Source organism: Bidens hawaiensis, unplaced genomic scaffold (genome assembly GCF_021521415.1).
Source record: "Bidens hawaiensis isolate Kalapana, Puna unplaced genomic scaffold, B.hawaiensis_p1.1 tig00016751_1, whole genome shotgun sequence".
Lineage (NCBI taxonomy): Eukaryota > Viridiplantae > Streptophyta > Magnoliopsida > Asterales > Asteraceae > Bidens > Bidens hawaiensis.
This window is the reverse complement of record NW_027492538.1, coordinates 473-72,561: the sequence shown is the minus strand read 5'-3', so window position 1 is coordinate 72,561 and position 72,089 is coordinate 473. Positions and strand designations below refer to the sequence as shown.

General features: G+C 36.5%; 2 protein-coding genes across 2 annotated transcripts; both read left to right on the top strand.

Annotated features, from left to right (window-relative positions):
* Positions 1 to 40,059: 40,059 nt before the first annotated feature.
* On the top strand, positions 40,060 to 42,441 carry LOC143552018 (glutamyl-tRNA reductase 1, chloroplastic-like). Its single transcript, XM_077042325.1, has 3 exons — positions 40,060 to 40,322; positions 40,839 to 41,080; positions 41,173 to 42,441. Exons 1-3 carry the CDS (start codon positions 40,082 to 40,084, stop codon positions 42,283 to 42,285), a joined length of 1,596 nt encoding a protein of 531 aa, XP_076898440.1. The 5' UTR covers positions 40,060 to 40,081; the 3' UTR covers positions 42,286 to 42,441.
* A 26,551-nt stretch (positions 42,442 to 68,992) lies between these two features.
* On the top strand, positions 68,993 to 70,386 carry LOC143552016 (uncharacterized). Its single transcript, XM_077042323.1, has 2 exons — positions 68,993 to 69,508; positions 69,577 to 70,386. Exons 1-2 carry the CDS (start codon positions 68,993 to 68,995, stop codon positions 70,384 to 70,386), a joined length of 1,326 nt encoding a protein of 441 aa, XP_076898438.1.
* The last annotated feature ends 1,703 nt before the right edge of the window (positions 70,387 to 72,089 follow it).

The following is a 72,089-nucleotide window of genomic DNA, read 5'->3' as shown; positions in this document are numbered from 1 at the left end:
TTAGAACTTGTCAGTAGTCCCAACTATTGAATGTATGGTCGATTAGGATCGGATCTTCAATCAATCATGTCATAACTCACACAAAATTAATCGTGTTGACAAGCGAGTTAATGATGGGTTACTATGTTTAGAAAGATGACCGTTTGTTAAAGGCGGAATCAATAACAAACATACGGTTGCAATGAATATTCAATGACAGAAGACACACACTGGATTCACTCAAAAGATTTCCATTTATATAATATTAATCATACAAAAGGATAATCGATTAGGGTTTAGAAGGAATCCTAGGACAGCCGTCACACACAAAATATTCTCTCAATTAATGTGTCGGTCTTATCCGTATTGTGCTCTCTCTGTCCTCTGCGGCGTGCCCTAATTATTCTATTTATAGGCCTGCTAACCTAGGACAGCTGTCATTCCTTCTAGAAACCCTATCCGATAGTACATATTCAATTTACATATTCAAAAATATACTAAGTGTAAAACAAGTCTTCCGGGTAGGCTTTTCATTAAACTTCAGTCTCCGAGTACGCAGTGTGCTCGGCCTTCCTTCAGACTTGGTAAACATAGAAGTGTACTCGGAATCAGTTTCCGGGTAGACTTTACTTAAAGAATATTTTACCAAGTAAAATATTCACCGAGTAGACTTCAATCTTCTTGGACTTATCAAACTTTGCTCGACAAATCCTTACGAGCAACCTTGTTCTTCTATGATCCTGTTCGGCTCATTGTCAGTTGAACAACTTATTGATAAGGCGTACTCGGGAGTACATACCTTACTTGAGCAGAACCTTACTCGAGATAACTTAAAGATATTCTATTAACTCATCAAGTATACTCGGACCATAATTATTAAAGAATACCTTGCCCGGTCTTCCAATTACTTGGCTTCTTGGACTTGGTAACCATACCTTACTCGGAAGAGTAAAATACTTGGTCTTGAAGAACAACCCTGCTTGACAAAGTGAACCTTGCTCGGATATGCCAAATTAATGAACCTTACTCGGGAAATCATCAAAAAGCATACCTTGCCCGGATATCCACTTAAGAAGACTATTTGAAGTAAACCTTGCCCGGGAGGCAAAATCTCATACTCAGCTAAGTAAAAGCTTACTCGAAGGTCCAAGGTGTGCTCGGATTCAATACTTAGCAATTTCTGAGGAGGTTGAGAAGATTCCAATCTTCCAAATTCTTCGTTTAGGTCAAATCTCCTCATTTGGGTCAAATTCTTGACCCAACAATCTCCCCCTAGATTGGAACACCTCAGCTGACCTAAAACACTCTATGGTTACTTACACTTAGCAAAATACACATCAAATTTCATAATCAAATTACATAAACAGAATTACATAAGTAAAAGCTTGTCCGAAGACATTACAAAGCAAAGCCTATTCTATCTGTTTTGTCTTTTCCTTTCATTGTAGGCTGCTTGTCTTCTCAGCTGGATTACAGATGCTGCTCTTTCTCTGAAGATATTGAGCACTTGGTAGTGAGTGTTTCCTTCTGGTATCACCAAGTCTCTAATATCAGCTAGATCTTCATTGTGCAAGCAAGCAAGATCTGCATCTCTCTTTATCACAGCCAGCACCTTTCCATCATAATTCATCAATGCATATTCTCCATTTTCCTTGTATTCAACTTGAGCAATGATGCCATTCTTCTGTACAGTGTAGTTTGGCCTTTTCATTCTTCTTCTCAAACTTATACACTTACTCATGTTGGACAGTGGGTCTTCATCTCTGACATACATCTTAAAGTCTCTTTCAGCAATATCCATCTTCTTTACCTTTGCAGATCTTCTTGCTTTGTTCATTGAAGCTACACCTCTGCTTATGTTGTCTTTTAAGAATCTGAACCCATTTCCAGCTTGCTCATACAGGTATTTAGATAAGTCATTCATTTGTCTCCCTGCAGATCTGCTTCTGTCCCTGAAATCATAAAGATGAAGTGACTTCATTCTGCTCAGTTGTTCTTCATTGTATTCTCGGAAGTCACTTCTCACAATAATTTCCCTCAACTTCCTACTTTCTATAATCACCTTCAAAGTATCAGTTACTGAATCATAGTAGAGCTCTCTTGGTAGATCCACACCAGATTGTGGTCTTGTTCTTTGTTGTACTGAGCTGCTTAATTCTCCTCTTCCTCCTTGGCCTCTTCCTCTTGGGAATCTTGATGGAGTGGAGGTCTGAGTGGAATTGATTTCTTGGGCTTTTGAGGTCCCAAGTTAAATGTCTTCACATAAATAGCTTCCACCATCTCAGTAGGAAGGTTGGCTATCTCCACCATGTCATGTCCTGCAGCCTCCAGTTCAATTAACATTTTTATCATTCCTGGAGTTCTTGCCAGTCCAGCAGGTACAAATCTGCCATCAGCATAATATCTGGGATTTTCTCCTTCCCTCAATGCCTTTTCCCACTCATCTTTTTGTAGATAGAAAAGAGTCTTCAAATCCTCTTTCTCCAAAACATTAAAATCTGCTTCTGTCATCCCTCTCTTGTTTATCATTATGTTTCTTAGGATGCTGATCATTTCCTCATTCTCCCAAGGCATAAATGGTTCATCATCAGGTTTAACTTCAGGCTGTTCTGGCTGAGGGATCAGAGGTTGATCAGTTGTCTTTTCTTGTTCCATCTCCTTTTCCCTCACAGTCCTAAGTCTTCTTGTTCTTTTAGAAGGTGGCTCATCAGATGTTTCTTTTAAGATTGAGCTCTCAGTATAGACCCTTTTTAATTCTTTCTCTTTCTTCTTGGAATACTGGTCAAATACTGCCTCTCTACTCAGATTTCTTACAACCTCAGGCTTCATGCCTTTCTCAATCAGGTATCCACACATACCATCATATTTCTTCTTTAACTCTTCCAACTCAATCTTATCATCCTGTTTTACAAATTTTTCTGATACTATCTCTTTCTCACTGTTGTAAAGATCTTGAATTTGGTCAACAGTGTATTTTTCTAAGGCAGCTTCAGGATAGTCTCTAACTTTCAAATAAGTTTTATAATGCTCAGTATTTTTCTTTCTTTTCTCAATCTTCTTTAAGACTTCCTCTGCATTGATTTCAATGTTGCCTCTTTGAATATAAGTCTTTTCAGCTTGAGGGGTCTCAGCAGTGGAGCTTGTACCAACTTTCTCACCTCCTTGATCAGGGTTGTCATCACCCTCTTCATCAGACTCCTCAGAGTCATCCTCCTCATCATCTGATAGATCAATCATGGCATCTATTTTTGGTTCATCAGAGGCAGGATACTCTGGTTCAGAAACATTAACATCAGGGACCCCTGGTAATTTTTCTCCTGGTTTCAGTGTTTGTAAGGGGATTGCCCTGATTGGTTCATCATCTTCTGGGGTCTCCACATAACATTTATTCTTTTCATCCCATATACCCCTCCTATCAGTTTTTTTAGCTTCATCCTGCTCAGGAGTTCTCTTCCTTCTTTGATAAGTCTTTTCAAATTTTCTTTCTGGCCAGTTACCAGTAGGGTTCTTTCTCAAATCCTCTTTTACTTGTTCAACCCATTTCTTGGCAGCCATAGTTGTAATTGACTCGCCAATTTCTTCAGGTATAATCATTGCATTGGTTGATGGTTCAGCAGTCTCAGATTGTTGCTCCTGAAACTTGCTGACCACCCTTCCCAAAGAGTCATCAAACTCTTGATTCTTGTTCAGATTTACCAGAATTTCAATCACCTCTTGATCTGCCACATCTTGAAATATCTCTTTTGCTACATTGGCTTCTTTGATCAATAAGTCCTGCTGTGCTAACTCTTCTTCTATCAAGGAATGGGCAATTGCTTCCCTTTCCATTGACTCTTTAGTCAGTCTTTCTTTCTTAGCAAGAGCAGCAGCAGCAGCAGTATCTACAAAGGATACATCCTTCTCAACATATACAATAGGTTCATCATCAGTTGCTAAACCTTTTCCCTTTTCTTTCCTTTTCCTCACATCTTCCTCATCCTCTTGCTCATTACTACCAAATTCATCAATCTCTCTAAATAAATTTTCCAATTCAGAGTCATGCTCTACCCTCTTGGAACTGGCTTCTTGATCATCATTTAGCTCAGTGTGTTCTAGTTCCTCAGTAGCAGCATTCACATTTACATTCTCAACAGTCATCTCTTCATCCATGATCTCAGTCAATTCTTCTGTAATCACATTCTCATCATCATTTGACTTTTCATTTTCATTTGTTTCCTCTCCACACACTTCTACTTCATTTTCAAACCATCAATATTTTCAACACTTTCAGTATCAGTCATAACCACATCATTATCATCCATATTCTCCCCTGTTTTGGGGTAGCTGAGGTCTTCTCAACCTCCTGCACCAGGGTTCGAATCATCAATTCAGCATCATCTAACTTTTTCAATAATATTTCATTTTCACTAGTTAGCTCTTCATTCTTTCTTTTCAAATCAACATTCTCATCTCTAACTTCCTCAACTTGTCTTTTCAATTCATCATTTTCAAACATCAACTCAGCATTTTTTTGTAACATATCATCATGTGGACTTGTAGGGTTTGATGTAGGAAATGGTTCAAAATCAGGTCGGTTGGTGGTAGGGGTTTGTGGTGTTGGTGATTGATGTGAGTATTGTTGTGTGGATGTTTCTGGTTGGTCTAGGGTAAGGGTTTGAGGTGGTGATTGATGTGGTGGGGTTGGTGGTGGTGAGTGTGGTAGTGTAGGGATAGGTTGTTCAATTTCTTCTCTTTGCTCCCCCTGTTCAGGTGACATAATTCTCATCTCCAAATCATCTCCACCTTCATTTCCATCAGCATCATCATCAGAATCTCCTTCATCACTGTCATCATCACCCCCTTCTTCCTCCTTTGAGCTCAGCTTAGGCACAGGCATTACAGCCAAATCATGGTTTAACAACCAAGGTAAAATTTCAAATGGAACATTTGCATTGAAGTTATTTGAGACACCTGGATTTTTTATTCTCTTGTATGCATCAGGATCTTGCAGTTTATGTGTGACTCCAATTGTTGGTAAATCTTGTAAAGTGCTGTTGAAAATGATCTGCAGGAATCTTGGGTACTGTAAAAATCTTTTTCTTTCTGGTTTCTTCATATTCCCCACTAACCCATCAAAAATCATCTTGGAAAAGTTAAAGGGCAGATCAAAAATTGTTCCAACAGTGGCATTTGCTAGATCAAGACTCATCAGAGTCCATGATCCCTTCCTCGGAGCAAATCCATGAATGATATGATGAATAAGAAATCTGTTTAGCATCGGAAACAGACCCTTCTGAAACTGTCCCTCATGGACATTTCCTTGATACCCCATCGTTTCTTTAAAAATCTTCAATAAGTGATTTGTATTGAAGTTGATGTGATTGTGATCATCGTCATTTAGTGTCAAACATCTTCTGATCATCCTTTCAGTGATCTGTATCTCCTGTCTGGCCATGGTTGCTTCTATTCGTTTTCCATTTACATCTTCAACTAGCTCTGCTGATCTCCAGAAATCCAAGGAGTGATTTCTGTAAATAGTTGGGCTTTCAGTAAGAGCGAAGCTGATATTTGACCGTGCCATCCATAATATCATCCGAGCCATCGGTTCATTCTCTGGTGTAACTTGTAGTAACGCTCACATGTTGTGCTTTGGCTCAAAAACATACTTTGGCTCGTTATCTGCCATATCTGTTCTTCGACAAATTAATAACCTAAACACATAAACAGAGTGTTAGTACTCGAATACATAATCAAGTCACATTACAATCTAATCGTGATCGGAAAACATAATATTTAATGCATACCGAGTCGGAATTAGAAGGCTGACAAAAATTAGGGTTTGGATTAATGTTGAATTCGATAAGTCGGTTATGTTTCTTAGTGAGGAAGGATTTGTAGCGGAAGGAGAGAGAGAAGGAAATAATGTTGAAAAATTTGCCTAAGTCCCTCTTTTATACATTTTGAAAGTGGGTTTTAAATGCTTTTTGTCTTCTTGTGAATTACTAGCTGTCAACCAGTAACATTATCCACTTGATATATTAAAAACATTTTATTTCATTTAAGATCATAATACCTTACTCGAAAGGTTAATATATCCAAGGTTTACTCGGTCTACTTCCACTAACAAACCTTACTCGGTCAAACTTTGCTCGGAAATTTTCATTTTGGAATGTACAAAGTTTGCCCGAATACTTTCATTTTCAAATCATGCTCGATTAAGTAAATTAATTTAAAGTTAAATCATTGATGATGAAAGCTTACCTGAAATACTTGATTTTATGAGAAATAAATCACAAAGCAAATAATCAAGTATATTCATCAAATAAACATTCTTACTAAGAATCAATTAAGACCCTCACAAAGAATTCCCAAATTCAAATTAAAACTTATCTAGCATTAACCCTAATAAAAATCATAAACAAATTTTTATCATACTCACTCACATATTCAGTCAACGCATTCATTCAAGTACGCTTGTACACATAGTGTGCTCGAGCACTCTTACAAATGTAAAGTGTGTTCGGACAACAATCTTATGTAAAGTATACCCGAATAACTTTCATATAGTACAAAGTGTGCTCGAAAAGAAATTCTAGCAGACAGTGTACTCGGAAAGTTAAAGTTTTGAAATTACCAAGTATATTGAAGGAACACAAGTGTACCCGATATATAAAGTGTGCTCGGAAAACAAAGTTTGCCCGAAAACACTTGTAATTTCAAAGAAATCATAAACACACATATCACAGAGCATGCTCGGAACGAAATTAAACACATAAACATTTAAGTGTGCTATAGTCTAAAATTTCATAGAGCTTGCTCGAAGATCCTAAGTTAGCACTAAGCTTGCTAGGATAAACACATTCAATCATCAGGTATGCCCTTGCTCGAGGGAACTTATCATATCAAACCATACCCGAAAAATTACAAACTTAAACAGTAACATCTAAGCGTGCCCAGAAAGACTAATAAGTCCCTCCTAACAACATATTCACACACAGCTTACTCGGTGTACTTACTTAAGTTCACAAAGTTTGCTTGAAAACACAATCAGCATATAACATGCATAGCTTACTCGAAACTTGCATATAACATGCATAGCTTGCTCGAAACAAGAATTTCTTGTTAAAAGATAGCTATTTCATCACATAATCATCTCAAGACTTCAAGCTTACTCGGGAAAGTGAGTGCAACAGTGTACTCTACCCGAAAAGTGTAAACACTTCAAAGTATGCTCGAAAATCATAAAGTTGGTCAGAAATGACTAAGCTTACTCGGAAAGGTTGAAAACTGTCAAACCTTACCCGAAACAACATATTCACACATAGACAACTGTTTTGTACTCGAAAATGTTAAACTTTACCCGAAAATACATATTCAAACAGTTTGTGCTCGAGAAGGTTATAAATCATCAAGCCTTACTCGAACTTACATATTCACACATAATCAACTGTTTTGTACTCGGAAAGGTTAAACCTTACCCGAAAATACATATTCAAACAGTTTGTGCTCGAGAAGGTTATAAAACATCAAATCTTACTCGAACTTACATATTCAGACATAATCAACTGTTTTGTACTCGGAAAGGTTAAACTTTACCCGAAAATACATATTCAAACAGTTTGTGCTCGAGAAGGTTATAAATGATCAAACCTTACTCGAACTTACATATTCAGCCTATTTTAGGCAAAATGCAACACTTTTTGACTTAAACCACTTTTCAAAGACATTTCTAACTTATGTATCATTTCAGAACATAGTTTAAGAGCAAATGGTGCATTTAGAGATCAAATTTCAGTTATACTTCACTTCAAAACAATTTCTTTTATAAACTGAAAAGATCTCAGGAATGGGATCATATTGACTAAGTAGCTTTCTCATTACTTCACTCTCAACATTATTATGACAACTTAGATAGGTTAACAGCAGGTATAAACTTAGCATGATTTTCATCTCTTTGGTGATATGATTAAGGTTCAATTTGAGCATAATGCAATAATGGTCAACACTGTGCTCTGATGCCTCATATCTCTTCTCAAAGCTTATTTGGCTTTCCCCAGATCACCCCAATTTGACTCCAACCTCCTGTATTTGGTCAAAAATAGTTTTTGTATGACAGAACTTATTGTATTTTTGGACTTTTGATATTCAAACATGTATAGAGGTTGAACGTTGGACTTACAGTTAACAACATGCCTTTCATTCAAGATGAGACAGATTTTGTCAACATCTTTGTAGTTCTTGTTGTAACCCTCTTGTTTGATAAAATATTTAAAACATTTATCAACTTTTGGTTGATTTATTCATTCTTCCCCTTGTTTTTTATATTTTCTCAAATTTTCTTAAAGCATGTTCTTTGTCATATTTAAAAAAATGTTTCATTTTGGTTGACCAAATAACAACAGGCTTGTGTATGACTGGGTAATCACTTTTCAGCCATATCATTCGGAGAGATCTACCTTGAGACATGCAAAACAACTATGCATCTCCACATAAAGATTAGCATATTCATTATGTTTATATCACCTTAGATTTTACATCATCATGGGAAAGCAAACATACATGTTAATGATTATACTAAGGTCTTTTTAGCCTATTAATTCCATATGATTAGCTAAGTAGTCAATGTACTATCATTTCCCATAAAAATACAGTTTAATATTCAATCACCCCAATATCTCTTCATTGTCAGGTTAATGGCTATCCTGGTTGACCAAAGGTGGTCAACAGGACCAAACATACATGTGAATATATGTCCTATCAAAATCAGAGTTATTGACATAGTTTTAAGTGAAGAAATAAGAAACAAGTTATAATTGCCCCAAATGCATTCAGTTTTCAGGTCAATGGCTCTCCTTTTAATCTATAGAGATTTAAGGACCAAACATACACAAGTGCATGTCCTTCCAACTAGGCAAATGACATAGTTTTCAGCAAAAATAACTACTTGAGACATTTCCCTACAAAAATCCTTCTTTTAAGCTTCTTAAAAGCTTGAACTGAATAATCTTATCATATCTCTACACCATTAGTCAACTTGCTCATGTTTTGACCAAAATATAGTATTTATGCAAAATTCATTATAAATTTCATTGAATCACTTAATTTTGACATAAAACAATTTTGACACAAACAGTTGCTTCACATACTCAAATCTTAATCATTCTTTCATCATCAAGAAAGACAGACTGTACTCACATTCAATGTCTATTCTATCTTAACAACTTCAGAAGATCAGATTAAGAACATATTCAAGTAACCATAAACATGTGATTACTCATGACATTATATAAGCAATTAATCTCACCTAAACAGATCAAACTACTTATCATAACATCAGATCAGTTAACATGATAGTCAAGAATTATCATCAATTTCAAACAAATTGCACAGATAGTTACTTAACCACCTATCAGTTAACTTCAGAACAGTGACATAATCAAAACATATTCAAACAACATTCAGTTGAAACATAATCAATATGTGTGATCTCTAAGAAAATAATCAGTTATCACAGAGAAACACACATAGAAACAGTTAAGTCACATAGCATAGAACATACTCAGTAACAAATTTAGCAACATATTCAGCAACATATTCAGCAACATATTCAACATGTGTGACCTCTTCTAAAATATTCAAGTAGCACATAGAGGTACACAACCAAGCACATATCCTTAATCAGATTTCATCAGAGTTGTCATCCCTAGGGCTTTCAAAAGAAAGTTGAACCTGGTTCTATCAAGTGTTTTGGTGAATAGGTCAGCCAGATTATCACTTGTATCAACTCTTTGCATTTCAATCAAACCTTTTTCACTGCAATCTCTGATGAAGTGATGTCTGATTTCAATGTGCTTAGTCTTATAATGTTGCACAGGATTCTTAACAGTAAAATATGCAGCAGTATTATCAATCAGAATAGGGGTGTTTAGAAAATTCAAACCATAGTCCAGCATCTGATTATGAATCCAGAGAACTTGTGCACAGCAGGCAGATGCAGCAACATATTCAGCTTCTGCAGTGGAGATTGACACTGTGGTCTGTTTCTTGCATTGCCATGACACGAGCCTTTCACCCAAAAATTGGCATCCCCCTGATGTTGACTTTCTACTCATATTGCATCCATTATAATCACTGTCTGTATATGCAATCAGATCAAAGGATTGGTTCTTTGGATACCAAATCCCTAAGTCTGGTCTTCCCTTCAAATATCTGAATATTCTTTTCACAGCATTCATGTGGGAGACTTTTGGATTTGATTGAAACCTAGCACATACACAAACAGCAAACATGATATCTGGTCTTGTTGCAGTCAGATACATCAGAGATCCAATCTTGGCACTGTATTCATGTTCATCAACTGACTCCCCCTTTTCATCAGCTATCATCTTTTCTTTGGTGTCCATTGGAGTTGAGGCAGCCTTGTAATCATGACAGTTGAACTTATTCAAAATGTCATGCACATACTTAGCTTGGTGAATGAAGATTCCTTCATCCTTTTGTTGAACTTGCAGTCCCAAAAAGAAATTCATTTCACCCATGGAACTCATGCTGTACTTGGACTTCATCACCTTTTCAAACTCCAAACACATATTTTCATTTGTAGATCCAAAGATGATATCATCAACATAGACTTGTAAAAGCAGCAAATCTGACCCTTTTCTTCTGTAGAAGAGTGTCTTGTCATTGGCTCCCCTTGTGAAGTCATTTTCAAGTAAATGAGTTGATAACTCATCATACCATGCTCTAGGAGCCTGATGCAATCCATAAAGGGCTTTGTTTAACTTATACACCCTGTTTGGATACATAGGATCCTCAAAACCTGGTGGTTAAGCCACATACACTTCTTCATCAATCTTTCCATTAAGTAATGCAGATTTGACATCAAGCTGGAATACTTTTATGTTCTTTGAGGCAGCATATGCAAGAAAAATTCTTACAGCTTCTAGTCTTGCAACTGGTGCAAATACTTCCTCAAAGTCTATCCCTTCCGTTTGAAGACATCCCAGTGCTACAAGTCTAGCTTTGTTCTTAATCACCAAACCCCTTTCATCCCTTTTGTTTCTGAACACCCATTTGGTTCCAATTGCATATCTGTCATGTGGCTTGTCTACAAGATCCCATACATGTAAATCTCTAAACTGGGCCAATTCCTCTTGCATTGCCTCTACCCAACTATTGTCTTTTAAAGCTTGAGCAATATTCTTTGGTTCTAATTGGGATAGAAAGCAAGAGTACAGACAGATGTTTGCTATCTCAGAATGACTTCTTGTTACTCTTTCATGCAAGTCACCAATGATATTTTCAGCAGGATGATTCTTTTCAACAGTAGGAGTTTGTATTATCATATTTGTAGACAAATTTGTGTTAAGATTTGTTTCATTGATTTCAGGTTCTTCAATGATCAAATCAGCTTCTGCATCATGAAACTCTGGTGCTTCATCATTGGTTTGTCCTGAAGTAGATGCACCATTGTTTCCCAGATTCAAACTTTGAAACAAGTCTTGAAATCTTGTTGTGGAAGCATTCTCAACTTCATTTGATTGGTTGCTTGTGTCACTCCCATTCTGAACATGATCATTTTGTACATAAGGACTATCTTGACTTGTCATTTCCTGATCTTGTTCAATGTCAATGTTTGAGGAGCTTTTCACAAAAGTGTATTCCTTTTCTTTCCTAGCAACCTTTTTCCACAATTCTTCCAAGTCCAGTTCTTTCTTCTTATTTTCTTCAAGTACACTGGTCTTGTAGAATGTATCATCAAAGTCTTCAGAATAAATCTTGAATGACTTTATTAACTTTTCATGATCAAACAGCCATGTTGCACCACTGACTGTGTTGAATTGATTCTCATTAAAAATAATGTCAGATGACTCTATCACACTCATGTGATCTTTCACATAAACTCTGTATGCCTTTGAGTGAGTAGAATATCCAACAAAGAAACAATCTAGTGACTTAGTTTGAAACTTGTTCAAATAGTCTCTAGTGTTCAATAAAAAACATTTGTAGCCAAAGGGCTTGAAGAACTTGATGTAAGGCTTTCTATTGTTGAAAATCTCATAAGGAGTTTTATCATGCCTTTTGTTCACAAGCACTCTGTTCTGAACATAACAAGCAGTGTTGATTGCTTCAGCCCAGAATGTGACAGGTAAGTTAGCATCAGCCAACATGGTTCTTGCAGCTTCTATTAGTGTTCTGTTTCTCCTTTCTGCAACACCATTTTGTTCAGGAGTTCTTGGAGCTGAAAATTGTTGCATTATTCCTTTCAGAGCACAAAATTCTTCCATAACTCCATTCTTGAACTCAGTACCATTGTCACTTCTCATCATCTTCACTTTCTTATTCAGTTTGTTTTCAATCATTGTAACACAACCTTTAATCAACTCAGCAGTCTCATCTTTGGTACTTAGAAAATAAACCCAAGTATATCTTGAATAGTCATCAATGATCACCAAACAGTATCTCTTCTTTCCAATACTTGGTACACTCACAGGACCAAAAAGATCCATGTGAAGTAACTCAAGTGGTTGATCAATTGAATTGATGAGCTTTGTCTTATGAGTAGACTTGTGTTGTTTTCCCTTCTGACATGAGTTACAATGATCATCTAATTTAAATTCTCTTGTAGGTAAACCAATCACATGTTCACCCTTGACCAGTCTATTCATGTTCTTTAAGTTTACATGACACAGTTTCCTATGCCACAATTTTGACTCATTTTTAGTGGCTTTGGAAACAAAACACGCACCACCTCTTGAAATAGCTTCTTTCATATTCAACTCATACAAGTTTCCATTTCTTGGTGCCATCATCATAATCATTTCAGGTGGGATCACAAACTCAGGTTTTAAGATGAAACAATGAGAATCATCAAAACTGACTTTGTAACCCTTATCACACATTTGAGATATACTCAACAAATTGTATTGTAGTCCCTCAACATGAAAGACATTGTCAAAAGACACCTTCCCATTTGTCAATATCCCTTTACCCACAATCTTTCCACCATTTTCATCACTCCCAAAAGCAACAGGACCTTCATATTTCTCTTCATAGTTCACAAGTGACCTCTTGTCACAAGTCATGTGCCTAGAACAACCACTATCCATATACCATATATCATTCAATGGAGTGGCCTGTTCCTACACAAAGAGAGATTTGATTAGTTAAGTGATGAGGTGCAAGCTTCATCAACTTGCAATTTATCAGTGTCAATTTCAGTGGCAGCTTGGGAAGTGAGTGTAGTAGGTTCAGGATCTTCATGAGTGATCTCCAGATTATCAGACTTGTCAGTTTCATGTCCACACTCTCTTGGTGTCTTGACAAGTGAAGCTGAATTGTCAAGCTCAACTGAGGCAGTTATCTTTTCTTGTAAGACATAGTCCTTAGTTTCTGAGAGGTCTCTTACATCAGTCACAGCTTCAACTTTAGCTTCAGTTCTAGGTTTCCATGTGAAACCTTGTGGTTTATATCCATGTTTTAACAAGAACTTTTCATCACCAGTGAGTACAGCTTGTTTCTTTCTTTGATATTCAGTTTTTCTTCTTGATTTCTCACTGCCTGATGATTCTTGTGACTCATCAGACTTGACTGAATGATTATTTTTGGTAAATTTCAATGACTAGTTCTCCATTATCACCTGCTTTTGCTTCTGAGGTGATTTACTTCTTCTCACAATCTCAGTCATTTGCTTCTTCTTCTTCGTCTCAGCCTTCACTTCAACTCTTGTCTCTATGCTATTCACATTTCCCTTTCCCAAATACATGGCATACTTCTCTTTGTACAAAACAAAGTCTTGACCAAACTTTGTTCCATTTGGGACATGAAATAGCTGAAACTTGAGTCTCTCATTACATGAATCAGTATGGTGTCCATATTCATCATACTTTCTACACCACACCTTTCTTTTGAACATCTCATGTTCTTTTGGTCTCCTGAATCTTTCACTTGGTTTGGGCTCTTTTATACCAATTGTCTTTTTGTTTTTTAGATTGTCAAAATCAATGGAGAATGGAACAAACTCAGCCATTCTGATGTCACTTCTTTCCACATTCCCTTTAACAAAGACAACCTTTTTCAAATTCAGTGGTTGATCATCTTCATTCTCTCTATATCTTGACTTCCTTCTTTCATATTCCTCAACAGTTTCTACCTCACCCACATCAAAGTCTTCAACACTTGAAAAGATAGGATAAATAGGAGTAATATATTCTATATCCATTTCTTCCTTATTAACCTTCTTTTTCTTGTTCTTTTCTAATTTTTCCAAAAACTTTTTGCTTGGAGGTCTGACAGCATTGTAACACACATTCTTCTTTTCACCAATGTCAAAAGAAATATGTTCTCTTTTCATTTGCTCATTCATTCTTTTCATTTTATGTGTAACTGGAGGATACTTTGGAAGTTGATCAACAGATTCAGACTTTCTATATTTTCTTCCCCTTTGTGATGCCTTTAATTCTTCTTCAGTGATTTGATCACTTAAATCACTCAAGTCATCTAGATTTAAATCAATGGACTCAAGATCATCTTCTGATACTTGAACACCAATTGACTTTTCTTGCTTTAGTTCTTTCTTCATAACAAATTCACCATCTTCACTCACCTCAACATTCTTGTACAAATCTGCAACATCTTCTTTGTCTTGAAACACATCTTTGAATTGTTGTAGATAAGCACTTCTCTTCTCTTTGTCAACTTTAGGCATAAAGTTGTTGTTGAATGGTGGTGGAACAGCCTTGTACTTTTCATCTTCTTTTACTTTATTCAGAATTCCACAAATGTTTCCAGTTGAAACTAAGTTCTTTAGGAATTCATTTTCAGTTTGCAGCTTTGTATTCAGCACCTTTTCATCAATCACCATCTTCTTCAACCCACTAATCTCAGTTGTGAATCTTGTCTGAGCTCTATAGCTATTCATACAATCCTCTTCCAAACTTTTTATTATTTCCTCACTAACAATCTCACTTGCCTCATAAGCATTGATAATGCTTTGCTTCTTAAAACACTCACTTTCCAGCTTACCAACCTTTTCTTTTAACTCATTGACAAGTTTAGGTAAATCAGCATTAGGATCAGAATGTACCTTAGATGAAGATGCAGATTCTATGGTCATGAATGCCACATTAGCTCTTCTGATATCATCTGCTATATCTTCCTCATGGTTACTCCAGTCAAAGCTTCCCTCATGCTGAGTAGTTACTGCCACATTGCCTTGATTTCTTGGTTGATTTTGGTTTGCTGGAATGTTGTTAGTTGCAGGGTTTTGAACAGCTTGATTCTGATTGTTGTTCATTTGATATACTTGATTCTGATTCATACCCTGCTGGTTGTTCATCTGAGGCTGATAGTGGTTGTTAAAATTGGGATTGAAGTTGTTGTTTGGATGGAAGTTGTTGTTGTTGGGATTGAAGCCTTGGTTATTGTTGAAGTTCTGCTGGTTGTTGTTTCTATGCACATTCTGCTGGTATTGTTGTTGGTTTCTAGTCTGTTGGAACTGATTGACTTGAAAGTTCCTTGGCATATTGCACTCTCTTGCAAAGTGTCCAGGCTGTTGACAGTTGTAGCAGATAGCCTTGGACTTGTCAAATCCTATTCTCTCATTTGGACCAGAAACTAGTGATCTACCAGTTCTATTGTACAGTCTCTTGCTTCTTAATGCCAACATTGCAGCTTGCCATTTGAGATCCATGTCTTCAAGGTCATCAGCATCTATTTGTTCCAAATCATCCTGCACTACACTTGTGTGAATCAAGTTTTTGGCCACAAATGCATTGTAGGATTCAGTGAACATAGACATTAAGGCTTGTACATCACTCCCTTGAACATGCCCTGCACCAGCACTTTGAGCATTTCCATTTCCCACAGAGGCTGAATCATCATCAATCAATTGAACATTAAACCTCTGTTGACCACCTTGACTGCTTGAACCACCTCCAATGAATGACCTAGGAGTCTCATTGTTGTGATCACTTGGTTCTTCAATGATGGGAATTTGTTGTTGATTCTTTGTTGTAAGATTCCCCATTGGAGCAATTAAAGCATTTGACACATTGAAACTTGGTTTATCTTCCTTGATCATTTCATTCTCAATCATTTCAAGTTCAGCAGCTTGAAGAAAACATACTACATCATCCAATTTCAATTCATTGAAATTTTGCTTTTGAATGATGAATTTGCAAGCAGTATACCATTCTTTTGGCATTGAGTTGAGCAACTTTGTATTCAAATCAAAGTCAGTCATTACATAATCAGTTGTTCTCAACTCATTCACAATACTCAGAAAACGTTCTAGTATTGATTTCAACCTTTCTCCATCTTTATACTTGAACCTTTCCAACTGTTGCTTCAATCTTTGCTTCTTAATGTTCTTCAATTCAGTGTTCCCTTCATACATCTCAAGGATTGCATCATACATTGCCTTAGCACTTTGATGATGTGCAACCTTTGTGAGGATTTCCTAAGACAGACCAAGTTTGAGCATAGCCAATGCTCTGTCATCAACCTTTCCCATTCTCTCTCTGACAGCAGCAATAGCATTTGCATTAGCACCTTCTTCAACAGCAGCTTGTGGACCATTCTTGATATAATTCCACATATCCACATCATTATAACAAACAGCAGCCTCAAAAAGCACTTTCCACTTGGTAAAGTTCTCCTGACCATACAATCTAGGTATCTTATTAGTAGACACCTCTTGTTCCTCATATCCAGACATTTTCTTAAAATAAAAGTTAAGTTCTTATCAAAAATAGAGTAAAAAAATCAGATCTGAGAATAAATTCTTAGATCTGAGGTGTCTGATATGAATAGAACAAGATTCAACAATAAAAATCAAAGCTTTAAGTGAAATAAGGAAAAGAAAACACCTAAAACTTGTAGATCTGGAAGAAAAATGAAGAACAGAGCTTTTGACGTCACAAATCAATCGAACAGTGCTCTGCTTATGTCATTCTTCTTCAAAACTTAATCAGCAACAATCTTTCTGAAAAATAGCAGCAACAAGCTCTGATACCACTTGTCAGTAGTCCCAACTATTGAATGTATGGTCGATTAGGATCGGATCTTCAATCAATCATGTCATAACTCACACAAAATTAATCGTGTTGACAAGCGAGTTAATGACGGGTTACTATGTTTAGAAAGATGACCGTTTGTTAAAGGCGGAATCAATAACAAACATACGGTTGCAATGAATATTCAATGACAGAAGACACACACCGGATTCACTCAAAAGATTTCCATTTATATAATGTTAATCATACAAAAGGATAATCGATTAGGGTTTAGAAGGAATCCTAGGACAGCCGTCACACACAAAATATTCTCTCAATTAATGTGTCGGTCTTATCCGTATTGTGCTCTCTCTGTCCTCTGCGGCGTGCCCAAATTATTCTATTTATAGGCCTGCCAACCTAGGACAGCTGTCATTCCTTCTAGAAACCCTATCCGATAGTACATATTCAATTTACATATTCAAAAATATACTAAGTGTAAAACAAGTCTTCCGGGTAGGCTTTTCATTAAACTTCAGTCTCCGAGTACGCAGTGTGCTCGGCCTTCCTTCAGACTTGGTAAACATAGAAGTGTACTCGGAATCAGTTTCCGGGTAGACTTTACTTAAAGAATATTTTACCAAGTAAAATATTCACCGAGTAGACTTCAATATTCTTGGACTTATCAAACTTTGCTCGACAAATCCTTACGAGCAACCTTGTTCTTCTATGATCCTGTTCGGCTCATTGTCAGTTGAACAACTTATTGATAAGGCGTACTCGGGAGTACATACCTTACTTGAGCAGAACCTTACTCGAGATAACTTAAAGATATTCTATTAACTCATCAAGTATACTCAGACCATAATTATTAAAGAATACCTTGCCCGGTCTTCCAATTACTTGGCTTCTTGGAATTGGTGACCATACCTTACTCGGAAGAGTAAAATACTTGGTCTTGAAGAACAACCCTGCTTGACAAAGTGAACCTTGCTCGGATATGCCAAATTAATGAACCTCACTCGGGAAATCACCAAAAAGCATATCTTGCCCGGATATCCACTAAAGAAGACTATTTGAAGTAAACCTTGCCCGGGAGGCAAAATCTCGTACTCGGCTAAGTTAAAGCTTACTCGAAGGTCCAAGGTGTGCTCGGATTCAATACTTAGCAGTTTCTGAGGAGGTTTAGAAGATTCCAATCTTCCAAATTCTTCGTTTAGGTCAAATCTCCTCATTTGGGTCAAATTCTTGACCCAACAGAACTTGGAATGTTCTTGTTCTTGTGTATAATTTCCGGTTCAAACACATCCTCAATGATAACTTTGTCAACATTTTCAACAAAAACTTTGTTGCTTTGAACATGAGGTTTCTGAGTTGAAGATTGGGGTTTAAGACCTTTGTTAGAAACAGGTTTTGATTTTTCTGAAATTATAGGTTCTTTGGGAATAACATCTTCCTCAGTTGGAGCAAAAGGATTAATTTTATAATCATTGTGAAATGGTGGAGGAATTTCAACAAAACCTATACCTTTCTTTGAGTCCTTTTGTTTTCCAGAAACTTCGATAATTTCATTCAAAAGAAAAGATGAATTTCGAAATTTACTCAATTTATTCTTTAACTCAAGAATCTCATTCTCAAGCTCGGTTATCTTCGAACGATGTTTCAAAATTTCTTGAAACTTTTGGTCATTAATTGTCATTTTCACAGATAACTCGGCTTTAAGATCATGATTGCTTATAGTCAATGCCTCAATTTTCTCTCTTGAGTTGATTTGAGAGGTTAAGGATTGCCTATAAGTATCTTTTAAAGACACAATCTCTTTTAGAAAATTATCATTTTGAAGTTTTAATGAGTCTATCTTGGACTTATTATACTCACACAACACATGATAACTTAGATTTAGAATTACTAACCTCACTTTGTTTGGCCATGCAAGCAGATGTGGTAGAATCACTGATCTTTGCCATACAAGCAAAGCTAGTTGGAAGCTTTTCACTTGAATTATCAGATTCAGACTCAGTTTCAGCATCAGAAGAAACTTCACTTCCACTTATATCTTGAAAGTATTCAGCAAACCCAAACATAGCTAGATTAGCTTGATTTTCATTGCACAATAGCCGTTGTGACCAATCACTTCCATCAGCTAACACTGCATGTGACCCAGAAGTAGACGATTTCTTTTCTGCATCATTGACCCGTGGTATGGAGGAATTTTGATTTTGACCATGAGGACCAGTATACTCTTTCTTTGGCTTGTCACATTCTTTCGCAAAGTGCCCGAATTCTTGACAGTTATAACATTTTACCTTCAACTTGTCAAAACCCAACTTCTTATTCAGGGCAGGAAGATCTTTTTCGGTTCTTTGCATAAATCTTTTTACCTTACGAACAATCATTGCCATGTTCCACTTTAAATCCATGAGCTCGAGATCATCGGGATCAATTTGATCATAATCTTCATCGGTTAAATCACTAGTTGCAATCTTTCTACTCACCAAATTCTCGTAAGAGGACATAAAGGCAGACAAAAATGCAAAGTTTTGTTCAGCCTTCTTTATGTTTACATTAGTTTGAGATGAAAATTGACTTGTAGATGATGAAGTTCATGATTCTCCAGATGAACCAGAGATACCAGAAGATCCAGTATTTCCAGCTGTGTAGAAACAGGCTCGTGGATCACTATACATTGTAGTAGCATTCTCACTTGCAGCTTGAGTAAGGAAAGCAGCCAGTGGAGAAATAGTTGAACTTAGAGGCATAATACCACCATAGAAAGAAGGATCTTGACTTTCCTTAGAAGATTTCTGGCACTTAAGATCATATACCCTAGCTTCAATCTTTTGTAAGAATTCAATAGCAGTCAAATCTTCATTCAAGAAATAATTATTCTCCTTGAGAACCATTAAGAATGTGGAATAAGAACTTGGGGGTACACTCTTAATAGTGTCAATTTTATCCCTCTTAGAAACTTCTAACCTCATCTTGTCCATTTCAGCAATTAAGTGATTGAATCTCGTTGTCATTTCTTCAACTGTCTCACCTTTGAGTAAATTAAAGTTTCTGAATTGAAACTTAAGCATCACTTTCTTTCTTTCAGCAGTGTTTCCCATACTCCTCATTCGGATATGTTGAAACAAAGAAGCACATATTTTTATGCTACCCACTTGATGAAAAATATTCTCAGGCAAAGCCATAGTTAGAGTAGAATAAGCTTTTGTCTCTATCTCTAATGCTTTCTTTTCTTCAACTGAGTATTGTGAGATAGCCTTTGGTGTATAACCAATAGTCTCATCTCCAATCATAGGAACGGTATAAACTGCATCTAAACAATATGAACAGTCAGGATGAACTGAACCTAGATGAGCACGAAACCTAGGTTCCCACTTGGCAAAATCACTAAACTTCATCAATCTTGGACATTTCGAATGTGAACCTATCTCGGTATCAAGTTGTAACATTTGTTGCATCAACATGTTTTAAGACGCTAATTCATACATACCGGCCATTTTTGACAAGTTTCAAAAACTTCAAGAGTGTAACGAAAGAGAATTTTAACAAACTGTAAACAGTTGTAGCGAACTGTGAACAGTAGATTAACGAATCAAATCTTAACGAAGCTAAGATTGATCAGACAATGAATCACAGTTGATTTTAACGAATCAATCTAACGAATCAGAAAGTCAACGAATCAGTTTTAACAATGAGTCAAATTAACGAATTGACTAACGAATTAGCAAGCGAATTAATAAGAGAAATCTTGACGAATTAAAAGGTTTTGAGTAACGAATCGCTAAGGAAAACTTAGCGAAATAGATAACGAATCAGCTACAGTTGATTAGCAAATCAACTATAACGAATCAGGTTGTTACAACCGTTTGTAACAAACTCTGACACCTTATGCCACGTGGCAAAGGTTGCTATGACACAAATCCCAAAGTGGACGCGTGTCACATGAATCAGTTAATCCCAAATAACGAATCATAATAAGACGAACTAACAAATAACACGAACTGGCTAGCGAATCACTTGAATGTCATGACGAATCAACTAATTTAGTTAACGAATCATCAGAAAGATGATAGCGAATTATATTCATCTTCAAATCTTCAACAAGAATTTCCAGAAATCTGGAAATTATGAACATCAACCCAGAAACTGAAAATTTGTAATACTAACTCGATACTAAACCAAATTGAACAAATAACTAATCAAAACACTCTTAATTCGATCGCGAACCCAAAACACCTAAACTCGTAACCAATTAACCTCGATTACTCGTCCATTTATACCAAAACACACACTCTGTTTCGGCCTTAAACCAAAACCAGTAACAAATCCACTTAAAACCAATCCAAACCTCAATTCCAACTCACAAACCCTTACCAATACCTTTAAACACCTCAAATTCAATCCAAATCGTCCATAATTCAGTCAATTAACCTTAAATTGATCCAAATTTTAACTAAAACCGAAAACTAATAAAAGTAAATACTAATAAACAATCGAATCAAGGGTAATCGAGCCCCAACAACTCTGATACCACTTTTTGGAACCCAGACAGTAACAATCTAATGACAAATAACATATCTCAGATCCGTTAATAATCGATCAATACCTTAACTATAGATCTAGCTCATAATTACCTTTGATTCAGTGTTGTATATGTGTATGTATTATCAGTATGTATATATTAGTAATTTTATAATATTAGGATGAAGATTGAGAGAGAATCTGGACTGAGTTTCGTTAATTAGCTCTCAAAAACTTAAATTAAGCGTGAACAGTGTTCACTATATATAGAAGATAGGTCTGGTTCGCTAACATCCCCTATCGAACCAGACGCTACTTCATTACATGCATAAATAAAACAAAATAGCTTAACGAATCATCCTCTGATTCGTTAACATCCCCTAACGAATCAGAGGGAATAACCTTAAGTCTAAGTTCGCTAACATCCCCTAGCGAACTAGACAATACATATAACGAACAAGACTTTAACTTAATTGTTTATTACATTAAATATAAAACAAATACGTTAACGATAATTACAAAGACTCAAGACGCAAAACCGTGCACTAACAAAACAAGACCCGAAATTGACGAATGTCACAGTATTCCCTACTTTAGGAAATTTCATCCCGAAATTAAGATGAAGACGATGATGCAAACAAATGTGGATACTTCTCTTTCATTGCGTCTTCTCGTTCCCAAGTAAATTCCGCGCCACACCGTGATTCCCATCGAACTTTGACTAACCGAATACGACTACACTTGGTTTTCTTCTCGTTGCGATCAATGATCTCAACGGGTCGTTCAACCATGATCATCGACTCATCGACATGTACTTCGTCGAGAGGTATATGGAGATTACCCTCGGCTAGGAACTTTTTGAGATTTGAAACATGAAATGTCGGATGAACACCGGCAAGTTCTTGCGGTAGTTCGAGTCGATACGCTACTTTCCCAACGCGCTCAAGAATTTTAAAAGGACCAACGAAATGAGGAGCTAGTTTACCCTTCTTTCCAAAACGGACTACCCCCTTCCAAGGGGATACTTTTAGAAGGACAAGATCGTCAACATTAAATTCGATCGGTTTTCGCTGTTTGTCGGCGTAACTCTTTTGACTATTTCTAGCGGCTAGAGATTCTTACGGATTTGATCAATGACATAGGTTGCTTCTTGGACCATTTCGGGTCCCGTGATTTGAGCTTCAATGATTTCGCTCCAACAAATCGGGGAACGACACTTACAACCGTAAAGAGCTTGAAAAGGAGCCACATCAATGCTAGAATGGTATCTATTGTTATAGGAGAACTCGATGAATGGAAGATGAGAATTCCAATTCCCACCGAAATCAAGAACACATGCTCGTAGCATATCCTCGAGTGTTTGGATTGTACGTTCGGATTGACCGTCCGTTTGAGGATGATAAGCGGTGCAGAGATCGAGACGTGTTCCCAAAGCTTCTTGAAGAAATCGCCAAAAATGAGAGGTAAAACGAGCATCGCGATCTGAGATGATAGATAATGGCAAACCGTGTTGACACACGATTTCTCGAACATAGATTTGAGCAAGCTGCTCGATAGAATACTTCTCGCGGATCGGAATGAAATGAGCGGATTTGGTCAACCGATCGATGATCACCCAAATGTTATCGTTGCCTTTTTGGGTGTTGGGTAATTTAGTGATAAAGTCCATAGCAATGTCTTCCCATTTCCAAACGGTAATCGGTGGTTGCTCGAGTAGACCAAAAGGTCTTTGATGTTCGGGTTTGACTTTTGAGCAAGTAAGACATTTAGATACAAACAACGCTACATCCTTTTTCATACCCGGCCACCAAAAGGTATCACGAAGATCGAAATACATCTTATCCGCACCGGGATGAACGGAATACCGCGAATTGTGAGTTTCGTCGAGTATAAAAGTACGAAGGTCATCGAGATCGGGAACCCACAAACGATTAAGAAAGTACAAAAGACCATCGGGTTTAGTTTCGAGTTGAAGTTCGGCTCCACATGACATTTCGTCATACATGTTACCCTCTTCAACGGAGGTACGTTGGGCTTGAAATATACGAATTTGAAGATCGGTTTGAACAACAACGCTTAAAAGCAGAACGGATTTAACATTAACCTTTCGACATAGGGAGTCGGCGACAACATTCGCTTTACCGGGATGGTAGCGAATTTTGCAATCGTAATCACTAAGTAATTTGGCCCATCGTCGTTGTCTCATGTTGAGATCTTTTTGGTCAAAAATATGTTGGAGGCTTTTATGATCGATAAAAACCACACATTTCGTACCAAAAAGTTAATGTCTCCAGATTTTGATAACAAAAAAGACGGAACCAAGTTCGAGATCGTGAGTCGTGTAGTTCTTCTTGTTAACCTTTAGTTGCCTTGATGCGTAAGCGATGACTTGGCCTCGTTGCATGAGAACACAACCAAGACCTTGATGGGAGGCATCGCAAAATACAACGAAATCGTCGTTTCCATCGGGAAGGGTTAGAACTGGATCATTTCAAAGCATGTCCTTGAGAGTACAAAAGGCTTCCTCTTGCTTCGAACCCCAATCGAAGGGGTGTCCCTTATGGGTGAGAGAGGTAAGAGGCAAAGAGATCTTAGAAAAGTTTCGAATGAAACGCCAATAATATCCGGCCAAACCAAGGAAGGATCGAATTTCCGTGGGAGTCATTGGAGTTTTCCAATCCTTAACGGCCTCAATTTTAGCGGGATCAACATGAATACCTTTTTCGTTTACGATATGTCCCAAAAATTGACCTTCCTCGAGCCAAAATTCGCATTTGGAGAATTTAACATGGAGTTGTTCGTTTCTAAGGAGCTCGAGAATGGAACGCAAATGATGTTCATGTTCGGCTTTAGATTTGAAAAAGATAAGGATGTCATCAATAAAGACAATAACGAATTTATCAAGGAATGGTTTGCAAACGCGGTTAATGAGGTCCATAAATACCACGGGTGCATTTGTTAACCCAAATGGAATAACCAAAAATTCGAAATGTCCATATCGAGTACAAAAAGCGCTTTTAGGAATGTCTTCTTCACGAACACGCAATTGATGATAACCCAATCGAAGATCAATTTTGGAAAAACAAGTTGCGCCTTGAAGTTGGTCAAATAAGTCGTCGATACGTGGCAAAGGATAACGATTTTTTATTGTTAGTTTGTTGAAGTTCACGATAATCAATGCACATACGGAATGAACCATCCTTCTTTTTCACGAAGAGAACAGGAGCACCCCATGGAGAAGAGCTTGGTCGAATGAAGCCTTTATCGGAAAGTTCTTCGAGTTGGTTTGATAATTCTTGCATTTCCGACGGGGCTAGACGATAAGGAGCCTTGGCCACGGGCATCGCGCCGGGCGCAAGATCGATTTGGAATTCAATCGGACGAACGGGAGGAAGACCGGTGACATCATTGGGAAAGACATCAAGAAAATCACGAACAATAGGAATATCTTGGATTTTACTTTCCTTTTTGTCCTTTGTTACCGAGAGAGCTAAAAACGGAACGTACTTTTGGCGTAAATACTTTTGCGATTGAGCACATGACATGAGATTAGCATTCGAGATGTTGTGTTTCCAAAGACCTTAAGAATCTTGCCGTTGACGAGCGGTATGCGAATGAATTTATCAAAACAAACGACTTCGGCACGGTGCAAAGATAACCAATCAATGCCTACTATGACATCAAACTACCCATTTGCATCAGGATGAGATCGATGGATAATTTACGCTTAGAAAGTATGAGAGAACAATCGCGGATGACGGAATTGATGGTAATAGAATTGCCATTGGCGACTTTAACGGAGAACGGTCGGGAAAGCTTAGTTCGAGGCTGTGACAATCGTCAATTCCAGGTTAACTCCGTTAACTCAACTCCGTCAATTCAAACTTTAAGATCGTTGAATCTATAACGCACACTTCATTACATTTAAACTAGGGTTTAAATGACGCTTAACACTCACTACATGGGTAGTCTTTCGGGATTTGCACCGAAACGCAAACGAGTTGACGCAAACGATTGATAAATAAACGACAAACGTAAAAACAATAATTAAATGATTATTATGTGTTAGGATTATGTGCTATGTGATAATACTATGGTCATGTTAACTTATTGTCCAAGTATGATGGAATGTTCTAGAAAAACAACACTTGGAAAGAAGAGGGACTAGAATGTAACTTGATTATTTATAAATATAACTTAAACACTAAACCCTAACTATTTTCCCTAACCCTACAACTTCCGATCGGAAGTCTCTTGTTCCCTCTCCACGGCTGCCGTCCACAAAGATCACACACACACACATCAATCAAGAGATTAATCCAAGAACTAGGTGCTAGGAAGAACGCTAGAGAGTTTTCTACGACGCGCATCACTCGGTGATCTAATTTGGAATATTCTTCGCAAACAGTGAGTTCACTTACCCCGCTCTTTGAACTGTTTTCAAACGTTTTTCACTTGGGGGAGATAACATACTCCGATAAACGCATTTTTGAGATAAACACATATTTAAGATTTTGTTATAAATTATATATATCACTTGTAGAGGCTAAGCGGCACGTAACCCTTGAAGTCCCACGCATCGAACCGGTTAATATTTGGAATAGCGAGTCACTGTTGAGTAGTACTACTGGGTTTGACAAACCCCACCCGACGCTAAGCTCAACTGGAGGTTGAGTGGGTGTAATTTTGGCTAACACTTACCATGGTCTGGGTTGACCTGGTGACGGGCACTTGATAAACAGTCAGCTTCGGTCTCGAACCACTTAGTAATACTTGTTGTATAGATTAGCTACCTATCGATATATAATTTGACATAACATTATCTGGTAACACTTAAACGCCGTAACGTGGTTACGCAAAACACTTAAACGCTGTAACGTGGTTACACACTTAAACGCCGTAACGTGGTTACGCAAAACATTTAAACGCTGTAACGTGGTTACACACTCAAACGCTGTAACGTGGTTACACACTCAAACGTCGTAACGGGGTTACGCAACATTTAAACGTCGTAACGAGGTTACGCAAAACGCTAAACGATTTATCTTATTTTACTTGTGAACTCACCAACCTCGTGTTGACCCCTTTTAGTATGTTATTCTCAGGTAGCCGAGGCGGGCGCGCGGTTTAGGAGCATGCATTAATGAAAACACTTTTATTCTGCAAACTTAATTTTAACAGTTACATTTGGTTTTAAGTCGTCCTGCGTGACGCAACTTTTGAATTAAGGTTTTACGCTTCCGCATTTACTTTCATTTAAACGTTTTTCTTTGGTTTAGTTATAACTAATGAATCCGATCCTGCCAGTTCACACCCTCTGACGGTAAAACTCCGTTAGTGGATTTTGAGGGTGTGACAGATTGGTATCAGAGCCATTGGTTATAGCGAACTAGAAGCTGCATGCATACTAGACTATAACCGCGACGACCCATTAGTTATAATAATACGCACTGCATAGGTTTGTGTAGTCTTGTAATCTTATCTCTTACCTCTTTCGCTCATACGCGCGCGCATACACGGCTTACCTGTAGGAATGTCGACGCCACCCTCATCATCATCCGATTCGATGACGCATGCTCACGGGAAGGAACCTCAGTTACCTACCGCCTCGCCACCCCGCGTAGTCCCGGAACTCGCAGCTCCCGCACCGAAGAGGTACCGCCTATCCGGAAGCCTTTACGAAAACAACGTTAGCTGGGAGTGGTACCCCAACATGATCAGACGTATGGTCTACCGTGAACAAGTTCCCCCATTGCCTCACCCGAACCACCCTGCTTACCTTAACACCCTACCACCCATAACCGAACCTGTAGAGCGAGTTCTCGCAGCTATCGTTTCTTGTTTGGAGCGTGATGTGGGTTACATGCGCTACACGAGAGAAAATGTTTCCAGACTGTTTAAAGACGGAACCGAGACTCAGGAGGAGATTGCCCGCATGGCAGCGGCAACGAAAGAAATGCAAGAGACTAGTGATCAACAAATGAAGGTTATGATGAAGAAGATCCCGAAGAGGAGCCTGAGGAGAAACCTGAGGAAGATCCCGAGGAGGAACCCGAAGAGGAACCGGAGGAAGAACCGGCTGAGCCAGAGGCACACTCGGATGTGTCCTCAGGCGACGACATCTCGGGATGATAATACCTAGATGGCTGGAAGAAACGCTGGACACGGACGTGGTAACATCAGCATGACTGCAGCTGAACTCCAAACTCTGCTGAATGACCATGTGGCGGCCGCTTTAGCCGCACACGTTCAGAATCAAACTGGGGGTCCAAATGGAACATGTACCTTCAAGAACTACTTAGACTGCAAGCCCAGTACGTTTAAGGGCACTGAGGGAGCTATAGGCTTCCTGCGTTGGGCTGAGAAGGCCGAGTCGGCCTTTGAGATGTGTAACTGTCCCCCTGCCAGTAGGGTCAAATTCGCTGCTGGGACACTTGAGGATTCCGCCCTCACTTGGTGGAATTCGAACGTCCAGATCCTTGGATTGGAACTGGCTAACGCGATGAACTGGGAGGAGTTCAAAAACATGATGCGAGAAGAGTACTGTCCGAGGGAAGAAATTTCGAAGTTAGAGTCGGAGTTTTGGTCATTGAAAATGGTGGGTTCAGAGATTGAAGCCTACACTACTCGTTCGCACGAGTTGGCGGTGATGTGTCCGCGGATGGTGGATCCGCCGAGCAAGAGAATAGAGATGTACATTGATGGGTTAGCACCACAGATTCAGGGTATGGTGACGTCTTCCAGACCAGCCACGATCCAACAAGCGATCCGTTTGGCTCACAAACTGACGGATCAGGCTGTGACCCAGGGTGCGTTACCACCGAGGGGTTCGACTGCTAAAGCCCGTGACAACCCGAGTAATGACCACGTCAGCAACAGTAACAGCAACAGCAACCCGAACAGCGGGAAGAGAAAGTTTGACAACACCAGATCTTCATCCTCGAACCTCCCACCGCAACAACACTACCGTAAGCCCGAGTTCACTCGGAGTTTCAACACTCAGAATCACAACAACAACAACAACGACGGTAGCGGGCAGGTTTCGAGCGGATATGCTGGGAAATATCCAAAGTGCAACAGGTGCAACTTTCATCATGTTGGTCAGTGTGACCGTGTCAAGTGTCAAAGATGCGGAAAGATAGGTCATCAAGCGAAGGAATGTAGAGGAGACCTTGCGGCGAAGGGTGCTCCTAAGCCACCGATGACGACTAAGGGATGTTTTGAATGCGGACAGGAAGGTCATTTCCGTAAGGATTGCCCCAAGCTGAAACAGAATGACAATAATGGGGATAATGGAAGTGGCAGTAACGGTGGAGGAAATGGCAAAGGAAGAGCGTTTGTGATTGGATCGGGTCAAGCCCGCAGAGATCCGCATGTGGTGTCTGGTAAGTTCCCTGTAAACGATTGTTTTGCTTCTGTTTTGTTTGACACTGGAGCTGATAGGAGTTTTGTGTCAAAGGCCTTTAGCCAACTTTTAAACCTTACTCCAACCCCGTTAGACGCTAAGTTTCCTGTTGAATTAGCTAACGGTAAAACTGTAATAACAACTCATATACTTGCGGGATGTAAGTTGAAACTGTCAGGTCATGTCTTTGACATCGACCTTATCCCTTTTACGCTTAGTAGTTTCGATGTCGTTGTCGGCATGGACTGGTTATCCGAGAACCGAGCGGAGATTATATGCCATGATAAGATAGTCCATATTACCACCCCTTCCGGCGAGATCATTTCGGTCCGAGGCGAGAGAAGCGGCATGACCACCAGCGTCATTACCCTTATGAAGGCACAGAAGTATTTACGAAAGGGTCATCCGGCAGTTTTGGCGCAGATTGTTGAGAAACCCGCGGAGGAGAAACGAATTGAAGACATACCGGTTGTGCGAGACTTTCCGGAAGTTTTCCCGGAGGATTTACCTGGACTCCCTCCTATTCGTCAAGTCGAATTCCAAATCGAGTTGACACCCGGTGCAGCACCCATAGCACGAGCCCCGTATCGGCTCGCACCGGCGGAACTTCAGGAGTTGTCCACTCAGTTGCAAGATTTGTTGGATAAAGGTTTTATCCGACCTAGCTCATCGCCATGGGGAGCCCCTGTCTTGTTTGTCCGAAAGAAAGACGGGACTTTCCGAATGTGCATCGACTACCAGGAGTTGAACAAGATGACGGTCAAGAACTGTTATCCTTTACCCCGAATTGATGATTTATTTGACCAGCTTCAGGGATCGAGTTACTACTCGAAGATCGATCTACGATCCGGTTACCACCAGTTGAGAGTGCGCGAAGAAGATATTTCAAAGACGGCTTTCAGAACACGGTATGGTCACTACGAGTTCTCGGTTATGCCTTTTGGCCTAACCAACGCGCCAGCCGTATTTATGGATCTCATGAATCGAGTATGCAAGGCGTACCTCGACAAGTTTGTGATTGTTTTCATTGATGATATTCTCGTCTACTCCAAGAACGAGACTGACCACGAAGAGCACTTAAGGATAATTCTGGAACTACTGAAGAAGGAACAACTGTATGCTAAACTCTCGAAATGTGAATTTTGGCTTCGCGAGGTTCACTTTTTAGGACATGTGATCAACGAGAATGGTATCCATGTCGATCCCGGTAAGGTAGAGGCCATCAAAAACTGGGAAGCACCTAAGACTCCGACTGAGGTGCGACAATTCCTAGGACTGGCCGGCTACTATCGGCGTTTCATCGAGGGATTTTCAAAGATTGCTCAACCCCTCACCGCTTTGACTCACAAGGGCACTAAGTACAACTGGGGTGACGCGCAAGAAACCGCTTTTCAACTGTTGAAAACCAAGCTTTGTAGCGCCCCTATTTTAGCTCTCCCCGAGGGAACGGAGAACTTTGAGGTACACTGTGACGCATCTATACAAGGTCTCGGTTGTGTGCTGATGCAACTCGAGAAGGTTATAGCCTACGCCTCTAGACAACTACGGGTTCACGAGAAGAACTACACGACCCATGATTTGGAACTCGGAGCTGTAGTGTTTGCTCTAAAGATATGGAGGCATTACTTGTACGGTACCAAGTTTACCATTTACACCGACCACAAGAGTCTCCAACATATCTACGATCAGAAAGAGCTGAACATCCGACAGCGTCGTTGGGTCGAGCTGCTCAAAGATTATGATTGTGCCATCAAGTACCACCCGGGCAAGGCCAATGTGGTGGCCGACGCCCTCAGCAGAAAAGAAACAGATAAACCCAGACGAGTAAGAGCATTGCAACTTACGATTCATGCCAGCTTACCCGATCAGATTCGCGATGCGCAACTGGAAGCTTTGAAAGATGAAAATCTTCCATCGGAACTCATGCGGGGCATGAACAAGCAACTTGAAACCAGATCGGACGGGGTCCGATATTTTGAGAACCGGATTTGGGTTCCACGATACGGAGAGTTGAGAACTCTAGTGATGGACGAAGCTCACAAGTCCCGATATTCTATCCACCCTGGCTCAGATAAAATGTATCATGATTTAAAGGCACTTTACTGGTGGCCGAACATGAAAGCCGACATTGCCACCTACGTGAGCAAATGCTTGACTTGTGCCAGAGTCAAGATTGAATACCAGAAACCATCTGGTCTACTACAACAACCGGAACTCCCAATGTGGAAATGGGAGCACATCTCAATGGATTTTATTACGGGTTTGCCTAAGACACCGACGGGATGCGATACCATCTGGGTGATCGTTGACCGGTTGACTAAATCGGCACATTTCCTAGCGATTAAGGAAACAGACAAAATGGAAAGACTGACTCGTGTCTACATGAAGGAAGTAGTGTCGAGACACGGAGTGCCTGTCTCGATCATTTCCGATCGAGATTCTCGTTTTACCTCACACTTTTGGAAGTCGCTGCAAAGCGCACTGGGCACACGTCTCGATATGAGTACCGCATACCATCCTCAGACGGATGGGCAAAGTGAATGGACTATTAAGACCCTGGAGGATATGTTGCGTGCATGCGTCTTAGATTTCGGAAAAAGTTGGGAACCCCACTTACCCTTGGTAGAGTTTTCGTATAATAACAGCTACCACGCAAGTATTAAGGCAGCGCCGTTTGAAGCGCTGTACGGACGGAAGTGTCGATCGCCACTCTGCTAGGCAGAGGTGGGTGATAGCCAAATCACTGGTCCGGAACTGGTACTCGAAACCTCGGAAAAGATTGTTCAAATCCGAAATCGCATGGCAGCAGCACGAGATCGCCAAAAGAGTTACGCCGACAAGCGCCGAAAACCTCTCGAATTTCAAGTGAACGATCGGGTGTTACTCAAAGTCTCACCTTGGAAAGGTGTAGTTCGCTTTGGTAAGCGAAACAAACTCAACCCACGGTATGTTGGTCCGTACCGGATAACTGAGCGCATTGGTCCGGTGGCGTACCGACTGGACCTACCAACAGAACTCAGTGGCGTACACGATGTATTCCACGTATCAAATTTGAAGAAATGCCTATCTGATGAAACCCAAGTAGTCCCTTTGGAGGAACTACAAGTTGATGAACAGTTACGGTTCATTGAGGAAACAGTCGAGGTTTTGGATTGGGAAACCAAAACGCTCAAACGCAGCAAAATTCCAATCGTTAAGGTTCGTTGGAACTCGAGACGTGGACCGGAGTTCACATGGGAACGCGAGGATCACATGATGAAAAAGTATCCTCACCTTTTTGAAGGGCTAACCAAACACCGAAAACCGCGAAACCCGGCAAACCGTCAAACATCACCGGAGGTATGAACTAAATTTCGGGACGAAATTTCTTTCTACTAGGGGATGATATGACAAACTGAAAATCTTTCTTACTTTTTCAGGCTCTCATCACGACTTGACTCAAATTTTCGGGACGAAAATTCTTTAACAAGGGAATGATGTGACAATCGTCAATTCCAGGTTAACTCCGTTAACTCAACTCCGTCAATTCAAACTTTAAGATCGTTGAATCTATAACGCACACTTCATTACATTTAAACTAGGGTTTAAATGACGCTTAACACTCACTACATGGGTAGTCTTTCGGGATTTGCACCGAAACGCAAACGAGTTGACGCAAACGATTGATAAATAAACGACAAACGTAAAAACAATAATTAAATGATTATTATGTGTTAGGATTATGTGCTATGTGATAATACTATGGTCATGTTAACTTATTGTCCAAGTATGATGGAATGTTCTAGAAAAACAACACTTGGAAAGAAGAGGGACTAGAATGTAACTTGATTATTTATAAATATAACTTAAACACTAAACCCTAACTATTTTCCCTAACCCTACAACTTCCGATCGGAAGTCTCTTGTTCCCTCTCCACGGCTGCCGTCCACAAAGATCACACACACACACATCAATCAAGAGATTAATCCAAGAACTAGGTGCTAGGAAGAACGCTAGAGAGTTTTCTACGACGCGCATCACTCGGTGATCTAATTTGGAATATTCTTCGCAAACAGTGAGTTCACTTACCCCGCTCTTTGAACTGTTTTCAAACGTTTTTCACTTGGGGGAGATAACATACTCCGATAAACGCATTTTTGAGATAAACACATATTTAAGATTTTGTTATAAATTATATATATCACTTGTAGAGGCTAAGCGGCACGTAACCCTTGAAGTCCCACGCATCGAACCGGTTAATATTTGGAATAGCGAGTCACTGTTGAGTAGTACTACTGGGTTTGACAAACCCCACCCGACGCTAAGCTCAACTGGAGGTTGAGTGGGTGTAATTTTGGCTAACACTTACCATGGTCTGGGTTGACCTGGTGACGGGCACTTGATAAACAGTCAGCTTCGGTCTCGAACCACTTAGTAATACTTGTTGTATAGATTAGCTACCTATCGATATATAATTTGACATAACATTATCTGGTAACACTTAAACGCCGTAACGTGGTTACGCAAAACACTTAAACGCTGTAACGTGGTTACACACTTAAACGCCGTAACGTGGTTACGCAAAACATTTAAACGCTGTAACGTGGTTACACACTCAAACGCTGTAACGTGGTTACACACTCAAACGTCGTAACGGGGTTACGCAACATTTAAACGTCGTAACGAGGTTACGCAAAACGCTAAACGATTTATCTTATTTTACTTGTGAACTCACCAACCTCGTGTTGACCCCTTTTAGTATGTTATTCTCAAGTAGCCGAGGCGGGCGCGCGGTTTAGGAGCATGCATTAATGAAAACACTTTTATTCTGCAAACTTAATTTTAACAGTTACATTTGGTTTTAAGTCGTCCTGCGTGACGCAACTTTTGAATTAAGGTTTTACGCTTCCGCATTTACTTTCATTTAAACGTTTTTCTTTGGTTTAGTTATAACTAATGAATCCGATCCTGCCAGTTCACACCCTCTGACGGTAAAACTCCGTTAGTGGATTTTGAGGGTGTGACAGAGGCATAGCAAGTTTCGACTCAAATTTCAAAGAAATAAAACTTCTATCGGCACCGGTATCAAATAAAATAGAAGCCAAATGATAGCACCAAAAACATACCGTTCACAACATCGTTTGTCACTTGAGCTTGATTTGCATTCATCATAAAAGCTCGCCCTTGGTTTCCATGGTTGACTTGTGGTGCTTGTGGTGGAGGTGGAGGTGGTGCTTGGATGGCTTGGATGGGTTGGATGAGTGGTGCATTGAGTTGGGGAAGTTGAGGTTGGTAGGTTTGAACTTGGTAGGCTTGGGTTTAGTAGTAAGGTATGGTCACGGTTTGGGCTTGGTTAGCAAAGGTTAAACGGGGGCAATTGTTGCGGAAATGATTGGAATCACCACAGTTAAAGCAAGCTCGGGGTTGTCGGGGTTGGTTTGGTGGGTAGGGTGCATATCAGTTTTGGGAATTTTGGGGAAAAGTTCTTGGTTGGTTGGGTTGGTTAGGTTGGGTTCGTTGGGTGGATCGGCATGTGGTGTGGAGATGGCCAAATCGGTAACAAATGGTACATTGGCGACAAGGCAAGTTTGTTAGGTGGTGAAGTTGGCAAGTGTTACACCTTGGCTTTCGGGGAGTTTCCAACATAAGGTTTTCGGTTTTGAGGAAGGGTTTGGGTTTGTTGTTGTGGTTGAGGTTGGGTGACGGCATAATTTCGGTAGTTGGTCTTGGGTTTCTTTTTGTTGTTATTATGTCGGGAAGAGTTTGAGTAGTTAATGGCTTGTGGTGCGGGCTCGGGCTTAGCTTTCTCACTTGCTTTCTTGAGGGTTAGGTTACCCGCCTTCACATGATTTTCCGATAGTGCACCGGCTAATGTGATGGCTTCCTCAAGTTTCTCGGGCTTGCTACTCAAGACGGAGTCACGGATTTGCATCGGTAAACCCCCAATGTATTTATCAATTTCACGTTCGGTTGGGGTAACCAAATGAGGAACAAGGATGCTCCACTCATGGAAGCGAAGTGAGTAAGCGGCGTTATCACCACTTTCTTGTTTTAGGTTCCAAACTTCTACCTCAAGCTTTTGGAGCTCGTGTTTGGGACAAAATTTCTTCATCATAAGTGTCTTGAGTTTGGCCCATGGAAGAGCCATAGCCACCTCGGACCCTTGAAGGTGCATAACACTACCCCCACCATGTTAGAGCGGTTTCTCTAAACATGCTTGACGCAAAATTTGTCTTTTTCGCGTCGGGGCATTCGCTATGTCGGAACACACTCTCGGTCGATTCGAACCATTGCAACAAGGTAGTCGCACAATTGGTTCCAAGGAATTTGGACGGATTGGCACTAGTGAATTGCTTAAGTAGGTAACATGCGGGTTTGGGTTCAACAGGTGCAACAACGGGTGCGAGTAGTGTGGCTTGGATTTGGGTTATAAGTTCGGGAATCACAACGGCCATTTGTTTGGCGACGAGAGCGGCCATGCGTCGGGTGAAGTTCTTGCACGGTTGGCGTCTTAGCGGAGGCATGCTAAAAATTATAAAGAAAATGAGATAAGTTTTGGGTAAAAAGGAAATGAATATAGAGGTGTATAAAATAAAATAAGATTTCGATTTTTGATTTGTGAATCCTAGAGTTAGTATGGAGAGATGTGTTAGTGTTAGATAAAATATAAAACTTTGTTTATAAATAACAAAACCGTAAACAAAACGTAAATGATTTTGAGATGGTTAAAGCTTGAAAATTTGAGATTTTGAGGTTTATAGAGTTGGAAAAACCGTGCATGAAATCACCATGACTCGATATTCCAACACTAAAAAAAAGTTTTATAAAACACCATGTTGGAGTCTAAACATGTGCACGTAACCACCGCGACTTTTTCATGTTTTAGACTCAAATAACAATGATAACAAAATAAATCGAGATACAACGTCATGCCACACTAGTCCACCAAATCACCGTAGTTCTATTGTTTTAACACCAAAAATTAAGATGGCGACCGGAACGCTCACATTCGACTACTTAAAGAATTGGCATTTATAACACGGTTTATGGCCTAGAAAACGAGCACTACAACTCAACCATCCCATGTAAGTAAATCACCTTCGATCCTTGGAATCTTTTTGTCAAATGGTCATTTTATAGTGTCTCGTTTTCTATGATGGCTATAAACCCGATATAAACGCAACCTTTAAGGGATTTGAAACAACGGGATCCAAGTTAATCTTGTAATCCATAAAACACAATAAAAGTATACTTTTTGCGTTTTAAGGTAAGGATACCTTGGAAATACTATGAAAGTGTGTGTATGTGAACATTTAGGATATTGGTGAATTTTAAACAAGTTTATAAATAAACATGCAATATGAACAATTTAAAATAGAGTAAACATGTATGAACACACGTATAGGACCCTAAGCATAACAATTCTACGTCGTTACGTCTAACCACCTATCCTAATTGTCATGGCTTTGATACCAATCTGTCACACCCCGACCAAAGGCGGCGGAACATGCCGGGGTGCAACGATTGCCCAAAAGCGCATGACACTATTTAAAGTGACAATATTTAACAAACTCATTTCATTTCACATCATCGAAAATGTCACATAACCAAATATTCATAAGTCAAATACAACAAAATATAGCAAAATATAGCAAATCAAATATTGTTCATTTTTGCTAATATCCAAATGGTATTTGTGACGTTTCCTTCACCGAACTCCATAATCAACCTAGATGCAAACCTGTAACATTTCATAAAATAAAGTTTGTCAACACAAAGGTTGGTGAGAAATTCATAAGTTTGAACAATAGGTATATAGTATGAAAAGCCACAAAACTAGTATACAAAACCATAAATAATAGCTATAAACTTGGATAAAATAGTTATCGCTAACAAGTTAGCGACACCCAACTATAAGGGGTTGCCAAATAGTTTAGGATTTTATAGTTATCGTTAATTGTATTACGTTAACGACACCTTGCCATGAGGGGTTGCCAAAAGGTCTAAGATTTATAGTTCCGCCATCCAAAAGCGATAAACACGTAGTCAATTAAGCATAGAACACCAAATCGAGCAATTATTCAAGTAAAGTATACAACAACGTTTGTGGTTTAAGACCCAAGTATAAAACATTTAGTTTAGATAAGATGAAATGTCACCCCCAAAACAAAAGATAGAAAACAGGCTATGAAGTTACTCACGTTCAAGTAATAAACTTGAAAGGTTGATTATTTGGAGATTTTCCGGAACGACGAGGTTAACGTATGAAGCCTAAATAAAAGAAAGTCTTGGATTTAGAAAGGTTGTCTTGAAGATATTTCAATAAAATAATTGTTGCAAAAAAGTAAACAATCAAAGTTCAAGGTTTATAATGTAACTATTTAAGAATATATAATAATAACCCTTTAAAAATGTAAGTTTGCTCGAAACCGGGTCAAAGTATCTAACCTTAATACTTACTTAACCTATGCTAAGTAATAAGGTGAGAAAATGCTAAATGCAAGTTCCTTTGGGACAAAGATACTAAAACAGGTTTTTAATGAGTGTTCGGGTTGTTGGTTCGGGTCTTGATAATTGGTCAAAACCAAAGTCAACTTTCCAAAATAATGAATGTTATGAGATAACTCAATAAAACTTTATAAGACTTAACCAAGTATGTAGATCTATTGTTTTAGAACTAACAACGTACGTTAAGCGAGTTTTCGGTTTTGTCGGTCCAAACTATGTTATGAGATCAAGTTGGATCCAACAATTCCAAGTACTTAAAAAAATAATTAAAATCATTTTGTAAACTATTTTTAGAGAAATATACAAATCTTGATAGCTAAAAACACACTTGTGTGTCTTAAGCGAGTAAAATCGGATTGGTTCGGTTTCCATCTCACAATATGTTCCTTGATGGTCTCCACATGCCCAAATATCATAGATCTTGTATAATAATTTATAAATGAGAAATATTTAAGTTTTACAACTAAAAAGTTAACAACAAGTCTTTTAAGCAAAAGTTCGGTTTAGTTTGGTTTCCATCTCCGAACGAGTTCATAGATGGATTCCACATGCTTAATATCAAAGAACTTGTAAAAATAATTTTTGAAACTCAAATCTAACATTAAACAAGTTTAAACAACTATTTTAACAAAACTAGTAAGCAAAAGTTCGGTTCACGATTTGGACAATTTACGGTTAAACCGAAGTTAGTCTTTACAAACCTCCACCATGGAACTTCATAAATATGACAAAAACTAAAAAGAGTAGAAGTTAGTCATGGTTAGTATGTGCAAACAAGTTATGTAAGTGTGTGTATATATCAAGAACACGAAGTCCTCCATGAAGCCTTGCCTTACGAGGTCGAAACTTAACCGATCGGAACCGGAGAAGTAACTACCAAAGGAAACAAGGGGTGTGAATTATATATATGTTGTACCACTATATTCAAGTGTTAGTAATGTTAGATGAACAAGTTAGAATGAAAGACTATAGTTAGTTTGACTTGAGAAGTCAAAACTTCAAGAATACATAAGAAATAACAACCTTGAATCTATGGAGTTTTGAGAGAGTTTTTGGAGATGTAGCAAGTGTGAAAATGAAGGAGATGGGTGTGTGTATATAGGGTAAGGGTCAAAGGCTTCTTTACAAGGTTCCTTTTATGTTTACATGAAAAAAGATTGGTTAAACAAACAAGCAAAACACAAAACACAAGAAAAATCCGAAATATGTGTCCAGGGAGCCCTAGACGCCGCGCGGACTCCCTTGGACCTCTGGTCGCGCTGCGCGGCGTGCTCAGGGGGTGGGGGGGCTGGCCCAGCTCGTCTAGTGGTTCGTTTCGCGTTCAGAAGTTCGTTTTTGATGTAATTTACTCGTTTTAAGTCCGTTTTCGAATCCGTAAAAGAGGTTTTTCAAATTAAACAATTGGGAACAATTTGGCAACATAAAAATCCAATATTTTATATATTATGAGTTTCGGTTTACAAAACGGGTCAGTTTACAACATAAAACAATGCATAAACGAATACAAACAAGACCCGAAATTGACGACTGTCACAATATTCATACATACACACACACACACATATATATATATATAAAGGATCCAATACAATAATCTCTTTCGTACATTTCGTACACGACACACCCAACCCTAGATTTCGAAAAACACGCGGTGAAAATTTTGTAGATTATTTCAAATCGTTTCCATCCTAATTAACCGTTGTGTCGATTCAACCATCGTCACCGACGCCATTTGCAGACACGCATTTCAATTGAATTGAATTGAACTACACCATTTGCAAACGTTTCATATTTGTTCATATAATGGAATCGATGATCAAATTGATGGTCGATTGATGATTTTTTGATGATTACGATATTATATGAAGTAATTTCAGTGTTCAATTTCATGTTACAGTTGTTTAATTTCATATACGAGCTTCTGAACGTTTAAAGGTTTGTTCAAGTTTTATGTTATCGAACAATTAAAGGTCTAAATGTATAAGCTGAACTTTTAAACTTTTTTTTGTTAACCTTGAATGTATAAGCTAAACTTCTAAATTTTTTTGTTCTTTTAGAAGTAATAGAATCGAATGACTCGGTCAGAGGTTGACAAGTAGGCCCATTTGGAAGATAACTTTGTAGTTGGCAACAAAAACAACGTGGCATCAACCAACAACTTACATACATGTAACATAATTTTTTTTATAAAAATATTGACTTGAGTTAGCCCTGTCATAGCTAGGAGAGAGCCGTATTATCAACTTTTCGGCTACACAAGAGCCGGTTGCGTTTCGGCTCTTCTATAGCCGGCTAATGTGTTTATCCTATCTTCTATACCCAAGTTAGTACACGTGTAAGATGTTTGTTGGATAACGATGTTTTTTTTTGGTACCCACACACACAAATACATATTGCCTATTTCAAAGAATCATCATTGCCTATTTCAGAAGGATTTTGTGATCAAGTCAACTTAACCATTATAAACTTTTCCCTTTGAATATTAAGTTATATTCACATAATAATAATAGTGTATTTTAGTTCCCAAGGCTGAATAATTCTTGTCAAATAAACATGCGTGTTTATAATTTGGTCAAACATGTCACACAACTCCAATAACCCAAATTGAAAAGTGACAGGTTCCGTTCAACTAATCCTCCTCTTTTATAAGTTATAACCTCTCCCACCAACTCCGATCAATCAATAAACATTCTAAGGTTCAATTCAATGGTCGTAGTTTCAAGCAATTCTGTTGTTCCTGATTCCAGTATGATGATCCATTTAAATGCTAATTCTCATTCAACTGCGTCTTCGTTGGCGTGTGTTGGTTCTCGGATTCGGGTCGATTTCAAACCGGTTAGCGTTAGGGCATTGAGATCCGTCAGATGCGAGGCGCAGTTGGATTCCAACTCCAGATCGGTGTCCAGTCTTTCTGCTCTTGAGATTCTTAAGACATCCGCTGCTGAGAGTGAGTTTTAGGTTATTGTTTTGAATAAAACTGATGTAGGTAATGAATTAGCTAGATTACTGATTGATTTAATGGAAACTGGCTTATATACATTCTTTTGAGCCTCTGTTGTCATTTGTATGAATGATTCTACAATTTTTGACATCAATCTGAAATACTTTTATGCAATTACTAGTTCATTAGATCCTCCAACATGAGCTGGTATAATTGAACTGTCTGCTGTGTTTGTTTGTTTGTTTGTTTGTTAACCTTTTAAACACAGCCATTTTTTCTCTACATTAATGATTTAATAGTACCTAATAGTCAATTGCCTGTATTATGATTCCCTATAAACACACCTGTAGGGGCTAAGTTTTTTTAGTTTGATAGCTAGTTCGCCCTTATGAATTCGTTAGGTGATACCATAATTCTTTGAATTTCTTGGCTTCTTTAAATAGGAGTTGCTGTTTTTTTTACCATTTTGAAGACTCGTTTTTGTTCTCAACTTATAATAGTACATTTTTTTGCATTGTATAGGATATACAAAGGAAAAGAGTGGTATTATGGTCATTGGGCTTAGTTTCCACACAGCACCAGTTGAACTCCGTGAGAAACTTTCCATTCCCGAGGCAGATTTACCTCAAGCGATCACTGAATTATGTGCCTTGAATCACATAGAAGAAGCTGCTGTTCTTAGCACCTGCAACCGGATGGAGATATATGCTGTAGCACTCTCCCAACATCGTGGTGTTAAAGAAATCACCGAATGGATGTCAAAGGTACAAATCACATAATAATATTATTCATACATTGCTTTATTTATATACAATCATAAACAATTAAACTTAAAATAACATATTTCCAATTGCAGATTAGTGGCGTTCCCGTTTCAGAAATAAGCCGACATCAATTCTTGCTGTATGAAAAAGAAGCCACAAAACATCTGTTTGAAGTATCTGCAGGCCTTGATTCCCTGGTTCTTGGAGAAGGTCAAATTCTTTCTCAAGTCAAACACGTTGTAAAAGTAGGTCAAGGAGTCCCCGGGTTTGATAGAAAGATAAGCGGGCTGTTCAAGCATGCAATCACAGTAGGCAAACGGGTCAGGACTGAGACTAACATCTCATCCGGGTCGGTTTCAGTCAGTTCAGCAGCTGTTGAACTTGCCCAAATGAAGATTCCAGACCATTCTTATGATTCTGTCAGAGTCTTGGTAGTTGGAGCCGGCAAAATGGGAAAACTTGTAATCAAACATTTGATTGCCAAAGGGTGCAAAAGCATGGTGGTTGTTAATAGATCTGAAGATCGAGTAACTGCCATACGTGAGGAGTTTAACGATGTTGATATTGTTTACCAACCGTTCTCTGAGTTAATGCCGTGTGCTTCGGATTCTGATGTTGTGTTTACATGTACAGCCTCGGATACCTTATTATTCGCAAAAGATCAAGTTCAGACACTGAGTCAACCTAAATCACAAACACAAAGGTTGTTCATAGACATATCAGTTCCAAGAAATGTGGAATCGTCGGATTTGGAAACGACCCGTGTTTACAACGTGGATGATCTAAAAGAAGTTGTGGAAGCGAATAAAAAGGATCGGTTACGCAAGGCGGAAGAAGCACAATTAATAATATCAGATGAAGTGAGAGAATTTGAAGCTTGGAAAGATTCTTTAGAAACAGTGCCAACGATTAAGAAATTAAGGGCATATGCCGAAAGAATCAGAGAGAGTGAAATGGAAAAATGTTTAGCAAAAATGGGTGGTGACATGTCAAAGAAGAATCAGAAAGCTATACATGAGTTAAGTAAGGGTATAGTGAATAGATTACTTCATGGTCCAATGCAGCATCTGAGATGCGATGAAAACGAAGGTCGGTCTTTGAACGAGATAATTGAAAATATGCACGCGTTGAACCGGATTTTTGGGCTCGAGATGGAAATTTCCATCTTAGAAGAGAAAATTAGGTCCAAGATGGAGAAATTATAATATTGAACATGTTTGTTTTGTTGGATGTTATTTGATTCATATTAATTTTTCTGTCACTGTATTTGGTGATGAGTAAACTAATGAGGATGGAAGACTACTGATTTATGAAATAGTAAAATGTGTATAATTTTATGTCAAGATCAAAACCATTGGTTATTTACCTATGAACAGCTAATGAAGCTTTCATTATTTAATACTTTCCTATATATTTTGCAACGTTATATGTATTCAAGTCTTGTAGTTAAGGGCAGATCTCATCTTACCATAGTTGTGGGGTAGCCTAGCCGGTGCTACCCCGGAACAAAAATCTTTAACCGTGCTGCTTCTCAACTTTTCTTTTATATCCGTCACTGCTAGTGGTCTAGATAGGAAATGATTATGAATCTTCAACATTTGTTTTTATTGGTCTTTTGTACACATAGGTGTGCGTCACTTTATACATCATGTGTGCGTCAGTCACAATATCACAACATGGTTTTAAATAATATGTTCCAGAAATCAATCTGTTAGATGGATAATTTGGCATATAATATAAGGAGAAGAAAGCGCCATATCATATGCAATGTGTAGTTAGGCATTTAAAACTCTTGATGTTTGACTTTTAAGCATGATTGACGATATGCAACATCTATGAAGCATGATGGTTGATTTGTCAACATGTTTTATCTGACAATGTTGTTGTCAACCATGATTTCTCACCTAAATTTCATCTTTTAGTCTCTAGATTAGATTTTTCCAATCAATAATGTGTTTATAATAACTTATAAGTCCTGACTCATAACCTTGATTTCGATTGAATATATGTATTGTAGACTAACGATTTAAAAATCAAATAGCATGATAGATGATTTTACAATATATGATAAAATATTCTTTGTATTCACAATGCATTTAATTGTTTAAAGGGCTAATTACATAAAAATAAATAAGGTAAATACTTTACTTAAATTATCATCTACGCAAGGTACTTTAAAACTTGTGTTAATGTATCAAACTATAATTTTTCTTAAAGTGATAACGACATTATTAAAATTACTTTTAATGTATCAAACTAAATTTTTCTTAAAGTGACGCAACATTACCATGTTACACTTTTTCTTCACCTAGTTTGATGCAAACTAACTTTTATTTGGTACCTATTTTTATTGTAGCTCTATATCCATATTAAGAAGGAAAAAATAGCTTTAATACAAATAAGACACAAATTTATTATATTTTTGGCTCATGAGATGTGATGAAATCGAATGTCGTTTTTTTAAAGGAGATAACTGAAATATGCATGTGTGGAACCGGATTATTGGACTTGAAATGGTTTTTTCCATTTTAGAAGAAAATACTCTGTCCAAGATGGAGAAATTCCAGGTAAAATATTGAACATGTTTGTTTAGTTTAAAGTCATTTGATTCTTATATATTTCTCAATATTTGGTGATGAGTCATCCTATGGATATGCAGGATATAAGAATATTGATTTATAGACAATAGCAAAAGCTCTATAATTATTTTGTCTAAATCAAATATTCAAATTCAACTGTTATCTACCCATGAACAACTAATGGTGTTCCGTTTGTTTCACTTGTTTAGTATCTTCTTTTTTTCAATACAAGTGATAAGGAACAATCAATAAAACTAAGCTCGACTCGTTAGTGCTAGAAATCAAAGTAGTTTTAATCAGCATATGCACTCCACACCCTATAACTTAAGTGGATCATATGTTATTCAAATTTTCATTTGATTGTATAACTAATAATTAAATCCAACTAAAATAAAGTTGTTTTGATGAGACCAATCTTTATCGGTTATTGGTTGTTAATGTAATTTTTCTCTTAAGATAACAAGTTTTTGTAATTTAGTTTTAAATTTTAGATTTTGTTTGTTTTTTTTTATTATTATAAATCACATCATAACCTTAATTTTGATTAAATAGACTGTCGATTAAATTGTTACAAATATCGGATACCTTGATGGATGATTGTATATTAAAAGATAAAAGGATTAATTGTACATATTTCCTTACAAACATTATAAATATTATATATACCCAAGTAAAACTTAAAATATCATATATGTTCTTATAAAATAATTAAAATATTATATATGTCCTTACAAAATAATTAAAGTATCATATATACCCCTATTCGTTAATAACAATTTAAAAAATGAATATTTTATCGTTATTTTTCAAAAATTTCAACTTCATATATGTTCATTTTTTAACGAATAGACTATTCTCCCCAATTGCATTACATAAAGTGTATGCACCTTATGTTATTATTTAAAATTTGATCGACGTTTATCATCTTGGACGACAGCCAAATCGTCATCCATCACTTCTTCAAAATTGCAAGCCCTTCGAAGGTTTATCACATCGAATGGTCTATATTATAAGTTTTTTATCGCATCAAATCGGACTAGGGTTATATGTTCATTTTTTAAGGTGTTTTTGTTGAAATGGGTATATATGATATATTAATAGGTTTGTAAGGGCATATATGATATTTTTAATTTTGCATGTGTATGTATGATATATTCAAAATTTATAAAGGTATATATGAAATTACCGCAAGATAAAATATTCTCTATTCTCTCTCAGTCTTCACGGCAAATTACATATTACATAAAAAAAATATATAACTAGTTTTTACCCCCCCCCCCCCAACCCGGTATTACGGGGGTTGTGTTTCCTTTTTCGTATCTAATATTTATATTTTTTTGGATTTTAATGTTATTTATTGTAAGAAAGTTAATAATTTACTCAGGGTTTGATAATGAAAGTGTTTCACAAATAAATGAGATATTATAACCTATTCAAAAGTTATAGGTTTGGTGAGACCCATGACCCGCTTATTATTATTTTTTTTACAACAAAACTGTTTCTTAATATAAATAATATATTTTTCTTAAGAAAATTAGATATTAATTTTTAGTATATGCCTATGTTTGATTTTCATATCAAATATCTGATGAGATTAATTTTTAATATAATAAGATGTTATAACATGTTTAAGGTTATCTGGGTTTAGTGAGACATGTACCCGTGAATTCGGGTCAAATGCATAAGAAGTCTTCATTTACAAATAAAAAAATCTGATGACTTGATAGAATGTAAGAAGCAACCAGAGAGCTATTAAATGTTTCATATATATATATATATATATATATATATATATATATATATATTTAAGATTAAGATTCTTAGTTTTATAGGCTTTTTTTCTTTTCTTTTTTTTTTTGCACACAACATGTATTGTAATTTATTTACATCCTCATATGTTGTTTTACATTATTCGTTTATAATATTTATATATTTTTTGAATTTTACTTTTATTTATTGTAAGAAAATTAATAATATACTTATGATTTGATGATAAAAGGATTTCATAAATAAATGAGATGTTATTGTAACATCACATAAATTTCGGGCCAAAAATGTCAATTTTCAAAGTCAATTGACTAATTCTGTCAATTTTCAAACTAGAATGACTAAAATGTAAATTCTGATTTTCCTGACTTATCGCGATACGCGATGGGTCAGAGGAGACACCCATCGCGTACCGCGATAGGGTTGTCTGACACATGGGACACGTGTGCCACGTGGCACACGGTGGCAACGTCTGGCGCCACGTGTCACCACGTGCCGCCATGTGGCAGGTCTACCCTGTGACTCGACAAGCCTACATCGCGCTATGCGATGGGCTTGCCAAGGAACCCATTGCGTAGCGCGATGGGGTCCAGTTTCAGTCTATAAATAGGCAGCTACGAATTCAGATCCCTCACACCTCAAAACACACACATTACTTTCTCAGTACTCTCTCTCTAAACCTCGAAGTTCGTGCCATCAATCCACCTCGTTTTGCGTACCCGATTTCTCGTAATTCGTGTTATACCTCGATAATCGTGCCACCTCCCGATAATGTTAAGTAAGAAAATGGTATTGGAGTGACATCCCGTCAAGATACCTCGATTTGCGTGCCGGAGTGAAGTGTTGATCAAGTAAAGCGTTGAAAAGCAAGCGGCGTCGAAGTGCTGCCCAAGTATCTAGGGTATTTCCAAGCCAAGCAAGGTAGGCATAATGCCCGACCAAAATAATAATAAATTATTATAAAGGCTTAATACCCCAAGTCGATGTTATTCTCGACAAACAAAGAAATAAATAACAAAAAAAAATAAAGTAAGATAAATAAAAATATATATATGAGTATATATATGTATATAAATATTCTTTGTTATAAAATATATTATTTAAGTATAATGAGTATACTTAAATAATAAAGAAAGGAATACGTTTCTTAAAGAAGAAGAAACGTCGGGTTTTATGAATAAACTAAAGGTTTATAAATATTACTTTTTAACTAAAGGTTTTAAAGTAAAATGGGATATTGAACTAAAGGTTCATCGAGATAAATAAGACTAAAGATCTTAAGCCGGATCGTGTATCCGACTAATGAAAGTTATACTCGTACTATAGGTGCGAGATAGCGAGAAAGACTCAACGGACGGTGTTGAAAGCCGATCCCATTTGAAAGGTGAATACGCCCCACTTTTACAAACTTGTTTTCAAACAAACAAACGTGTTATGTGTAAAACTTTACATGAGGCTACGTGTCTCTAAAAACATTGTAAATAAGAGTATAAGCATAGCCCTCAGGCTGTGGTATACGTTTGTCTGGATCCTTACATATGTGGTATGCAGTGGGCACATCGCACCACGCCTGGTCACGACCTCCAGCCACGATGGGCCGAACCAAAGTATGTTCGAGTGAGAATGACCTTGTGTATATTTATGGTACCTAAGTACGTCGAAACGCTGCGGTGTTTCGCTGAGGTGACCTAGTGTAGAGACTCGAGTTTATAATGATTGTTTAACTTGATTATTCCTAAGCCAATATGGGCCGAGGCTTACGTGGTCTCGAGGGGTAGTTAAGTAAAGAAAATATTTTAGCGTCAGCATATTCACCAGCATTCGTTGCTGACGTATTTTTATAACATTTTGCAGGTAATCAAGATTAGAGCTTGTAGAGACGAAGAAGCTCAAGAATCCGATGGCTCGGATAAATTTTGTGTAAATATTAAAATATGGTGGTTTTGTAAAACTTATAACAAGTAAACTAAACGAGACTTTCGTCTCGTCTTTTGTGTTGTAAATATTTATAATATTGATCCTTAAGTTTTTGTAAAGTCTTCCGCTAATAACCGTAACTCTGATTTATTTACAAACATGATACCAACTAGTGATCACACGCCTAGGCTCGAAATGAGGGTGTGACAGTTATACCGGTTTAAAAGTTATATGGGTTTAGTGAGACCCATAACCCGCTTATTTATTTATTTTTACAATAAAATTGTTTCTTAATTATAATTAATACTCCCTCCGTCCCAATTTAAATGTCCTAGTTTGACTTTTCAAGTCTTTCTTTTGCAACTTTGACCGTAAATATTTTTGTTCGTGTCATATAATACTTGATGAAAATTATATCAATGTAAAATACATTTAAAACACAATCCATTCATATATTTTACATCAACTATTATGTAACACAAACAAAAATATTGTTGGTCAAAGTTAAACAAGAAAGACCGAAAATGTCAAACTAGGACATTTAAATTGGGACGGAGGTAGTATCTTTTTTGAAAAAAAAATGGATATTAATTTTTAGTATATCCCTATTTTATAGTATTTTCATATCAAATATTTGATAAGATTAATTTTTAATATAATGAGATGTTATAACCCGTTTAAGGGTCATATGGGTTTGGTGAGACCCATATCCATGAGTTCGGGTCAAATGCATAAAAAACCTTATTTAAAAGTAAAGCAATCTGGTGGCTTGAGAGAATTTATGATGTTTTCGTTTATATATATATTTAAGATTTACTAAAATAATCATTTATGTAACGGACTTTAAATACATTTTTTTCAAAATAAGTGAAACAATAGTTTTCTTGAAGCGTTGGCAACAATGCAACATTAGTAATTTTTTACACTATATAAATATAATCACTTATAAAACCTATATTGAGTACGTAGCTTGAAAGACTATTTACATAATGTCTTCTATATATATTTTTCTTATCACAAAACACATATTTATTTTTATATATTATGTAATAGCTTTTGAACTCGTGTATTACCTGAATTTATTAAATGAAAAAACTTAATAAAATTTATTATTTGAAATAAAGACACAAAATTAAAAGTAAAAAAAAATAAAATATATAGTACAAAAAATAAAATTCTAAAATCTCAAATTTTCATTCATATGAAAAACATAGAAATGAATTTAATATTGCTATGAGTTCAATACTGTTATGAGTTTGAAAAGGTAGTAAAAACAGATTCACAACAATAATAAAACCAAAATATTAGAAGTACATAGAATGATTTAGTACATGTCATATAAAAGTAACTGACAAGAAATATTGTTTTGTATATGATCCTTTTTTTTAACAAATGATGTGATAAATGTTTGTGAAATAAAAAAAAACGGGAATTGCGGTTTACAAAAACAATCATCTCAGATTTAGAATAAATATGTTGAGAAAATTAAATTAAATAAGCACATTAATTGAAAAATTAAATTAAATAGCATAACTAAAACTTTATATATACAAAATTTGAAGCTTTGCATAATTCAAAATGAATTCATGGGCCGTTATTGTTAAACAATGTTGACTTCTTTAATAAAATGTAAGTTATATATTAAACATAATTATACTTTAGAGTTAAGTGCCATTTTAGTACCTGGTTTTATCAACTACGCAACTTTAGCATTTTTTTTTTAATTTTTCGCAACTGGCTACTCCATGTATAACAAACCAAAAATTAAATAAAAGAAAGAAGTAAGGAAATGAAAGAAGGAAATTACATCCCACATTGGTGGAGGAAAGAAATAGAGAAGGAAACATCATAGTATAAATAGGTTTGTAAACTCTTGTCCCACATCGCTAGATTAACATACTAGTGAGCTCTTTATAAGAAAGGAAATTTCTATATTAATGTTCTTATAAGACATATCACACCCAGTGGTCCTAGCGGAGGGTGCGAGGCACCCGAACGCGCACGTGCACAGGCACGGGCTCGGGCGAAGTGCGATGGGAGCAATGTGGCGCATTGATGGCGCACTTGCACTTCTCACGCTCGCATTAAGGGCCGTCTTAGTATTTTTGTTGGGAATTAAGAAAAATAAATAAAAAAATCCTTTCATCGCGATACGCGACGGGTTTAGATTACCCATCGCGTACCGCGACGTGGAGGTTACGCAGAGGACACGTAGCCTGCCACGTAGCAGACCTAGGGCTGACTCAGCGAAGCTATAAGATGCTTCGCGGTACGCGACGGCTTTCTATTTATGGCCATCGCGTACCGCGATGGGGTCCAAAACTTGCTATAAATAGGAAGGAGACGAGACGTTCATTTTTTGCTCAAATCTGTTTCTCTCTTAATACACACACATATAAGAGTATAATATAATACCGAGTATCGTAACGATATCCTATCCGATCGAAAGAAATATACACGAATCCGAAAGCTCTGCCTGTTAAGGTATGACATTGTGCCATCGTGTAAAGTTTCTACTCTCGTGATTATCGTTATGATTATTGGTTTTATACTAATATAGTAATACTACATTGTGTTTATCTTAGGTGCTTAATACCAGAAGGTGTTCTTTAATTGTAAACCTGCAAGGTGAGACATTCGAGTTTTTGTACCACTCACATTTGCGTGAGACAACTCTTTTTCCTACACTGTCATGATAATTTCAAAACCTATAAAACTCATGGCAGATGGTCTAAATATTTTCAAATATATTTTTTAAAAAAAAGTATTTTAAATACATTACAGTGATTAAGTCTCTGTAGACTTACGGGATGGTTACTACTGGTATTGTGGGGTTTTGTATACAAGGCTTGCCTACTGGGCTATTACACGTTACTAATTGGATAAGTGTTAGCCAATAAGTAATATGACCACAGTCACAGATACGGTCGAGTGACAAGTACCTTTCGGTAATTTGTAAGCATGCAGGTGTAAAAACATCTTAATGCTGTAACTGTAAAATGTGTCATTTACAAATGAATGTACTCACCAGTATTTTTTGTTGATCAAATATTTTAAACATGTTTCAGGTGACTTGTTAGAGACAAAGGAATGATGCATGCGGGCTTCCAGCTTAAATAAGTGGCTTGTCACCAGAATAAAGAAACGTGTTTTGTAAATTAGGGTTTAACCCTATAAAACTTATGTTTGTATAAAAAGGGATTAAATTCCCGGTTTTATCATAATAATAATCATGGTGTTTTTATAACTCTGATCATTTTTCCTAACTACGGTTCTGATGAAATTTTCCGCTGCAAAATAATTTAATAAACACCGATACCACCAATCAATGTTCGCGGCTTCCCATCCCGGGGTATAGGGGTCGGGGGCTGTGACAGCTGAAGTGGTATCAGAGCCACTGGTTTAAGCAATATGAGTATTTTAATAATACCTAATCTTAAAAATTAATGTTAGGAAATACATGCATTAACCTATGTGTTAACTATAAAGATAAGATTCTAATCACACGTGAAAATAAAAACAATTTTCTTTTGGAGTTCGTTGTTTTATTGTTTTTGATTAACAGCATGAGTGAGCTAGTTGAAGCTTTTGAACACATATCCGTTAACTCCACGGATATAGAAGAAGGAGAAGCTAGTCAACAACAACCTGAACCTATGATCTTTCAAGCCCTACCTGTAGAAAAACCAAAGCCTAAAAGAAGAAGAAGACTCAAGGACTGGCAACGGGGGTTGAGAAGAAACAAGAAAAGAAAAACCATAGTCAAACAACCAACTCAACGATAGCCCGAACAATCAACCCAACCACAACCAATTGAACCACCACCAACCTTACCACCACCCATGTCAACAATACCAATGGAGGAGCGACTAGGCAGATGCCTAGATGAATGTGAAATTTTTCAACCAATATTCAACGATATGGGTGCAGCAAGTTCTAGCAACCCTAATATGCCACCCAATGACCCAAATAATACACTGCTCCCTGACGACATTATCAGTCAAGCTCAAATGGAAGAATGGTGGACGAATGATTGGCAATATCAAACAATGATGTCAAATCCTTATGCACCATTCCAAGCTGAAACCGCAAACTACCCCACCATGACACCGAAGATGACGACATTATACGACCGAGAGCCTTATATATAAAGTTATATATATATATATAATATTTATATGTTCATTATCATAATTTCTTTGATAAAAAAAAAGAGTATATGTATGTAAGAAAGGTGTGTAGTGACGCATATATATAGTGTGTAGATGTAAAATATAGTGATGCATATATATAAAAAGAGTAAATGTCGCAAAGATCGACGATTTTGACATATTTTGTGCCTATGTGTTTATGTATTATTGAAATCTTGTTTACCTTATTATTTGATCACGATATTAATAATTCCTTTCTTATATGAAATTCAGATGTCAAACGAAGCTAGTTCTAATCACGAAAACGAGCACAATCACGAAAATGAGAATAATCATGAAAATTCCAATCAAGAAACTGTCTGAATATGAATGCTATTGAAAATATGATAGCTCAGAAAATCGCGGAAGCAATTCCTTTAATTGCTGATGCTATTAAGCAACCCATTTCTGTAATTAGGCATAAGACCGAGAGTAATAAGCGAAAGTCTAACACTGTGGCTAGTAACAGTGTGAATGGAGGAGGTAGAAACCCACCACAACCGCCGCCACCACAAAACCATGCCACCACCACAACCGTCGGCAGGCCCGACACCACCACACCCCTCCCATCTCAAATCCGACACAACCAAACTCGGCCACCACGACATCCCTCCCCTTCTCTTCGTCTTCCCCTATTGCTCCTCTATACATATTTGGAAGAACCCAACTACAGTTCTTCATCATGGTAACTTAAATTCAACGAAATTAGGGCTTTATAGTGTTGATGAAGGTGCATATGCTTTCATTGTAAAGCCATTGATTTGGGATGGAGTTTGAGGTTTTTTAAGGTTCTTGGAGATTTAACAGGAATGTAAGGGTTTTGAAATTTTTCTCACCGGGTAAATCAAATTATGATCAGGTTTTGTCAGATCGGAGAACACAAATCAGAGCTTAGGATTATAGGTTTTACCCATGACCCATGGTTAGCATGGATTAAGGAGAAGAGAGACTAGAAGATTAAGAAGGAAATTTATGCTATGATTGAATGTAATTAGGACAACTAAACATTATTATTTAAGCATTATTATTTTTGTTATTAGTATAGTAAAATAAGATAAGATAGTAAAATTTTTATGTACACTTTTAAAATAATTCACCTGGAAACCAAAGTTACTAACATACATCGCTTGGATGCTTCTTTGAACAAATGAGACTTTCTCCATAACGGGACAAGTCCAAACGAGTCACAGAGCAACTTTTAACCTATGTTCGAAATATATTCATAGTAAAACTGCTTCACTTAATTTTAATTAATTTATTTTTGTTCATAAAGTTTTTATATTTATGACTTATTAAGGTTGCTTTAGTATACTTTTTATATAATTACAATTAAAAGGCCTCAAATTTTTATCCAATTTAATTAAGTAATTTTCTGTATTTTATAAAACTAAATTGTTTGTTAATAATACCTTTGTTACGAAATTTATATAGTGATAAAAAATAACATGAGTTTCGATTTATGTACATTTATACATAGTTTAATAAAAATGTACATTGAAGATTTGTCTATAAAAATTATAGCAATAGACTTATGACATTCTAATGGCATGTGTTATGGGAGAGAGCAAGAGAAATTATTCACGTTACTCATTCCACTTTAGTAAGATGGTAGATGGTTTGGGTGTGAATTTGGTGATTAATAATTCAATCCTCACATCTACATGTTCAAAAAGAAATCACCCTGTTCACTTTTAAAATAACTCACTCGTTATCTATCGGAGGGAGAGTTACTCTTATTAAAGCAGTGTTAGATAGTCTTCCGCTATACTACTTTTCTCTTTTTAAAGCCCCTATAAAAGTAGTGGTAAAACTAGAAGGCATGATCAAGCGATTCCTTTGGGGCGGGTCGTCAAATTCCAGAAAAGATACACTGGATTGCTTGGGACCAGGTAGCTACACCAAAAAAGATGGGTGGGCTGGGACTATGTAAGTTAGAGGTAGCAAACGTTTCCCTTCTGACGAAATGGGCTTGGAGACTAGCTCAAAACTGAAAAAAACAGTTTATGGAAGAGAGTAGTTGAGGGGATTCATAAAACTAAAGGTTGGGAAGGAGTTGTTCCTGTTAATAAGAATTTTTTAGGCTCTTGGAAGAGGGTTGCCAAAACTTTAAATGAGCTTCGTTTAGAGGGTGTTAAACTCGTAAATTTGATTAAAGGGGAAGTGGGAGTTGGAGATCAAATTTGCTTCTGGACAGATCTTTGGTTTGGGGTTGCAACTTTGCAAGATAGCTTCTCTAACCTCTTTAAATTGGAAAAGAAAAAGAAGTGTAAAATCAAGGAAAGGATTTGGTGGCATGATAATATTATTAATTGGGGATGGGATTGGGTGAGGAGACCATTAACACAGGTGGAGCTGATGGAATGAGAGAATATTTTTAAGGTTCTTATAATGGCTAGAGGATGCTCCAATGTTGATTTGTGGAAATGGCTTGCTGATCCGTTCGGCGAATACTCGGTCAAGTCGGTGAGAAATTGTTTGGTCCAGGATAGTAAAGGGAATGCCAATTATGTTTTGAAGTGGAGTGATTGGGTCCCAACTAAATGTAATATTTTCGCGTGGAGGGCGGTTTTGAATCGGCTTTCAACGGTGGATAATTTAGAAAAAAGGAACATAAATGTAAGGTCCCGTTACCGGTAGCTCTACTTTAGCGTCAGATTTACTCATAAACGCGGTTCTTACAAATCAGAGTTAATTAAAACTTTTCGCGGAATATAAAACATCATCCTTCTTTACAAAACATTAAATCTTTTCTTTGATATCATAACCCAAAACATTATATTTGAAACATCTTCTCTTCTGTCTTCGGATGTCAGCCGTTCAATCAATGTCATGTGCCGTCCTCATGCTAACTCTATAATCAGCTCACATGCGTGCATACTAAAAGTCAGCTACGCTGAGTGTGTTCTAGTTAATCAAGCAACTTATCATACAACCACTACATGCAATTATATACGTATCCGAAGACACATAGCCCACTATCTAACCTGCTCACCTTACCACTTAGCCTCTTATTTACCCCTACAGCTCAGCCACTTTAATAACGAATAACGTTATGCCACTTTGCCACTTTAATAACGTACAACGTTATGCCACTTTGCCACTTTAATAACGAAGTCACGTATAGGCTTACCCTACCACGTACTACCGTCATGCCACTAACACTTTTACTAGACTCTTGCCGCTTTTAACACACTCTACCTCTACTTTTCTACAACACACTTCATATCATTACATCATTTACATAATAAACAAGTCACATCATAGCATTTATGCACACTAACAACCTCTTGGAAATCACTATCCTTGGCGATACGTGCAATATCCGAAGATCGTTCACGCACCGACAAGCATTATATAATAGCTAACTTATATATCATCTATAGCATACACTTACCACTTAAGGTAAGTGTGTTCACACTTCACGTCGAGTATGCACACAGCCCCGAAAACATAACACATAAATGGGGCTAGAAACTCACCTGATCTCAGCTACTTCTTCTGCTAACGGCTACTCCTTCTCTAGCTGTGCGCGTCTAACTATTTAATATTTACTTGTATCAATTAACTATTTCTATCCATATCGTATTTTCTAGTTCAACTACAACCCACAATGAACGGGGTCCGGGGGCAGCGCCCCTGGCAGCGGGGTCTAGGGGCGGCAGCCCCTAGCAGGGTCCAAGGGGAAGAGCCCCTGGCTGGGGTCGAGCTGTCAGGTCAGCTTGGAAAAATTTTATTTCTATTAACTGTCTTATCACATTTTTCACTACGATTTTAAATTATTATTTTATTCACCATCACATATTCCATAACGAATTAAGTGTAATTCGTTATCAGATTACACTTTAATTCGCTATCCAGGTCACATTCTGATTCGTTATCCTTCCTAGTCGATTCGTTAATCTAGTTCGTCATCTTCCATATTGGACCTTGTTAACGAATTGGTCCTTTAACGAACTGAACCCTTAACGAACTGGGGGTTCATTCGTCATCCTTGACTTAACGAATTGACACAACGAATTAAGGCTAATTCGTTATCTTCCCCTAGCGAACTGGCACAACGAACTAAGGCTAGTTCGTCTCCCTTCCGCTAACGAATTAGGTTTAGGTCAGAGAATGTCAGAACATTCTCTGACATTTACCTTATCCTCATACCATCCAACTCCGTCGCCGCCTTCGCCGGAAAACCGTGCAGTGGCCGGAAAAACGCATTCCAGCACCGTTTTCACCGTTTTTCGTCCCGTTCGATCCAGATCTGAGCAAGGGTGACCCCTAAGCTCATCTTAGGTTCGGTTTATACCTGAATCCACCCGGATCTCGTGGCTCTAACGGTTTAACGGTGTCGGCTCGTCGTTTTGTTACTAAACCTAACGGGTTTGGGTTCATACAACATACTAATCTTACCTCGGGTTGAAAACTGATTCTCCTTCTCCTTCCTCTTGGTTTCGGCTAGAGAGATAGAGAGTAGGATGAGAGAGAGCTAAGTGTGTGTTTTGGTGGTGTATGGAATATGTGTAAATGAAGGGATTTGGGCATAATGGAGGTATTTATATGATGGGTCATGGGCTTGAGCCCATGGTCTATCTTTCTTTCATTTTGAACCAAGCCCATTACCCATATTACCTAACCCAACACAAGCCCGACTCGTATTAACTCCTACTTCATTTAATTATTTCTCCGCTAACCCGAGTAAACTTTCTCACCAAAAATAATTAATATAAATGATATTATTTTAGAAATTTCGGGATGTTACAATAAAGGTGGAAGATCATAGTTGTATTGTTTGTGGTGAGGGTGAATAATCAGTCAACCATTTATTCACCGGTTGTGTAACCGCTGTTATGGTGTGGCAAAGAGTGAGCTTATGGTGTAAGATTCCTCAAATTTTTGCCTTTTCAATGAAAGATTTGATGGAAAGTCATATCCATATTCCGGGGGGCGTTAAGGAAAAGGAGATCGTCCAAGGCATCATAATTATCGGATGTTGGCGGTTTCGGAGAGCTAGGAATGAAAAGTTATATGAAGGTAAGGAGACCAAGATGGAAGAGATTATGGGAGATATTAAAACTTTGGGTTTTCTTTAGTTAAATAACAGATCAAAGAAAAAGTCAGGTGATTAGTCCACTTGGTGCAATTGTGCCCTTATGTAATGGTTTTGGTGGTTTTGGCTATGCTCTTCTGGTTTCTCTGTGGAAGGGTTAGCCTTGTTGTGTAATATTTTAGGTTTGGTGTCTATTTAGTTTTAATGAAGTTTTCTTTTAAAAAAAAGGTTGCTTTAGTGTTCTTTTTATATAATTACAATTAAAAGGTCTCAAACTTTTATCCTATTTAATTAAGTAATTTTTCTGTAAAAACTAAATTGTTTGTTAATAATAACTTTGTTACGAAATTTTATATAATGATAAAACATAACATGAGTTTCGATTTATGTACGTTTATACATAGTTTAATAAAAATGTACATTGAAGATTTGTCTGTAAAAATTATAGCAATAGACTTATGACATTCTAATGGCATGTGTTACGGGAGAGAGCAAGAGAAATTATTCATGTTTAATTATTGCCACATTATCACCTTGCTCATTCCACTTTAGTAAGATGGTAGATGGTTTGGGTGTGAATTTGGTGATCAATAATTCAATCCTCATATTTAGATGTTCAAAAAGAAATCACCCTGCTCATTTTTTTATTACTCGTTAACATATATTATATCACTCATTCATCATTGCTTAAATTGTTGTGATTATAACATCATCGGTCTTAAAGGGTGACGATTATGATCAAAATCAATCAAAACTAGAAACAAAAAGTTAGAAAGTACAGAGAGTTAACAAGAGAATTGAGAGAATTGTTGTGAAAAATTAAGATTAAATTGGTATTTATACGGGTTTGATTGTAACTTGGTGCGTATGTTGTATCTAAACTAATCTCTTGCTAGTCTAGCAAATGATTTTGTTTAAAATCGTTCCTTAAAAAAGATTTTGTTTAAATAGAATGTTATTAAAAAAACTAAATTGGTATTTATACAGAAGGTATATTAATAGTAGGCGCTTATTTAAATTCAAAGGGAGTAAAATTACTCTGTTTATATTACTAATTATTTGCAAGCCAATACTTTTAACATATATATAATAATGAGTAATTATATGCACGTTATCCTGCAAGATCTTTGCTTGATATGTTCTCAAATAACATGATGAAATGATGGTAAATTATGATAATTGGGTTTGGGAGCATGTATACAAAAATTTTGTCTTTATGTGCGTTTCTTTTTAGGTCACTCAAATGCAAGTGGCGTGTTAGCTTTCGTAAGCTTAACACTTAACACATATCCTCAAATGTGGACTACCAAAACCAAAATTAGCTCGTGGCTCCCCGGCTCGCAACTCATTCTCTTACAAATGTCCGAGTTGAGTCAAAGGTAGTCACTCGTGTAAAAAAACTCAAGTTCATTTGACATGTTAGTAGATTTTGACGACTAACTCACCCGTTGATGTTTATAAATTAGTTATTCATCTATATATTGATAACTTAATACTTATTAGTTATAACTTTCATAGTTTGATATTGTTCTTAACTTGTTATTTGATTCTTTTATAAAAACATATACTTAATCATCAAAACCGAAAATAACGAGTTGGAGTCCAACAGAATGCAAGCTCAATTTCTAGCGTGGTTAAAATATCGATAAAGCTGACCTTACTTGTTTGATTAGTGGCTCAAGTGAAAATTCATATAACTCAGTCAGCACGAAGTCTCGAAGTCACTGATAGAAAACGTTTAAATATGTTAACTGTTCAAGAGGACCAAAGTATGCATAATTGTATGAATAACCTATCCAACACGTCGTATTTTTTAACCTCTCAAATTGTAACCGACGAATATTTAAAAGAAACACAAATATATATCATTATCTTAAATGATTAAGAAATGGGAAAAGAACAAATAAGTGTTACGGACACAAACAAACTTTTATGAATGGAAAGGTGGAGATGAGGGTGAGTGCAATTAAATTTAAATTACCTAATTGACTGACTGGGTACATCATGTGAACGCAGAATAATTAATCAAAGGGTAAGTCATGCCCATGTGGATAAAAATGTCCACCTGGCAGCAATGTTTGCAGGTGGTGTCTCTTTCCTCACTGGATCCCACCACTTCCTGCTCCCTCCCAAAATATACTCGACACGACTACCTATTTTCAAATAATGCTACCGTAATAATTTTACTTATCTTTGTTTAATTTAATTAGTTAATTACAAGTATATTCGGTCAACTTTTATATTTTGTTAAAACAATTACATAAGATACCAACAAGATTAAATAATGATATATAAGTGTTCATATTTATGTATCACAAGCATATATTAATGTGTATAGTGCATCAAGTTTATAAGAAAAGTTTATGCTTATTCATAGATAGACCGATTATTAGGGCAGAGTGCAGGGCGGATCTATGGGTTATCCAGGGGTGCCTGGGTTACCCCTCAACTTTTCGGTGAAGTGTAAAATTAGTGAAAAATTTTGTTTTTATTCTTCTTTTTGTGTATTAGGTTATCCCTGAACAAATATCAGAATACCTCAGGTAAAATATAAAGAGAGAAAGTAAGGAAGAATTCATTAGATATTTTTTTCCGGCAGCCATGTACAGTTGCAACTTGCTAAGAGCATTCACATTTCATTCCATATATTTTTCCTATATTGAGCTAAAAACACTATTCCATAAATTTATTTATCATTTTTTAAAATTCTTCCACATTCTATTTCCTATTCATATCCATAAATTAATTATTTATTATTTTTTTCTCTTTTGTCTTAATATATAGTAAATGGTGATTGGAAGATATGTGATATCTTATATGGTATGGATAAAAAATGAGTCAATATATTTAGGGATTTACTTTAGTTGCCATATAACTCATCCATATAATAGGGAATGGATTGGAGAGGTTATTTTGATGGTTTTTTCTTAAAATTTACCCTAAATTATATGAGTTTGACAATTTTAGAGAATGGGTTGAGAATGCTCTAAGAGCATTCTTAACCCATTTTTCATCCATATCTCTATAATTACACTAAAAAACGTTACATTTCTCTCTCATGTTCAATTAAATAATATTTTTAATACCTTTATCATTACAGTTTTCTCTCTCCTCTACTCACAACCAATCCAACAAATATTAAAAAGTAAATAAGGGCAAACAATGTTCCCCAAATGTTTCCTCAAATTTACAAAAAATCACTACATTTCTCTCTCCACCCTATAATTTACACTCACAATCACTCACAACCCCATCCTATAATTTACAAACTGCCCACACATAATTATAGGGGATGGGATGAGAATGCTCAAAGAGGAAGAAAAAGAAAGAATATGATATTGTTGTAAAACAAGCCTACTAGCCAAACAATAGGAGATGAACATGTAGGGAGAAATATGGAGATTTCATTAATAGGTGTGTATTACAAAGAGGGACACGAGATGTATATATAGGGTAGGAAAACTTGGGGAGAAAGCTAATCTATATTAGATATTGATAACCATAATATTATATATTTATAACACTCCCCCTTGGTTATCAACATAATACGCTTGAAGATGTTGTCTCATTAAAAACCTTGCTAGGAAAACCCAGTGGGACAAAACCATAGCTAAGGGAAAAAGAGTGCAACGCGTATTATCTCCCCCTGATTTATATATCCGTTTAAATGGTAAATATTGATCTTCTGTGAAAGTTGTCCAAAACTTTTGTAGTCAATCATTTGCGTCTTCGTCCTTAACATTTGAATCTTTAAGTTGAATAATGTTGTATGATCTTCACGTGAAAACTTCTATTGCTTCATCTAGTAAACACTATGATTATGTTGTGTTTCTCTGCATCAACAAAACGAACCAAACTTGTTTTGATGGGTTAGTAAAATATAAAAACATATCTTTCATACCTGAAATACATGTTTTAACCCATTCTGATGTCTCATAGCAAGAGACATGCCGATAAACATAAATAAAGAAAATAATAATCATATATAGCTAACAGTACAACATAATGCATATATGCATTTAATTATAGTATTTTCGAACCAATACTATTTCATATTTAGATAGGAAATTATAAAGAGTCATTGTTGGACATCCTTTAACGTGCTAAAATAATTAAATTGTCCATGGTAAAATGTCTAAACATTTCATATATCTTTGATGGATTTATAAACATGTAAATATATATTTACACATATACTCGAACTTGTCAAGGTCTTTCAAAAAGAATTATCTCTTTAAAAGCTCATAGTTTTCTCTCGGTGATATATCATCATTGTAAACTGTGATTATAATGCACTTTTAAGAGTGAAATATTGATAAAAATATGGCTAATTATACCCAATTTATCTCCCTCTTTATCAAAATATCTCTTGATTTGTGCCAAGCTCAATCCGAATAATTTAGTCCATACGTAATAAGTATAGGCCGATGCATTTACCAATCCATCACGGGCTTCTTTCCAACTTGAAGAATTATGCATACACATTCACTTTCCAAGATTTTTGCTGCATAAAATTGCTCATTAACACATCATTTTGTATCACATATCAAAAATCCATATTGTACGATTTATTTGTTTATTGAGATGTTGTACTCATCACGTACATTCTCTTCTATGTGTATGCTTGTTGATGCACATAATCAATTAATTTTTCAAGTATTCAATTACCTTAGGAAACTCTTCAGGAGTTCCATTTAATAATCGTAAAGTATTGAAAATATGAATCTATACACAACAATCATTTTGTTCTCGAGAACTTACTTTACATGATTTGATAATTCAAATCCTTCATAGATTTTCTTATAAACTCTCAGTATCAATTGAATAACAATATTTATTGGACGCATATCAATTCTCTTTCTATATTACCAGACTTTTTAGTTATCGGAAAGTCATTGCTTCCACCATTGGAGAATGTGTCTCCTCATATTTAATCATGGGTCTTTGCAAAATCCTTTTGTCATCAGTTTTGCCTTATATCACTTGATGAATTTTCATAACTCATATACAAGACCCGTTTGTATCTAACACATTTTACAACATTAGTTGTATGGACTTCTGGTCCAACAAACATTCAGTTATTTAGAGAATTCAACTTTGCCCTGTTTTCGTCTTTCCCCTATGGCCAATCATTTTTCATAGGCAGATTTAAAATCTTGATCCTCATCATCATTTCAAGCGCTAATTATATATAGAAATAAAATTATAACGACGTCGACTTTATTTCGATTCCATATATCTTTGTAGACATGATACAATATAATTTATTGAGAGCTCTTTGTTTTCAGGTACCTAAGGTTCTTCAAGAACCATCATGTCTAATCTTTTTCAAGAGACCTTTTACTGCACCTCGACTTGACCATCTTTATTACTTGCTCCAATTTTCGAGGAAATTTTAACTTTGGAACCGATCAATCTACCACGCTACAAGTGTGCATTAGAATTATTATCAATTTGCGTTTGTCATTCCGGGACATTTATTAATTGGAGCATTAGCAGTTCGTATAGGCGTCTTAGTTAGACACTCTCTTTTGGTCAGTGAATCGTCTGGTAATTCATTCGTTGATCGTTATTCATGAATTATCCTTTGAACTTTTAGTTCATATAATTTAGTTTGAGGATCAATGATAATTCATTGCAACTAAATTTATTTTCCAACTGCTTTAAATCTCCCCCTAATGTTGGGAATGTTGATTCACTAAAGTGAAAAGTAATGAGCCATAAACAAATATCTCATTAATGGCTCTAAGTATTTAATCATATATAATATTTAATACCGACATATATTCCCAACTTCCTTTGTGTTCTCATCTTTGTGTCTTGTGGTGGATTAATTTCAGTATATAACACATACGAAATATTCGATGAGAAATATTTGGTTACTGACAAAAAACCAATTGCAATGGGGAGGAAGTATCATAACTTGTTGGCTTGATGTGAATTAGTTTAAAGACAGTAAAATCATATGTACTCAAATACAAACATGAACCTTTGCTCTCGTGATGATTGCCTTTGCAACGAATTATAGACGTTGAGTAATCGTCTTTAACAATACAATTTATGTAAGAACATAATATGTTGTGAAGTTCAACACTTATTCCAATGATCATTATTAACTTGGGAATCAAAATTCATTATTATAACCGAATGTAAATATACCAATCTGGAATAATATGCTTGCAATCTTATTAGCTAAGCCATAGATCATGCAAACATGAAGTTGCGATCTTGATAACCATTTAGACGATGCATCGATTTTGAAAACACTAAATGATATCATGTTAGGATATGTGTATCCTTTTCTCAATTCCATAGCAATTAGGGATTCACGCCCTCCTTCATTGGTAGATAAAAAATTCCCTTGAGAACAATATTACATGTACAATTATTTGGAATAATCGTTTGGTTCTTCAATAAGTTTCACATCATTGACTCGGTGTGGTCTGACTGGTCGTGCCATTAGATAATCATGATCCATAAACTTTAGGTTTATGATCGTATATGTATTATGCTTCTTTAATGCAAGACTATAAATATGAGAGAACATTATATTATCGTTTCAAACGACGAAGTATGTATTTTCTTATTTGTTCTCATGTAAGATCATTATTTCACTACCTCTGGTGGTCGATCTCATTATTAACATGGCCATAATTACAATTTTCGATCGATCTCATTGTATTATTACTATAACCATCATTATGCCCATGATCACAATGATCAATATATAGTCACATTCACCTAAGGGAATGGAGTAAAACCAAGCTATTTTCATGGTTTATTCATCATTTTCTCCAACACGGATACTAAATCACTTCAAACGTCTCATACGCTTTAATGATATGCTACATCAGGAGCATATTTGAGGTTTGATACATAACAAATGGTCCAATCCATGTTTTTCCTCATAATTAATTTTTTCTTTATATAAGAGGTATTGAGAAGTAATTACATGAATGAGTCATGTAAGATTTATTATGCTAATATTTTATAACATTGAATAATGAAATTTAGAAAGGACACTTTAGGTGTCATGTATATAAGTATACTTATACTTTTTCATGAATGTGATAATAAATCACTTGCCTTTGGTTTATTTGTTCTTTATAAATGACGGCATATAGTGTATACCATATACGACCTCATAACATGTCTATATAAAATGAATTTTATTAAAAACTTTATGAAGTGGGATTTTGTTTTTATCCGTTACAAACAAATATGCAAGTTATGTATCTTGTATCATAGCATAACTAGTCGTATGTATATATGCTGCATACAAATATATTATAATGTATCTTGAAACATAAACAAATATCTTCATGAAGTTCTTTAATGATATAATAAGATATGATTCTCTACAGCTTGTTAAAAACCTGTACTTTAAAAAAAAGACCTTTTACTTTTGTAATTATTATCATGAACCTCACCATAAATATATTTTATGGAAAGTTGTAATTAATTTGGCAATCTTGTGCAAAAAAATTGTTACTATAAAATTGTAAAACAATTTTTATTATAAATGAATTAAACCACTAAATAATTTAATAAAAAAATATTGATGATAATTTCCTTTTAAGCTTTTAACCACTAGGAAGTCCATCTAAAAAAACCTTCCATGTATATCTTTCATTATTATAGATTATAATAATTACTAGAAACTCCCTTGTAAAGAGATCAAGTTATTAATCTAAATTAACATTTTATATAATTTCCAAACACGATGAATTTATACATCTTAAAAACCATATTAATATTTACAGATATCTTGACAATATTTTACAAATTATTAATTTTTTTGGCAAATATATACCTGTATTGATCATTACTATAGATCACATTATCACACCACGTATCAAAAACGAGATTAATATGTAGATCAGTAAATAAACCTACATCTAAGATAGGTAGATGAATAAAAACATAACAATAACACATCATATTATATTTCTTCAATATTGATTTAAAAGCAATTAAAGATTTTGTTCCGCTTTAAATCAAAATACTGAAATTAAAATCACATGATCAACCGTTGAAAATAAATAGATAGTAAAAGTGGAAACCTCAATCAATCAGTATAAATCAGTTTTATGAAGAATGTTGTTGCAGGTTTATTAATTTCAAACTAATAAACAAAAGAAATAATGTTATCATCTTTATGTTAAGGATGACTACAACTGAATACGATTATATATCAAACTAGAGACAAGTAGCTATTGTTTTGACACAAATTACTGAAAATATATTATGAAGCAAACCAAATCTTTGAATTAAAATACACATATAGCTAATGAAAAATATTATATCGATTTCTTTGTTTAAAAGATAATAAAGAAGTTTAAATCAAAATTTCATTTAAATCTACGGATTCTTATGCGTTTTTGTGTCGTCCAGCTTAATAGACTCAGAGACAGTTAAGGTTTGGCAGATTCTTTGTATGTGATTTTTAATAATCAGTATTCGATATATAAAAAAAACATAGCTTCGAATAGTTACCACCTTATCTGAAATTGAAGGTTGCAGGCGTCCGCATAAAGAGAAAAACAACGACCATGACTTGCGATTTCATTCCGCGTGGTAGCCGTCTTACGCAAAACCGTAAATTAAAAGAAAAGGCACGACGATAGTGTTTTTGAAAAATATAAGAAGCACGTTGGCTTATGATAATGCGATCCAACTCCACAAGCACTTCGTGATAACGTGTTGTAAAACAAGCCTACTAGCCAAACAATAGGAGATAAACATGTAGGGAGAAATGTGGAGATTTCATTAATAGGTGTTTATTACAAAGAGGGACATGAGATGTATATATAGGCTAGGAAAACTTGGGAAGAAAACTAATCTATATTAGGTATTAATAACCATAATATTATATATTTATAACATATATAAATAAGTTTTGTTTTGTAGTTATTTATTGTCCATGGTCTTTTTAAATTCACGAGGTAAAATGTTAAAATCATTAAACTTTATCTTTTGTCTTTTAATGTTCTTTATTTTTTTACTTATTAAATTAAAAACGTAATAATTAGAAACGCTAAAGTTCATCACTTTATCTATAATTTGGCTTTTTAAATATTATTTATTTATATATCTTTGGGTATAGTTTATTTACTTAATTGTATTTCATTTAATTTTATACTTTATTGTTTTACTTATATGTTCAGTATATTTTTAATTCACACGTAAAAAATATAAATAAATATATATTATGTTTTTGTTTTAGCCACAGTTTGACATATTTTTATTGTTATTCTTTTATAATTTTAAAACATGGTGTTTTCTATCTCCAAATAAGTTGTTATGAAATTTTTATTTTTGTGTACGTTCCGATATAAATTTTATTAAGAATAATCAGTTTTACGTTTCGACGTAAATTTTATTCAAAATAAGTCGGGTCAATATGTTGTTACAGACAACTAGAGTCGTTAAAAAATGAATCGATTAAAATTTGAAAATTAGGGGGCCCACTTTTCCACTCGTACAGGGCGGGCCTCTGATGGCTCTTGAATTCTCAGTGACGGCGCTGTATCAATTTATGGTAAAAAAAAAGAAAATTAGGTTATCTCTCAAATTTTATTCTAGATCCACCACTGACAGAGTGTCTAGCTCAATGATTGCACTGATTAAATGAGTATTGAAAGTCAGTTTTATATGTAACTAATATAAAATAAAAATATGAGTTTAGTTTAGAGAAAATTCTCAAAATAAACGTTTATGAAAATGTTTTTAAGGTTTTAGGTGTCATTTGCAAGAATTCTTAAAATAGGTATTATAAACTAGTCGTGACGAGTAGTTTATGATTACACACGAGTAGTTTGTAGAACCAGTTAAAACTTGCCGCGTGCCCTTAAACTAACCGTAACTAGCAAGTTCACTAATAGTTTACTCGTCACGACTAAATAAGTTTCATGCCTCGTAATCAACGCCCACGAGTAATTCATAAGTCCTTTAGTCGCGACGACTAGTTTACATTCCCTACACGAGTAGTTTATTAGTAGTTAACTCGTCGCGACTAGTTTAACCTTACAATCTACTTGTTGCGACTAAAGAACTTATGAATTATTCGTGAGCGTTGATTACGAGGCATAAAACTTATTTAGTCGTGACGAGTAAATGGTTAGTAAACCTGCTCGTTATGGTTAGTTTAAAGACACGTGTCAAGTTTTAATTAGTTATACAAACTACTCGTCACGACTAAATTATAAAATCTGTTTTATAAATTTTTGCAAATAACACTTAAAACCTGAAAAACGTTTTCATAAACGCTTATTTAAGAATTTTCCCTTTAACTTATCTTATGGAGTGAATTTACAATGTTAACATACTATGTATGTATAAGGAATAAACAAATGAGTAATTACAGGTATCATTGTACATGTGTCATGCTTACATTTACAACTAATTTAAAACACATTGCTTACATTTACAACTAATTAAAACAAAATATAGTGTTACTTTATCTTTTATCTTTTCTGTGAATTAAACCATTCTCATCGTATCCTTATCTTCTTCAACATTTTTAATTTTCTAAAAATATATATATACTAAAAACTAACTCCATCTCACCCATCATTTATTTACTCCACACCTAAATTACGAAAAATTACACCATCATTTTTTAAATTATTATGAGTGTATAAAAAAGAAAAATATAATGTGACAACTTTATAGAATAGTAACAAAGTTTTAAGTTTGTTTAAATTAGTCACTTATAAATAATTTTGTCTCGATTAAGTCACTAAACTTTTAATTTTGTCTCGATTAGACCAATCAAATAATTGTTTTCTTTAAATAATTGTTTGTGAGTAAGATAAAGATAATAAGGATGGATGGGTTGTGGGAGATTTCAAAAATAACTATTAAATTTTGAAAAATATGAATTTTAGTTAAATTATAGAGTAAACATGATGGATGGAATATAAATGCTCTAATAACAACATATTATGAAGTTTAAAATACATAAAAGAACTTGATACTGGTTTCCGGCACAGCCGTTTTCTGCTCCAATTATCATAAGAATACTCTATAAGTTATATGCTAGCTGGGTGCTTGCGCGATGCGGCGGGGTATGCATGCAAACATGACACTGAACGCGTAACTGATGTTATCGTTTTAGTACGTGTGTGACTTCACAATAGTACGTGCGTAATCCGTCTATAGTTTGCTCGTAATGCGTCATTGGAAGCTTAACCGATGTTAGTAAGCACATCACACAGCGATTTTACGCACGCACATAACGCTACATTGAACGTGTCTTGATTCGCAACCCATTTTGTCTGATACTGTTATAACCCGAAATCCGTTCTGACTTGACCCTTTCGACCTAAACCCGTCCCGACCCAAACCAAATTAATCTTTTTTGTATCGACCCTTAAACTTTTAAACCCATGACACGAATAGCCGAACCCGCCCAACCTGTTTGTCTGTCCTTAATGGTAATCACGTAACACATTAAGTTTTTAAGATTAAAAAATGAAAGAAATATCTTATTAGCATACTTAAATTTAAGTGAATAAAATATTCGTTTTTATGGTATAATGTTTTTAAAAATATTAACGTATTAAAACATTATAAACATTTATTCATCATGAGTGTAATTGGTTTAAAATAAAAGGTATATATGTAAATATTCTATAAATTAACTAGTTTTTATCTCTCGTATTACGGGGGTTGTTTCATATTATTTGTTTCTAATATTTATTTATTTTTTGAATTTTTATTTTGTTTATCGTATAAAAGTTAATAAAATACTTATTGTTTGATGTTTATATTGTTTAATAAATAAATGAGATGTTATAACCCGGTTTAAAAGTTATATGAGTTTGATGAGACCCAATTAATAAAATGTGATTAAAGTTAATTGATCAAACTTATAAATTATTTTAAAAAAAATTAAAAATCAACTGTACATGTTTTTTTGTTAACAGACAGAACTGTTCATAAAATGTTTTAATTTTATACATTATTGGTTTGTCCTTAAGCAAAAAATTTGATGCTCTTAAAAATTTAAATGTTCCTTACTCATGATTTATATTTGATATAGATATAGGATAATGATTTTAAATAAAAACATAGCTTTCAATAGTTTTCATCCAAAACTTATTTATCATGGGTAAATATCTGAATTGAATTATATTAGCAAAATAATATTAAATTAAAATAATGGTAGGCAAAGACCAAGATAAAAGCAAGCCTATTTTACACTTCCCTCGATTCCATTCCATTCCATTCCATTAAACGGACTCACTGAAAAACTTGTACACTTCCCTGTTGGCTAACGTGCGCCCATGGAAAACAACTACTCCTACAACTCCTACCCGGAGTCCGGCGGATCCTCACCCAGATCCGTGAAATCGACTTCGAAAACCCTACGCCATGGGAAGACCAACCTAATAACAACAACTACAAAGTCAAGCTTATGTGCAGTTACGGTGGTAAAATCCACCCTAGACCTCACGATAACCAGTTATCTTACGTCGGCGGCGAGACTAAAATCCTCACCGTTGATCGTTCCATTAAATTCTCTGTTCTAGTTACAAAGCTAGCCTCCTTGTGCGATGCTGATATCTGCTTTAAGTACCAGTTACCTGGTGAGGATCTCGACGCCTTAATTTCCGTTACGAATGATGACGATCTGGATCACATGATGAATGAGTACGATCGGTTGAACAGAGCCTCGCCTAAACCGGCCAGATTGAGACTCTTTCTCTTTCCGGTTCAGACTCAAAGTCCGGTTATCACTCCGACTCAGAGTTTCGGCTCCACCGAAGGACGATCTGAACGTGAACGCTTCGTCGAAGCGTTGAACTCCGGTCCGGTTCACTCGTCTAATCCTTCACCGGCGTTACCGGTTCACGGAAATGCCGATTTTCTATTCGGTTCGGAGAAAGGAGCTGTTCCGACGGCTGGACCGGTACCGGTGCCGGTTCCGAAGGTTCGAGATCTACCGGTAATGGATCGGTGACACGTCATCACGACCCGGACGCTGACGATCGGATACAGAAGCATATTCAGGATTTAAGGAGGTTACGACTTGCTGAAGATCAGCTTCAACAACAGCAACAGCAACAGCAACAGCAACAGCAACAGAATATCTACCGGCAAAGTGAGGATAATAACCTAAGCGGTGGTTACTCCGGCGAGTATTACGTTCAGAGACCGTCGGAAAAAGTTGTTACGACGGCGCTTCCGGCTAGTGTACCGTCTCCGGCGCAAGGATATCAAATCTCTGGCGGATATGCTCAAGCCACTATCTCAGCCGATCAGCAACCGGTGTACATGGTACCGGCTCAGTCGAGTGTGTATCACGCGCCCATGGCTCGACCGGTAACCGGTCCAATCGGTCAAACTCAAGGTCCACCTCAACCACCAGCTCCGAGCCACGGTTACTATGCAGTTCAACGGATGCCGACTGAGGTTTACCGTGAGCAGCCGGTTTACAACGCCATGCAACCGGTGGCACAAGTCTCACAGCCTATATTCCCGCCGCAACAACCACCGGCTGCACAGAAGGTACCAACGCATGCTGAACAGATACGAATGAATATGATCCAATCAACGGCTGGGATGACAGATCCAGGCTACGCTCAAGTGGCGTATGATAACAACCTTGGGAGGCACGTTTACTATACTGCGCAGGGGGCGTTGGTTACACAACCACCACCACTACAACAACAACCGCAACCGCATCAGGTTCAGTTACAACCAACGACACACCAGTATCAACCGGTGCCTGCGACGTCAGCAAACGCAAATCAAATTCAAGATGGGAAGGTTATTGGTCCAACGAAGATATCACAAGGTTCTATCTAGTAAGTTTTTGAATTAATTAATATACTACTATATAATATATGATAATAATAATAATAAATAAGTTGTGTGCATTTATTTGTTTCTGCATTATATGGCCATTTATGGTGGTGTTACTGTTATATGTGTATATCAATTATTATTATCTTCTTTCTGGTTGAACCTTGAAATTTGAAATTTGGAAGTGAATATAATATATATGTGATGAATAATGATATTATTGAGTGGCGTGATGTTTGGAAATTGTGTAGGTCTAATTAAGAAATGAAAGGGACATGTATATGTAGGATTGAATATAAAAAGGGTAGATGAGGATTTATGGGACAAGTGTTGCATAGGTTCATATGCATGTATTGCGACTTGTGATGAGGTGCATGACTCTAAGACTGAGGGGTGTGGGGCTTCAACGGGGGCGCTAGAGCCCCTTCGCTCGCGCTCCCAGGCGCTAACACCACACTACCAGGCGCTAGCGGGGGCGCTAACGCGAAAAACAATGCAGGCGTGAGCCGGTTAGCGGGAGAAGAGAGAGGGCTGCACGGGATTTGAGGGTTTTTTGACCGTTGGGAGCCGAACAAACCCAAAAAAAAAATTATTTTTCCTATATAATTATACCCCATTTCACCCATTTTTATACCAAAACTTCAAACCTTCACCCAAAATCAATTCATCTTTTTAACTTTTTTTTTTAAAAAATGGCTGGAAATTGGTACTCAAACCTTGATTCAGATTATCTTGACGATGATTTATGGTCGTCACCGCACCAACCGATGTTTTATTCGGAGCCGCAAGAATCATCCGGCTTTCAACCATCCAACACACAACCGACTCCTAACTTTGTTGTTCCGGAGACACAAGAATCACACGGTGAAGCTACGGGACCAAAAAGACGCGTCCACCGGAAAAAACAAGTTGCAACGGACGGGTCGGGACCGGCTTCGACTCCGAGGACGAAACGGAAAGCCACTCCGTGGTCATCGGATGAGAAGGAAGCCTTGTGTCGGTCTTGGATAGTCATTTCTGAGGATCGGCGTTGCGGTAATTGTTTTAACGTTTTTAAAAATGATTTTTAATAAAAAAGTTAAATAAAAAAGTTAAATGGAAATCTAATTTATTTATTCATTTTGCAGCCGATGAGAAGGAAGCCTTGTGTTTTTTTATTAATGTGTGTTTTTTTTTAATAATTTATGAGTTTTTTTAATAATACGTTGTTTGAATATATTTATAAAAAAATAAAAAAAAAATTCGCTGGAGCCCCTGCTGGAGCCCCTCCACACCAGGGCCAGGGGCTCCACCGGGGGCTCCAACACCCCCCTTATCCAGTTTCTCTCTCTGCCACACGTCATAATATTATTGGTTGGAGCCCCTATTAAAGCCCCCCCACACCCCTCAGCCTAATAGCGATTGATGTCATGATATTTACCATAAAAAATGCTTGCGTTTCAAATTTTAACTCCTCATTCTTACATGAATCACTTTGAATAGATAAAGATATATGATTCGGTTTATTGTAAAATATGTTGACTAAATGGAAGTCAACTGTCCAGCCTATGGTTGCGTTGAAACTGGATCGAACCGGAGCCCGAAATTGCTAGAGTGTCAGAACTGAATATTGGACCAATATAGGGTGCGTCGGCCTGTCTTTATTGGGTTGGATCGGTCTCAGGTCGGTCCGGGTTTGAATATGAAAATTTAGGCTAAGATGTCTC

What these genes read in the sequence shown, in the direction of transcription:
- LOC143552018 (XM_077042325.1), top strand. Translation starts at nt 40,082, where the DNA reads ATGGTCGTAGTTTCAAGCAATTCTGTTGTTCCTGATTCCAGTATGATG. An exon ending in TAAGACATCCGCTGCTGAGA is followed by an intron (nt 40,323 to 40,838) that starts GTGAGTTTTAGG and finishes TGCATTGTATAG; the next exon opens with GATATACAAAGGAAAAGAGT. An exon ending in TCACCGAATGGATGTCAAAG is followed by an intron (nt 41,081 to 41,172) that starts GTACAAATCACA and finishes TTCCAATTGCAG; the next exon opens with ATTAGTGGCGTTCCCGTTTC.
- LOC143552016 (XM_077042323.1), top strand. Translation starts at nt 68,993, where the DNA reads ATGTGCAGTTACGGTGGTAAAATCCACCCTAGACCTCACGATAACCAG. An exon ending in TACCGGTGCCGGTTCCGAAG is followed by an intron (nt 69,509 to 69,576) that starts GTTCGAGATCTA and finishes GATCGGATACAG; the next exon opens with AAGCATATTCAGGATTTAAG.